The sequence below is a fragment of the Hyperoodon ampullatus genome, assembly GCF_949752795.1.
Source record: "Hyperoodon ampullatus genome assembly, chromosome: 12".
NCBI classification, from domain to species: domain Eukaryota; kingdom Metazoa; phylum Chordata; class Mammalia; order Artiodactyla; family Ziphiidae; genus Hyperoodon; species Hyperoodon ampullatus.
In genome coordinates, this window is record NC_136925.1 from 31,825,482 (window position 1) to 31,897,570 (window position 72,089).

General features: G+C 40.2%; 1 protein-coding gene across 1 annotated transcript; it reads right to left on the bottom strand.

The window, feature by feature from the left end:
- Window positions 1-19,798: 19,798 nt before the first annotated feature.
- MCHR2 (melanin concentrating hormone receptor 2) lies at window positions 19,799-57,856 on the bottom strand (the record flags this gene model as incomplete). Its single annotated transcript, XM_079716716.1, has 6 exons — window positions 19,799-20,105; window positions 22,318-22,437; window positions 24,676-24,870; window positions 29,156-29,365; window positions 57,630-57,748; window positions 57,845-57,856. 6 exons carry the CDS (start codon window positions 57,854-57,856, stop codon window positions 19,799-19,801), a joined length of 963 nt encoding a protein of 320 aa, XP_079572842.1.
- Window positions 57,857-72,089: the final 14,233 nt, after the last annotated feature.

Sequence of the window (72,089 nt, forward strand, 5' to 3'; positions counted from 1 at the left end):
TAAGGTCTTGTCCAGTTGAGAAATTTTCAAAGTCTAGATTATGTGAAAAGACAGACAGACATAGGATCTATTGAATTTGCAATGACATTCACATGGGCTGGCTCCCATGGAAGGCTGGCCTCCAGTGTTCTAAGTTATCACTGGTAAAGTTTGGGTCCATCCTGACAGCAACTTCAGAAAAGTTTGTGCCGAAGTTATTCTTCAACTTAAAATCTTCAGTCACTATTCTTTAGCCCAGGGGTCCCCAGCCCCTGGGCCACGGACCGGTAGCGGTCCATGGCCTGTTAGGAACCCGGCTGCACAGCAGGAGGTGAGTGGTGAGCGAGCAAGTGAAGCTTCATCTGTACTTACAGCCGCTCCCCATCGCTCGCATTACCGCCTGAGCTCTGCCTCCTGTCAGATCAGCGGCGGCATTAGATTCTCATAGGAGCGCAAACCCTACCATGAACTGCACGTGTGAGGGATCTAGTTTGCACTCTCCTTATGAGAATCTAATGCCTGATGATCTGTGGTGGAGCTGAGGCAGTGATGCTAGCGCTGGGGAGCGGCTGCAAATACAGATTATCATTAGCAGAGAGGTTTGACTGCACAGAGATCACAATCAATTTCTTGCAGACTCATATCAAAACCCTATCAGTGAGTGGCAAGTGAAAACAAGCTCAGGGCTCCCACCGATTCTGCATTATGGTGAGTTGTATAATTATTTCATTATATATTACAATGTAATAATAATAGAAATAAAGTGCACAATAAATGTGATGCGCTTGAATCATCCCCAAACCATCCCCCTGGCCGTCGGTCCATGGAAAAATTGTCTTCCACGAAACTGGTCCCTGGTGCTAAAAAGGTTGGGGAGTGCTGCTTTAGCCTATTCTTCCTTTTCATGGGATGCCAAACTCTGGATTTGAAGAAAAGTTATTAAAGTTTAAAGACTGGGAATCCTGTTGGTCTCAGACACGAACATTCTTTGAAGAACTTCTAACGATTCTTAAGCATTCTGGAATCACAGATCCTACCCAGAAAAGTGCACACTAAATCTTATAGGCTCAGAGGATTACCCCCAAAATAAGCATCCTTGTAAGAAAAAATGTATCCTCTTTAAAGTCTCACATTCTCACGTCTTAGGGACTGGCAGAACTCACCAGTTAGTCTTCAAGTTATTCTTATGAGACACTGAATCTCTTTGTGGAAATTAAGCATATTAACAGATGTAAACTAGATAACTAATAAGGACCTACTGTATAGCACAGGGAACTCTACTCAATACTCTGTAATGACCTATATGGGAAAAGAATCTAAAAAAGAGTGGATATATGTATATGTATAACTGATCCACTTTGCTGTATACCTGAAACTATTATAATAGTTTCACAACACAACATTTTAAATCAACTATACTCAAATAAAAGAAAATTTTAAAAAAGCCTCTACCACTTAAAAAGAACACATTAACAGAAGTAAAAAATACCCTCCCCCAGCCAAAAATAATGGTGAATTATGTTTACACTGAAAATCATCTCAGAATTGAAAAGGAGTTCATAAAGCATAAAAGCAACAGAAGAAATCACTTACGGAAGTGTAAATAGAAATAGAATAAAAGAAAGTAAAAAGGCCAATGGGTGACTACATAAAAGTGAAAGATGGTTCACCAAAGAACAACATAAACAAGATTAAAAGGAAAATGAGAAATTGGGGGAAAATAATTGCAATAAACATTTAGGATGTAAATGGGTTTTAGAAGTCAGCAAGAAAAACATTAAAAACCAATGTAATAAACGGTCAAAGTATATGAAAATACCATTCTTTCTACAGCAGTTATTGAATGATTATAATGCGGCAGACAGAGGGATCTTGGGACAAACACCTCTGTCCTCAAGGAGCTCAATTCACAATAAATGAAAAACAAATGGCCAATTAACATGTGAAAAATGCCTAACTTCACTTCATAATCAAAAAAATCACAAAACCATTCAGAAACAACTTTGGCCTGTCATATTAGCAGAGACAAAAAAAATGTTACTGAATATTATGAAGGAGATGGGAAACGGATGCTCTTATCTATTGCAGGTAGGAGGTTTCATGGTGGCAAGTTTTTGGGAAGTATCTTTGCAGCACGTGTTAAGAGTTTTCAAAAGTAAGTGCTTTTTTGATCTATTTGTTTTCTTCTACACATCTGTTCCCAAAAAGTAGTTAAAAATTCAGACAAATACTTACATACGAAGTCCATTGCAGTATTAATTACAATCTCAAAAAACTGGGAGTAACCTAAATTCTATTTAAAAATATATACTACTGTCCAAATTGTAAGATAACATACATACATAGAAAAAAGTAATATAGAAAAATTGTATTTTACTTTATTTTTTGTTTCTTCATTTCTAAATTTTCTATTTATATTATTTTTCTAATGAAATGTTATTATAATAAAATATCGGTGATAATCATCTTGGACTACTGAATTTGGGATCATTTTTATTCTAAAGAAAATTACTTGTTTTTCAAAATCTCTACAATGAGCATTTTTATACCTCTTATAAACTTAGAGAAAAACTAAACATTATTTAAAAACACGTCTTGACTGCAAGAATGTACTTAAATCATCAAATTATCAAATTATCATAATTCTAGGGAAGCAAGAAAGAACTTATTTATGTAGAGAAGATACCAGGTAGAACCAGCTGTCTTTAGAAACTGTGATTATTTGCTTGACAACATTTATGGGATTTTGATTTATTGAAAGAAAAAGAGACAGAACTGAGTATTTTCCACTTGATACATGATGTAATTGTATAATTTTGAAAAGGTTATACTTTGAACCTTCAAATGATCTTAAAATGTAATAGGCATTTTTGAAGTTTAGAAATTGGTTTACAGGGTGCAAACTTTAAGTTAAGTACTTGTATCCTTATTAAGTATCATTCTCATAGATTCACAGTAAGGCATTTGAAACAACATTAAATCTTTTAATCTCTTTTTAAAAAATATTTTTCACATTAAATCTTGAAGAGTGCAAATCAGTTGCCTTTTAGAAAACCTTGCTAAGACCTAACTAAACATAAAATGTCTGCAAGTACCTTAACACACAAGTGATGTGCCAGTGCCTTATTACTACATTCAAATAAAGAAATGAATTCTTGCTTTTTCTTGACTATACAAAGTGTGTGGATGAGCTTCTTGGGTTGGCAGTATTCTGCGTATTACCACACATTGATGCCAGGAGAGAAACACATTCTTGAGGACACAGAAGTTTACATTTGGAACCCTCTCAGTTCTAAATTCTGCCATACGTATCTCTTCCTTTGGTTCTAATTTGGATCCTTTCATTATAATAAAACTATAATCATAAAAAGAAATGAAGAGGTTTAAAGTGATTTGTAAGCCATCTCAATCACAAAAGTCTTCTTATAGTTTATTTGAGAAATCTTCCTATTTGTTAACATCTAGATATGTATCTTTCCACACTATGACTATGGATATAAATACAAATATATATACACATAACACATGCACACAGACACACATACAGACACACACATACACACATACCCTACATCCCTTCAAGTATTCTCCTTTCTCATAAATTACTTCATTTATTTATTCCATCAATTGAATGTTTCTTAAATACCTGTAATGTGGTATATACTTAAGCACCATCAGTACCAAGATGAGTCAGACACATCTAAGGGGCTTACAGTGTCTGAGGAGCTCACAAAGTAGTGGGTAAGACAAATACACAAATGCTGTTGCTGGTTATACTATAGTAAAGGAGCCACAGAGTAGTAAGTACCAACACAGGGATGACTAATTTGGCTTGCTTTGACAAACACATGAAAGGATGCTCAACATCACTAATCATTAGAGAAATGCAAATCAAAACTACAATGAGGTATCACGTCACACCAGTCAGAATGGCCATCATCAAAAAAATCTACAAACAATAAATGCTGGAGAAGGTGTGGAGAAAAGGGAACCCTCTTGCACTGTTGGTGGGAATGTAAATTGATACAGCCACTATGGAGAACTGTATGGAGGTTCCTTAAAAAACTAAAAATAGAACTACCATATGACCCAACAATCCCACTACTGGGCATATACCCTGAGAAACTCATAATTCAAAAAGAGTCATGTACCACAATGTTCACTGTAGGTCTATTTACAATAGCCAGGACATGGAAGAAATCTAGGTGTCCATCGACAGATGAATGGATAAAGAAGATGTGGCACATATATACAATGGAATATTACTCAGCCATAAAAAATGAAATTGAGTTATCTGTAGTGAGGTGGATGGACCTAGAGTCTGTCATACAGAGTGAAGTAAGTCAGAAAGAGAAAAACAACTACCGTATGCTAACACATATATATGGAATCTAAAAAAAAAAAATGGTTCTGAGGAACCTAGGGGCAAGACAGGAATAAAGACGCAGACGTAGAGAATGGACTTGAGGACACGGGGAGGGGGAAGGCTAAGCTGGGATGAAGAGAGTGGCATGGACATATATACACTACCAAATGCAAAATAGATAGCTAGTGGGAAGCAGCCACATGGCACAGAGAGGTCATCTTGGTTCTTTGTGACCACCTAGAGGGGTGGGATGGGGAGGCTGGGAGGGAGACTCAAGAGGGAGGGGATATGGGGATATATGTATATGTACAGCTGATTCACTTTGTTATAAAGCGGAAACTAACACACCATTGTAAAGCAATTATACTCCAATAAAGATGTTTAAAAATAAAAAAAGAATATAGCAACAAGAGAAGTAACCTAACTCTGTATGTTTAAGTATTTAAAAGTGTAAATTGTTAAATGCTCTAAAAACAAAAACAAAATAGCACTGTTGCTTTTATGCTTTCATTTCTTTTTGTTACAAAAATTTACTAGCTATTTATATATAATTAATTTATTTTGCATTGGAGAATATTTTTATTGTTTCATTTTTGGGTCCCAGTCAAGTTCTTTGTGATAGAACAAATTCTTACATTATCTGAAGTTTTATGATGAGTGTGTATTGCTTTTATAATCAGGAAATAAAAATAACTTTGGATTCAAAAATAAGAGATTATGATCAACTAAGGTACACAGACTATTACTATTTGTTTCTCTTTGTAAAGAGCCCAAAATCAATGTTAGCCAATCAGGCACTTAATCTCTTTTAAAGTTTAAGAAGGTAGCAGAAATAAAAGAAGGATGATTTAGAAAATAAATAAATAAATAACAGCTATATTGAGATATAATTTTAAAAATTTGGCATGCTTTGGGGTGAGTGTATAAAGAAATAACATTTAAATTGGGTCTAAAGAGTGGGAGTTTGTGAGGTGGAAGGGAAAAGTGTTTCTAGGTAGAAGGAATCCATGCACATAAAAAAGCATGGATTTGTGAATGTCTACTCCATGTATAGGACTGACCAAATGAATTCCAAGCCGGGAATGGCTGCTGGGGTTCGATGGTGAAGGGCCTTGTACTCCAGGCTCTATTTAAGTCTCAATCACCGTGCCCTGGAACCATGACCATTATCAAGCCCTTCAAGACCAGAGGTCATCTTGTTATCTGCCTGATCAGTTATCTCAGAGTATTCTGTTTGGGTATGCAAATAAGGCCCCTCTGGTGCAGAAGGCAACCCTCCATTCCTGCTGAAGGTTTTGCTTAATAAGCCCATTTGTCTCTTCAGGTGTACTTCGCTCAGAATTAAATAGTAAACAATACCCAGAGTGCTTCATAAGACCTTTGCCTTTGCAATGACCAAGGAAACCCAAGCTCTGCTAATCGGCAGCGGCAGTGGCAGCGAACACCTACTCAGGCTGGCAACTGGGTCAAAATGTTAATTACTCCCCAATAGCCACATTTTTTTTTCTCTCTTCATTTGCTCTTTCACCTCTTCAGAGACTAATGGAGTTTGAATTTTCCTTGCTGCTGAGACTACTGTGATGTTAAAAATAAGTTAGCCCTTTGCCTGTCTCCCGGGCACCTAAGATCTCAGGCGTCCTTGGCTTCTCTCTCTTTCCAAGTTAATTATATTCAGTGTGAGCTTGCATTTTCAAATCCATCTGTTTTCTTCATCTCTGTAGACAATTTATTTATATCTACTCTTTTAAGTAAAAAAGAGATAGAACAACAGTTTCCTCATACTTTAAACCTTTTGAGTTCAATGCAATAACTGTTTCTTTAGAATAAAATCAATGGGAGAGAAATTATTTCACAGCTGCTCTGTGTCTAAGCATTGAAAAAAGTGTTAGCATTTTTAATACTAGCTGGATCGTAAACTTTGAAAGGGCAGGAAAATGTTTTGTCTGTCAATCTATATCTGAAACTTAGTATATTACTTGGAATATGCTACGTGCTCAATAAATATTTATAGAATGAAGGAAGAAAGGAAGGAATCAAGATTCATAATAACTGTAACACTTCAGAGACTCACAATTGTTTTTATCACCAAGGACCAGTTTATTAATTTTTACTTTCTTGGATGCCATTTTAGTTACCTGTTGCTGCAGAACAAATCACCCCAAAGCTAATAGTTTAAAACATCAACGATTTATTATTTTCCACAATTCTGTGGATTGATTGGGTGATTTCTCTGTTGCTTTCAACTGGGTCACTCACATGACTATAAATGCTGGATAGTCATCTGGGCTGTCAGGTCCAAGATGGTCTCACTCCTGGCAGTTGGTGTTGGCTACCAGCTGGAGTGCCTCAGTTCTCCTCCAGGTGACCTCTCATCCTCCACTAGGCTAGACTGGCTTCCTTACACAGTGCAGGATTCCAAGAGGGCAAAGGTGGAAGCTTCAAGGCCTCTTGAGGTCTAGACTTTGGAAAGCTTTTCCTCTAAGATTCAGTACAAGGCAAGGATGCCCACTCTTGCCAATTCTGTTTAATGTAGTACTGAAAGTCCTAGCCAGAGCAATTAGGCAAGATAAAGAAATAAAAGGCAACCAAATCGGAAAGGAAGAAGTAAAATTATTTCTTTTGACAGATGACATGATCATATATATAGAAAATCCTAAAAACTCAATAAAAAACCATTAGAACTATTAAATGAATTCAGTAGTCTCAGGATACAAAATCAACATACAAGAATCAGTGAAATTTTATGCACTAACAACAAACTATCTGAAGAAATTAAGAAAACAATCCCATTTACAATACCAACTAAAAGAATAAAATAAGAATAAATTTAACCAAAGAGGTAAAAGGCTTGTATACTGAAAATCATAAAACATTGATGAAGGATATTAAAGGAAACACAGATAAATGGAAACATATCCTATGTTCACGGATTGAAAATAGTAATATTGTTAAAATGTCCATACTACCAATGTGGTCTATATATCTATATATGCAATCCCTATCAAAATCCCAATGACATTCTTCACAGAAATAGAAAAAACAATCCTGAAATTCATATGGAAATACAGAGGATCCCAAATAGCTAAGGCAATCTTGAACAAGAAGAACAAAGCTGGAGGCATCATAATTACTGATTTCAAAATATATGAAAAGCTACAGTATTCAAAACAGTCTGGTACTTGTATAAAGACAGATGCATAGACCAATGAAGCAGAATAGAGAACCCAGAAATAAATCCATGCATTTATGGTCAACTGATTTTTGACAAGGCTCCAAGAACACACAATGGGGAAAGGAGAGCCTCTTCAATAAATAGTACTGGAAAAACTGGATAACCACATGCAGAAGAATGTAATTGGGCTCTTATCTCTCACCATATACAAAAATCAACTCAAAATGGATTATAGATTTAAACGTAAGACCTGAAACTGTAAAGCTACAAGAAGGAAACATGGGAAAATTATCTTGACATTGGCCTTGGCATTGTGTTCATGGATATGACATCAAAAGCACAGGTAATCAAAGCAAAAACAGACAATTTGGGTTTCATCAAATTAAAATGCTTCTGCAAAGCAAATAAAAACAAACAATCCCCCACCCCCAAAACAATCAATAGAGAGAAGAAACAGCCTATTAAATGAGAGAAAATATTTTCAAACCATGTATCTAATGAGGGGTTAATGTCCAAAATATATAAGGAACTCAGACAACTCAACCCAATTAAAAAATGAACAAAGGACCTTAATAGACATTTCTCCAAAGAAGACTTACAAATAACCAAGAGAAAGGAAAAGTTGCTCAGCATCATTAGTCATCAGGGAAATGCGAATCAAAATCACAATGAGATATCACTTCAAACCTGTTAGAATGACTATTATTGAAAAGGCAAAAGATGTGTTGGCAAGAATGCGGAGAAAAGGGAACCCTTGTGCACTGTTGGTGGGAATGTAAGTTGGTCCAGACATTATAGAAAGCAGTATGGTGATTCCTCAAAGTATTAAAAATAGAACTGCCATATGATTCATCAATCCCACTTCTGAGTATATATCCAAAAGAAATGAAGTACCCAGTATTAATTAAATGTATTAGCAAAAGATAGATATTTGCTTTGAATGTTTTTCAGAGAAATAGCAAATGTATTCAGTTTTGTAAATTAAGAAAAACAACACATTTTATTTAAGGTGGTACAGAAACAACTGTATTCTCAGTAAAGATCAGGCAGTATTTTAGAAATTTTTTTGCTTTTGATTAGGGGGAGACTTTACACTTTTCAATAGGTTTCTGATAGAAAAGAAAACATTTAAAGCTGTATCCCAGAATTACATTCCCAATAATAGTATGATGAAGCCCAGGATAGCTTTGCATCCTCAAGAAATGCAAAGCTTCATTTTCAGGATACAGTGTCAACTTTTTCAGTTGTTAAGGTAGCAAGTACTTGTGGCTTTGTTGCTATAGAAATACAAGTTATTTCAAGATTATTCACAGTTTTTTCTCAATCCTGTGCCTGAAAAAAAGTAAGACATTTTGTGAGATGTTTAATCAATTTTGATCCTTTTATATGATTCATTTATGTGTTTGGATTGGGCGTTTATTAGTAGCGAGGAAATCACTTGGTGGAGAATGCTTTCATTGCATGATAGAGATGAGTACATTTAATCTTAGAAGAAAGTGCATCAATGAATTGTCAATATTGTTTTTTTCCTCAATTCTGTGATGTGCATTTTCCCACATTACTGTTTCTGAAATTAGGTTACATCTTACTAGTAATGTGAGTGTTTAATGCTGTATTTTAGTTTCCCATAAGCAGTTGTTAAATCAGTGGTGCATTTTACAATCAATTGTATTTTAGAGTTGAAGAATCACTGTAGATTTTTCTCTGGTTCACCCAAGAAGGTAGAGCTGATCTATAGGAAACACAGGAGACACTGGATATTCAGTTCTTGAGACTGGGTGATGTCTTAGGCACTTAAGAGAAAATTTCAGTGGAGCTCAGCGGGGTAAATTGTGCTGTAAAAGCATATTAAGTGATAAATTTACAAACACCAGAAATCACAATACCAATTTAGCTTAGTGTTTTGAATGGACTATAGCTGTGTCTGAGCTAATTGCTGAAAGGGCAAAGGAAACAATTTGCTGCTATTCCTGTTGGGTGAAGTCATAAAGGAGTCATAGCTGTAGGCTGTTCATAAAGTTAGGCTAGAAGAAACTAAATTCTAAATTCTTCGCATAGAGAGGTGTCAACAAAAAACTGGGGAGAGTAAAAGAAAATATTGTTAAGTTCTATATTTTGCTTTGGGCTCATTCCATTGAACTCTTTGAAGTGAATGGAAAATTAATCTCTGCCATCCTGACAAGAAGTCCAAGCCAATTAGGAAGAATGAGTTATTTTTTTTAAAGTCTACAACTTTGAAAACATAATTCAATCCAATCTCAATTTACTCACTAAAGTCTCAGCAATTTGTTAAGGCTATTCAGTATCAACTTTAATTTTCTTACAAGTTGTAAGAAAAACTCAAGGCCGGTTTCTTCCTCCTCGCATTAGGTACAGGTCTCCGGACACACACTGGACTGTGTTAAAAATAATTTGATCTAACTGGGGTTCATTTGATAATCTCTAAAATGTCTTTCCAGGTCCAAGGTTCCATGATCCCTGTGGCATCATACCTTTTAAAAGTGGTAATTCCTGGGACTTCAGGTGTAATACAAGTGGCTAGATTTCTGAGAATCTGGTGTGATGAGTGCGTTCAGACAATTAGCCATATTTAGGACATATTTTACTAATTCTTTTTTTTTTAATTTATAATATTAAAAAATTTTTTTAAATTTATTTTTGGCTGTGCTGTGTCTTCGTTGTTGTGGGCAGCTTTCTCTAGTTGCAGTGAGCGGGGGCTATTCTTCGTTGCGGTGCGTGGGCTTCTCATTTTGCTGGCTTCTCTTGGTGCGGAGCATGGGCTCTAGGTGCACGAGCTTCAGCAGTTGTGCCTTGCAGGCTCAATAGTTGTGGCTCTCAGGCTCTAGAGTGCAGGCTGAGTAGTTGTGGCACACAGGCTAAGTTGCTCCACGGCATGGGGGATCTTCCCGAACCAGGCCTCGAACCCGTGTCCCCTGTATTGGCAGACGGATTCTTAACCACCTCACCACCAGGGAAGTCCCTTTACTAATTCTCTCTCTTTTTTTTAACATCTTTATTGGAGTAAAATTGCTTTACAGTGTTGTGTTAGTTTCTGCTGTATAACAAAATTAATCAGCTATACGCATACGAATATCCCCATATCCCCTCCTCCCTCTTGTATCTCCCTCCCACCCTCCTCATCCCACCCCCTAGGTGGTCGCAAAGCACCAAGCTGATCTCCCTGTGCCATGCAGCTGCTTCCACTAGCTATCTATTTTACATTTGGTAGTGTGTATATGTCCATGCTACTCTCTCACTTCATCCCAGCTTACTCTTTCCCCTCCCTGTGTCTTCAAGTCCATTCTCTACGTCTTTATTCTTATCTTGCACCTAGGTTCATCAGAACCATTTTTTTTTTACATTCCATATATATGTGTTAGCATACAGTATTTGTTTTCCTCTTTCTGACTTACTTCACTCTGTATGACAGACTCAAGGTCCATCCACCTCACTACAAATAACTCAATTTTGTTTCTTTTTATGGCTGAGTAATATTCCACTGTATATATGTGCCACACCTTCTTTATCCATTCATCTGTCGATGGACACTTAGGTTGATTCCATGTCCTGGCTATGGTAAATAGTGCTGCAATGAACGTTGTGGTACATGACTCTTTTTGAATTATGGTTTTCTCAGGGTATATGCCCAGTAGTGGGATTGCTGGGTCATATGGTCGTTCTACTTTTAGGTTTTTAAGGAACCTCCATACTGTTCTCCATAGTGGCTGTATCAATTTATATTCCCACCAACAGTGCAAGAGGGTTCCCTTTTCTCCACACCCTCTCCAGCATTTATTGTTTGTAGATTTTTTGATGGCCATTTTGGCTGGTGTGAGGTGATACCTCATTGTAGTTCTGATTTGCATTTCTCTAATAATCAGTGATGTTAAGCCTCTTTTCAAGTGTTGTTGGCAATCTGTATATCTTTGGAGAAATGTCTATTTAGGTCTTTATGCCCAGTTTTAGGTTGGGTTGTTTGTTTTATTAATGTTGAGCTGCATGAGCTGTTGTATATTTTGGAGATTAATCCTTTGTCGGTTGCTTCATTTGCAAATATTTTCTCCCATTCTGAGGGTTGTCTTTTGGTCTTGTTTATGGTTTCCTTTGTTGCGCAAAAGCTTTTAAGTTTCATTAAGTCCCATTTGTTTATTTTTGTTTTTATTTCCATTTCTCTAGGAGGTGTGTCAAAAAGGATCTTGCTGTGATTTATATCATAGAGTGTTCTACCTATGTTTTGCTCTAAACGTTTGATAGTGTCTGGCCTTACATTTAGGTCTTTAATCCATTTTGAGTTTATTTTTGTGTATGGTGTTAGGAAGTGTTCTAATTTCATTCTTTTACATGTAGCTGTCCAGTTTTCCCAGCACCACTTATTGAAGAGGCTCTATTTTCTCCATTGTATATTCTTGCCTCCTTTATCAAAGATAAGGTGACCATATGTGTGTGAGTTTATCTCTGGGTTTTCTATCTTGTTCCACTGATCTATATTTCTGTTTTTTGTGCCAGTACCATACTGTCTTGATTACTATAGCTTTGTAGTATAGTCTGAAGTCAGGGAGCCTGGTTCCTCCAGCTCAGTTTTTCTTTCTCAAGATTGCTTTGGCTATTTGGGGTCTTTTTTGTTTCCATACAAATTGTAAAATTTTTTGTTCTAGTTCTGTGAAAAATGCCATTGGTAGTTTGATCAGGATTGCATTGAATCTGTAGATTGCTTTGGGTAGTATAGTCATTTTCACAATGTTGATTCTTCCAATCCAAGAACATGGTATATCTCTCCATCTATTTGTATCATCTTTAATTTCTTTCATCAGTGTCTTATAGTTTTCTGCATACAGGTCTTTTGTCTCCTTAGGTAGGTTTATTCCTAGGTATTTTATTCTTTTTGTTGCAGTGGTAAATGGGAGTGTTTTCTTAAATTCTCTTTCAGATTTTTCATCATTAATGTATAGGAATGCAAGAGATTTCTGTGCATTAATTTTGTTTCCTACTACTCTACCAAATTCATTGATTAGCTCTAGTAGTTTTTTGGTAGCATCTTTGGGTCCTCTATGTATATTATCATGTCATCTGCAAACAGTGACAGTTTTACTTCTTCTTTTCTGATTTTGATTCCTTTTATTTCTTTTTCTTCTCTGATTGCTGTGACTAAAACTTCCAAAACTATGTTGAATAAGAGTGGTGAGAGTGGGCAGCCTTGTCTTGTTCCTGATCTTAGAGGAAATGGTTTCAGTTTTTCACCATTGAGAACAATGTTGGCTGTGGGTTTGTCATATATGGCCTTTATTATGTTGAGTTAGGTTCCCTCTATGCCTACTTTCTGGAGAGTTTTTATCATAAATGGGTGTTGAATTTTGTCAAAAGCTTTTTCTGCATCTATTGAGATGATCATATGGTTTTTATCCTTCAGTTTGTTAATATGGTGTATCACATTGATTGATTTGAATATGTTGAAGAATCCTTGCATTCCTGGGATAAACCCCACTTGATCATGATGTAAGATCCTTTTAATGTGCTATTGGATTCTGTTTGCTAGTATTTTGTGGAGGATTTTTGAATCTATGTTCATGAGAGATATTGCCCTGTACTTTTCTTTTTTTGTGACATCTTTGTCTGGATTTGGTATCAGGGAAATGGTGGCCTCATAGAATGAGTTTGGGAATGTTCCTCCCTCTTCTATATTTTGGAAGAGTTTGAGAAGGAAAGGTATTAGCTCTTCTGTAAATGTTTGATAGAATTCGCCTAGGAAGCCATCTGGTCCTGGGCTTTTGTTTGTTGAACGATTTTTAATCACAGTCTCAATTTCAGTGCTTGTGATTGGTTTGTTTATATTTTCTATTTCTTCCTGGTTCAGTCTCGGAAGGTTGTGCTTTTCTAAGATTTTGTCCATTTCTTCCAGGTTGTCCGTTTTTTTGGCATATAGTTGCTTGTAGTAATCTCTCGTGATCCTTTGTATTTCTGCAGTGTCAGTTGTTACTTCTCCTTTTTCATTTCTAATTCTGTTGATTTGAGTGTTCTCCCTTTTTTTCTTGTTGAGTCTGGCTAATGGTTTATCAATTTTGTTTATCTTCTCAAAGAACCACCAGCTTTTAGTTTTATTGATCTTTGCTATCATTTCCTTCATTTCTTTTTCATTTATTTCTGATCTGATCTTGATGATTTCTTTCCTTCTGCTAACTTGGGTTTTTTGTTGTTGTTCTTCTTCTTCCTCTAATTGCTTTAGGTGTAAGATTAGGTTGTTTGAGGTTTTTCTTGTTTCTTGAGGTAGGATTGTATTGCTATAAACTTCCCTCTTAGAACTGCTTTTGTGGCATCCCATAGGTTTTGGGTTGTCTTGTTTTCATTGTCATTTGTTTCTAGGTATTTTTTGATTTCCTCTTTGAATTCTTCAGTGGTCTCTTGGTTATTTAGTAGTGTATTGTTTAGCCTCCATATATTTGTATTTTTCACAGTTTTTTTTCCTGTAATTGATATGTAGTCTCATAGCATTGTAGTCCGAAAAGATACTTGATATGATTTCAATTTTCTTAAATTTACCAAGGCTTGATTTGGTCTATCCTGGAGAATGTTCCATGTGCACTTGAGAAGAAAGTGTATTCTGTTGTTTTTGGGTGGAATGTGCTATAAATATCAATTAAGTCCACCTTGTTTAATGTGTCATTTAAAGCTTGTGTTTCCTTATTCATTTTCATTTTGGATGATCTGTCCCTTGGTGCAAGTGGGTTGTTAAAGTCCCCTACTATGATTGTATTACTGTCCATTTCCCCTTTTATGGCTGTTAGCATTTGCCTTATGTATTGAAGTGTTCCTATGTTGTGTGCATAAATATTTACAATTGTTATATCTTCTTCTTGGATTGATCCCTTGATCATTATGTAGTGTCCTTCTTTGTCTCTTGTAATAGTCGTTATTTTAAAGTCTATTTTTTCTGATATGAGAATTGCTATTCCAGCTTTCTTTTGATTTCCATTTACATGCAATATCGTTTTCCATCCCCTCACTTTCAGTCTGTATGTGTCCCTAGGTCTGAAGTGGGTCTCTTGTAGACAGCATATATATGGGTCTTGTTTCTGTATCCATTCAGCCACTCTGTGTCTTTTGGTTGGAGCATTTAATCCATTTACATTTAAGATAGTTATCAATATAAATGTTCCTATTACCATCTTCTTAATTGTTTTGGGTTTGTTATTGTTGGTCTTTTCCTTCTCTTGTCTTTCCTGCCTAGAGAAGTTCCTTTAGCATTTGTTTTAAAGCTGGTTTGGTGGTGCTGAATTCTCTTAACCATTGCTTGTCTGTAAAGGTTTTAATTTCTCCATCAAATATGAATGAGTTTCTTGCTGGATAGAGTAATCGTGGTTGTAGGTTTTTCCCTTTCATCACTTTAAATATGTCCTGCCACTCCCTTCTGGCTTTCAGAGTTTCTGCTGAAAAATCAGCTGTTAACCTTATGGGGATTCCCTTATATGTTATTTGTTGCTTTTCCCTTGCTGTTTTTAATATTTTTTCTTTGTATTTAATTTTTGATTGCTTGATTAATATGTGTCTCGGCGTGTTTTTCTTTGGGTTTATCCTGTATGGTACTCTCTGTGCTTCCTGGACTTGATGACTATTTCTTTTCCCATGTTATAGAAGGTTTTGACTATAATCTCTTCAAATATTTTCTCAGACCCTTTCTTTTTCTCTTCATCTTCTGGGACCCCTATAATTCGAATGTTGGTGCATTTAATGTTGTCCCAGATGTCTCTGAAACTCTCCTCAATTCTTTTCATTCTTTTTTCTTTATTTTGCTCCCTGGCAGTTATTTCCACCATTTTATCTTCCAGCTCACTTATCCGTTCTTCTGCCTCAGTTATTCTGTTATTTATTCCTTCTAGAGTGTTTTTAAGTTCAGTAATTGCATTGTTCATCACTTTTTGTTTACTCTTTAGTTCTTCTAGATCCTTGTTAAATGTTTCTTGTATTTGCTCCATTCTATTTTTGAGATTTTGGATCATCTTTACTATCATTAGTCTGAATTTTTTTTTAGGTAGGTTGCCTATTTGATCTTCATTTATTTGGTCTTGTAGGTTTTTACCTTGCTCCTTCATCTGCAACATATTTTTTTGTCATTTTTTTTTTTTTTTTTTTTTTATGGTTGGTGCTGTATTCCTGTCTCCTGGTTGTTTGGCCTGAGATGTGCAGCACTGGAGTGTGCAGGCACTTGGATAGAGCTGGGTCTTGGGGCTGAGATGAGGACCTTCAGGAGGCCTCATTCCAATTGATATTCTCTGGGGTCTGAGGTTCTCTGTTAGTCCAGCGGTTTGGATTCAGAGCTCCCACCACAGGAGCTTGGGCCTGACCTCAAGCCTGGGAACCAAGATCCTGCAAGCTTCGTGGTGCGGTGAAAAAAAAAAAAAAAGGAAGAAAGAAAGAAAAAAAGGAACAGTACAATATCAAAGAATAAAAAATAAAATAAAATTAGAAAGATAAAAAATATATTAGGAAAAATAAAACTATAATTGAAGCAACTGCAACAAGGCAAGATAAAACCACAACAGAAAAAAGAAAGAAAAAAAAAAGATGAGGGGAACAGCCCAAAGGAGAGATCACTAACAAAGTATAAAGAATAAAATAAAATAAGAAAAATAAAAGATTTATTAAGAAAAATAAAAATATAAAAGAATCAACAACAATGAGTCAACAAGGTAAAACAGAACCCCAATCTAAAAAAGGAAAAAAGAAAAGAAAAAAAAACAAGTCTTGCCTATGGGGGCAGAGTGTAGGCGGGGGTGGAACTTAGGCAGGGTCAGGGTTTAGGGTGAGGTGGGACCTGCACGGGTTGGGGGGTGACGTTTGAGCATGGGGTGGGGGCCTAGGCTGAGGACCCACACAGCAGAAGAGGCCCTGGGGGCGGGACCTAGGTGGGGCAACATTCAAGTGTGGGGCGGGGCCTCTGCTTAGGATCTGAACAGAAGGGGAGAGGCAGTGCGTGGAAAGGAGGGCGTCTGGAGTGTGGAGTTCCAGAGTTTGGAGGTAGGGCCCTGAGTGAGGGTGTATGGGTGGGGTTTAGGCCCAGCGCGTTGGAGGGGGTCTCCATGTGTAGAGGTGGGGCCCTGAGTGGGGTTGTAGGCATGGGCCTTGGGTTCTGCATGGCAGAAGGGAGGCTATGAGGGCAGAGGATTAAGCCCCGGAGCCCAGCAGGCTCCCTGGTGCCTACGTGGACAGGGAAAACACTGGCCCCGTTCCCTTACTTCGCACCCCTCCCCCACTGTCTCACCCAGGGTCTCCCCCGCCCTGTTGGACACCTAACTATGGGTGGGTCCCACTGGGTGTAGGAACTCCTCCCCTCCCCCAGCCGCCCCTCAGGGGTGCTGGTCCTGTAGGTCTGGCCTTTACTTTTGCTCCCCCTTCCCTCCCTCCCACTTCTTCAGGACCTGCCCGGCTGGAGGGGGCCTCGGTGGGCAGAGGATCAGGCCCGGGATCTCAGCAGGTTCCTGGGGGTCCAAATGGGCAGGGGAAGCCTGGCCATACTCCCTTTTGATCCTCTGCCCTCCCAGTGGTCCCCCAATTTCCCCCACCAGGCATGGGATCCCTTCCCCTCCCCCAGTCACCCCTCAGGGACGCCAGTCGCATCCCACCTCCACTTCTCCTCCTCCTTTACTCCCCACATGCCCCATGTCCTACCCGGTCACTGGGGGTTCCTCCCATCCCTAGGTGTCCATGGTCCCCCACTGGTGCCTGGTAGGTGCCCTAGTTGTGAGGAGATGCAAATTCTGCATCCTCCTGGTACGCCATCTTGATTCTGCTCCCCCTTTACTAATTCTTAAATCTTTAGTCTTTGTTCAGGAGAAACTATATTAAGGAAATATGAAATAGTATTATATAAGAAAACCTTAAGAATAGAAGCTACAGGGACTTCCCTGGTGGCGCAGTGGTTGAGACTCCGCCTGCCGATGCAGGGGACACAGGTTCGTGCCCCGGTCCGGGAAGATCCCACATTCCGTGGAGCAGCTGGGCCCGTGAGCCATGGCCACTGAGCCTGCGCGTCCGGAGCCTGTGCCCTGCAATGGGAGAGGCCACAACAGTGAGAGGCCCGCGTACTGCAAGAAAAAAAAAAAAAGAATAGAAGCTACAAGTTAGAAATAAATTAATATACAAGCAATTATTATTCATTGATTTATATTAATCAATCAAAATTTAAATGAGTCACCTAAAATTGAATAAGCATAGAGGAGGGATACAGTTATGAGTTTACATAATGAAAAATACCCAACTATTAATTAGATATATGAAACTGATCATTAACTTCTCTTGAAAGTAAACATGTATACATACCATGAGCAAAAATACAAAACACATAGAGAATCTCTGACAAACCACCTCTGCAAATCTGCATATATATGCTTATGCATAGAAAAGCTATATAAAGGCACTAAAATAAACTTAATAGTCACCCTTTTTCTTTTATACTTTGATTAAAAGCTAACTTTTTTTTACAACTCTTAATAAATATTAATTAAAATAATTCACTGACCAATTTATATGCTGGAATTATTTGAGGCCTATTGGAAATGTTATTTTTAAAATGTCTGTTGCTTTAAAACCATTTAAAATTTTAAAATCATAATATTTTCTGTATTAAAAAAGACAAAGGAGGTAAACTCTTCAATTTCTCTTCACTTATCAAATAATAACTTCTGTTTATGACCCATCATGTTGGGTCTTCAGATGTCAGGGTTATTCACTGAACCCTGACTGTTGCACCTTAGAGTAGCGAGAATGAAAGCCCCTGGAATTGTAGCCATGACACAGCTTTTGATGGAAACTATAAAGGAGCATACAGCCTCTGTGTGTAGCTCTGCAGACCTCAGTTACAGAACCGAAATATCTCAGATGTGCCCTGTCTCAGTTTGTAGTTCTCATGCTGTTTACACAACCTTTCATCCAGATATGAATTTTGATATTACCATGTTCCAAAATGGTCTCTAAAAGATCTAGAACCAAATGCATTGGGTTAAAAGTCATTTGCCTTGACAACTGAGATATAAAAATGGAGATCAGGTTATTAGAAACCTGGTCTCTGTGACTCTTTTATATAAAGGGCTGATGAAAAATCAGTTTTATATGCCCATGAAGCAAGCGGTTTTATATGTTTAGATGAGGGAGGTGGGTTTACAGATTCATCCCCAAACAAAATATTTACCTTTGTTGAGAATATAGACTTTAAAAGCATTTTTTCCTTACTATATCAAAGTGAATGTTTTATACAAGCCACAAAAGGAAAAGACATAATGAACATCTGTGAAATTAAAAGCTAATTACTTTCTGCAGCCTTGACTAAACATCCACTGTAACCTAAAGAGAATGTGTCTGAGCGTACTTGACATCCTGAAGAACACTATTATACTATTAAAATGCATGTGCTGGTTTCTATCATTTGTAGGTATGAGAACAAAGCTAAATGCAAAAGAATATGCACAAACTTATTTCTTTAAGAATATGAACTCATTTCTTTCAGACTTTAGTTCTTTTCCTGTAGGGGTGTAGGAGAAAGCAAAAAACCCAACAACAACAAAATCCAATTATTGGCCCTTTTCAGTATGATAGGTACAGGTTGCCAAGGGGCTGTAGTAAAAAGACAGAAACAGGCAGACCTGGATTTCAGCCCAGCTCTTATGTAGCTGTGCAGTGTTAAGCTTATCACTTAACCTTTCTGAGCCTTAGTAAACTGGGGTAATACTTACCTCGAAGGTTTGTTACATGTAATTTTACCTGTTGTATGTGTTCAGTACATGCTAATGGTCATGCTAACAGATGGAGTTGATTATTGAAGGCATTAAATTAGACCCTATGAAATTGACATTTTTGTAGATTAAAAAATGGCCATACTTCAGATCTCATTGTAAGGTGGTCCCCTCTTAGGAGCCTCAAGGGCACTGTTACAGTGAGGCCACAGTGTAGACGGCAAGGTCAAATTCCTTGGTGAGTTTTCAGTCGATGGTCAGGGATGGCCATATTCATCAGTGACTAGTTTATAAGATGCTGAAATAACATCCACAACCATGGAGCTCGGGTCTCTTCAGCTATCCCACTGCCTGCTGCCTACTCAGACAAATATTTTATTTTTTACTAAAGTTAGCATATTAAACTCACTGCATTTGAATGGCTACAGCACAGTTCCAGAGTCACAAGGGCACAACAAGAATGGACACCAGCACACCGTTTTGCCCACCCTTTTTAATAACATCAATAACATAGGCAAGCCTGTCTAGACTTTTGATGATCCATGTACTCTCCTTAAAGCTCTAGTTCAAGGTGCTTTCCATATTGTTGATTTCCTTCTCAGTCACTCTCCTTTGCCCTTGAGGCAGGCGTTTCCGGAAATTTCCACTCAGCAGGATACAGAGGAAAGGGTTGATGCTGCTGCCGGCATAGCTGAGACAAATGGAGAGGTAATAGCCCATATAGAAAGCCAGCGTGGGCTGCTCCGTCTGTAAGTTCACCAGTTGTATCACATGATAGGGGGCAGCACTCAGGATAAAGACCGCCACCAGCAACAGCACCGTCTTCGCCAGCTTCATCACTCTCTGCCTTGGAACACTGGGATTGTAGCTGTAGTGGAAACATTTGGAGAGACAGGACACAAACAACCATAGAAATTATGGGGCAACAATGTCCCAGAACTTTTTGGACAGTTCAGAATGGCTGTGTAGTGAACTATGAAGCTCATTTTTCTTCTTACTTATTTGGAGCACTGTGAAAACACTCTTTTTCAGCCCTGTGAAAAATGGCCTGAATTTTCCAAAGCTGGAACATTTCGAGAAACAAAATGAATAACATAGTAGTGAATTATAATCCAAAGTATCAAATAAAGATATATGAATCTGTACTGATATAAATGATTGAATAATATGAGAGAGAAGTGACAAACCTTCTTCACAGAAAAATTCCTAATAATATATGTAGATACTCCCCTTTCCAGGAGACAGAGCTTAATTCTCACCCTCCTTCTTTCCCTCTTGAGGGTGGGCTATACTTAATGACTTGTTTCCAAATAATGGAATAGAGAAAGGGATAAGTAGTAATTTTGAAGTGAAGAAACCTCGTAAACACTACCTTAACCTTAGAGTCTAATCGTGATATATTATCAGACAAACCGAAACTGGGGGACATTCTACAGGATACCTGACCAGTACTTCTTAAGTACAATATTTAAGACTATCAAGGTTATGAAAAACAAGGAAAGAGTGAGAAACTGTCACAGACCAGAGGAGACTGTGGCGATGTGTCAGCTAAATGCAGTGTGGTCCCCTGGATTGAATCCTGGAGCAGAAAGAGGACTTTAATGGAAAAACCGGTGAAATCCAATATAGGGTAGAGTTTAGTTAATAGTAGTGTACTAATGCCATTATCTTTGTGTTGACAAATGCAACATGGTAAGATGTTAATGGGGAAACTGGAGTGAGGAGTATATAGAAACTCTCTGTACTATTTATTCAAGTTTGATGTAAATTTAAAATTATTCTAAAATAAAAAATACTTAAATTTCCCAAATTTTATCATGTTATGTCATATTTGGACATTTACTAGAAATTTCTCTGGGACATGATTGAAGCAGATGAATAAGCCTGGGAAATGGCGGCTGAAAATCACTCTAAGATAATGATTCTTCTGCAGTTCATCAGAGTAGGCACCATCATTCCTCTAACTTATTGCATGTTTAGGGATAACTGGACAATATGAACTTTGTTTTATAAGATGCTCTTAGCATTTCTGAGAAAAGTGTTGGGAGCAAAGTGAACTGATTTGGAGAACTGTTTTAAAAGGGTTCAAGCGTCCTCTCCAGCTGTCGATGTCGTAATATTCCATATGATTCCATTTCAACCTTCTCACCCGTGATACATTTAGAAGCTAATTTTTGTCTATAACTGTGGTTGCTTCTCTTTCCCATTCTAAATAGACCACTCTTTAATAATGTAATAATTCCAAAGAATTTAAAGAAGTCATAAAAAATGTCATGGGCCAGTAGAACACCTAAACCTTTGGTACCAGGATTTGCCACAAATTTTGACTAATGGTGGTTACATTTTTCACATATTCTTTTTTTTTTTAATCTTCACAGTGTTACATACGGTGTGTGGGGAAACCCCACAATCTTGTCTTCTCAAAAAAATACAATAATTTATTCTAAAGACAAATTTTAATAATGATTTTTTAACCTAACATGTTTATAATCACTGACTCATTTGAACAACTTGATATGTACAATTTCAAGTGGAAAATAATTTAGATTTATTCATGTAGTTTTAGAGACAAGTATCATTAAAGGTCCTTCCCAAGTTTATTGTCTTTAGGTAAGTCTTTGGTTTTATTTGGTCCTAATTAACCTTGTTCTAAGTATTCAAATATTAATGAGACCCTCCCCTACACTAAAAAAAAACCCACACAAATTAAAAGGTTATAAAATATACACAACATCTAGGATATTTACATATGTACACAACTCTGCAAAATGTACAAATAAAACATTTAAATAACAACGCTGATGACAAATACAAAAGTATTCTTTAAACAGAGTCTTGAGTTCTTTTTACATTTTTATGAAACCATTACATCAGTGATTACAATATTTATCACTGAGAGATCCTCAAATAGCTGCTTCAGAACATGACTTATTTTCAGAAAATGCCTTATATAGACATTAATGCCCATATGTCTGAGCTTGACATGTTTCAAGTGACTAATGCTTAAGCTTCTATTGTAGATATCTTAGATCTCTGAATTGGTCTTTTAACAAATAAAACAAAATAAGGCATACACTTACCATCTGGCAACCTTATTCTGTTGATACACCTCCCAGGTATAGCATAAAATTAAAATATAGCACACCAAAATCAAGGGCAAAGGGAAAAAGAAAGTTGTTATCGTCAAATACAGAGTATACCTGTAAAATGAGAGAGAAGACATGACTATTACATTCACAACGCTAGGAAATGACTTTTACAGTTTATGATTCTGTGATTTTTTCAGGGCCCAGAATAAAAGTGCTTGGGGGAAAATTTAAGGCTCTCTGGGTACTTTCACATACAGAAGTTCTGCTTTTCTTTATTCATAGACAACGACTCTTCTCTAGCCAGCTCTTCTCAGTAGCCAATGCTACTGAGTACTGCACAGTGGGTGAGGATGCTTATTATCATTATATTTAGTGTTATTAGAAACAACAGGCAACAGGTGGCATTTGTTATGTAGTAGGCACTATTGAGGGTGCTTTACATATTTTAACCCATTGAATCTGTGCATCCCCAGGAGTACAATGCCATTAGCATCCTCATGTTACCGAGGAGGAAACTAAGGCACAGAGAGGTTGAGCGGCTTGCCCAAGGTTACTCAGCTAGTAGGTGGCAGAGGTGAGATTTGAACCCAGATACTCAGGCCAGCTCCACAGCCCACGCTTGTAACTCAGACTCCAGATGGTCTCTTAAAGGGCACAGAAGAGGACCTGTTGTCAAATCAGCTAGTCATTTTCTCAGTGCTCCGCCAGGGGGAACCCTTGGGTGGGCCAACTCCGTTTCTGCCCAGACACCAGGTGTCCTCCTTCCGGGGCAAAACCCTTGTGTGGAAGAAGGCAGCTGGCATTGGGTGGGTGTGGACAGGGTGGCAGAGAGAGCGCTCCGGAGCCAGAGGGTCTCTGAACGTAGCACACTAGTCCCAGTCTCCGTTCACCGTAAGGACTTAATTCTGGCAGGAACAACAGAGGCCACAACCTCAGAATATCCCTTACCGTAACCAACCGAAAAGAGCAGAAACAGCTGTTGCTGCAAAATAGTCTCTGCTTATGTGACACAGGCCAAAGTCATGTAGTCGTATAGTGAGCTTCAGGTCCTGCCCTCCTTTCAGACTGGGTGCGGCCAGGTTAATTTATCAGCCTGCAGTGGTTAACTATCATTTCACCTTTAGATGAGCTGACACTTTGCGTCTGTGAGTGGAGCCAGTGCTGTTGTGAGAAATAACGAATAAACAATCATGGTATCAACGTTGCACTCCTCTGGAGATTTTTTTGTTGCTGGATTCGTAGCCTTGCTGGGCCTCTACCTCCATCCCTCTCAGATTGTGTCTGTGTGATGCAGAAATGACTCATCTGTTTGACAAGTGGTGGACTGGGAAAAAGGGATCTGCCAGACTGACTTGCTATAATGTATGTAAAAAGCACCTAGCACAGTACCTGGCCCTTAGCAGGCGATCGAAAAATCTTAGTCAGAGATTCTAATGCTGTGTTCAAAATGTCAATCAGAAAAATTTTGACTTAATTTTTCTTTTCAAATTAAAATGTAATAAATGACTGTGTTGGTTGCTGTATTAGTTTCCTAGAGCTGCTGTAACAAATTACCACACACTGGATAGCTTAAAACAACAGAAATTTACTGTCTCAGTTCTGGAAGCTGGAAGTCTGAAATCAAGGTGTTGGCAGGGTTGGTTGAGTTGGTGTTGGCAAGGGTTGGTTCCTTTTTGAGGTTTTGGGGAAGGAGTATGGGCTCCAGGACTTTCTCCTAGCCTCTGGTGGTTTCTGGCAATCTTTGGTGTTCCTTGGCTTATAAACACATCACTCCAGTCTGCCTCTGTCTTCACATGCATCCTCTCTGTGTCTCTTCAAATCTCCCTCTCCTTATCAGAAACCAATCATTGGATTTAGGGCCCACCCTAATCCAGTAAGACCTCATCTCAACTTGATTATATCTGCGAAGTCTCTATTTCTGAATAAGATCATATTCACAAGCACTGAGAGAACTTGGATATATCTTTTCGAGGGACGCGACTCAACCAAACTCCAGCTGCATATTGATAAGGTTTGAGTCTCATAACTCCTATACCCTTTTGGAAAGTCTGCCCGTCCCTTGATTGCTGTGCTCCTATTGAATCTGGCTGCCATGGATCTTTAAAATCCACATTTAAATATATTTGCACCCACTGAGGTTACATGATTAAACTCAGAATCTTCTAAAGGTTACCCTCTCCTTAAAATCAAACTATCAACTTGATGGTGAGAAGCAGAGAACTAAGTGGGGAGACCGGCCCGAAGAGGATCCCCAAGGGCACTCTGCACGGTTGCTCACGTGTTGACAAGGAGGATGAAGCACTTCAAGATTGAATTCAACTCTGTTTTTCTTAAGTTTTAACAACCTACCAGAGTACATCGTCAGGGGATATTAAATCGAAAGCACAACTCTCAACGCCGTCTTTAAATCTGATGACCTTCGAGTAGACCCAGACAGGCAACGCAAGAGTAAAGGAAGCTGCCCAAAGGCCCAGATTGATGCGGATCGTCTTGTACCTTGTTCCCCAACTTGTCAGTCGAAACAGTTGGACGAGAGCCAAGTACCTGCAAAGCCGGTTAAGAAGGGTTTGGGAACAATCAATAAAAGCACTGAGCTCCAAGGATGAAAGGTTCATGACAAGAGTAAATTATTAGTATTATTATCCGCCCTGAAGCACACCTCTATCAGGGTGAAAGAAAGTTATATTTTTTAAGAGCTGGCTGGTACCTGTAGAGAAAACAATTCTTGACCCCGTAAGTCTGAATAAACCACACACTGATACACAGCTGTCACTTACATGAAGACCCTGAAAATGGTAAAATTCTGCTGTGCAAACTTTTTCTTTACAGAGGTGCTTCCTTGCACAGGAGGCTCTGGAAAACTTTGTCTCTGAATGGGGATTTCCTCCAGGAGGGCAGGACAGGAGGGAGGGTGTACCGATGTGGGACAGGAGGGATGGTGGCTGATGTAGGACAGGAAGGAGGAAAGTGTGTTGGCTGCTGGGAGAATCCCCAGCAGCATGAGATTCAGGCACCTGGGACAGACATTTGGCTCAGATGGCTTTAGAGTTAGTTCCCCAGGCTCTTGGAGGCTCAGTTCACAGAAACCACAGTGAGAATGAACAAACGTGACTAGCAGGCAATACAAATTCCTCAGGAAACATAGGCTGGAGGGGGGATGTGGACTAATTTCATGGGGAAGGGGTTTTCTCTTTCCTTTTCTTTTTTTCTATTTTGATCCAGAAAAAAGGATAATCATTAATCAAACTTGAAATCCTGATATATCAAACATATTTGGTCCTCCAGCAAATCCAAGAATAATTTTTCAGACACAGCTGAAAGCTAAAGCATGAAAAAGAGAGCTCAGGTCCAGAGGAGGTATTTGAGAAAACACAGTTTTGCTGGCGGTCGGGGGTGTAGGAAAGCAGCATTAGTAGACATTAAATAAATGTCAAATGTGGTCAATGGTCCTTTAATTTTCTCCAAGATTTTGTAGAGCTACTTAACGAAGATTTATGAAAATGGAAAATTATCTGTCTCCTTGCTCTTTCAATTTTGCACAAGAGGTAGGACGTTTTGCACCCACTTAGGGGACCCCTTGCCATGTAGGGACAGGCTTGTGACCCCGGGTGCCTCAGCCACCCCTCCTTCCCCACACTGCACCTGCGTTACCTGTCGCCAAGGAGAGAAGGCTCCCTTCCCTTCCTGCTGAGGAAGGGAATGAGGTAGTGATTGTACAGCAGCCCTCCATCATTCTGTCTGGGATTAAAGATGATGGAGTCATGGCATCAATCGGTTAGGGAATCCTCTCTCATTCATCTCCCCAACTGAAAACCCTTCAATGGCCTTTCTTTGTCTTTTAGATAAAATTCAGAATTCTCACCATGACCCTTGATGTCTTTCTCCTTCCGGCCCTCCCCGTCACTCAGGCTGAAGTTTGTGCCAGTCTCTCCCTGGCCTTCCTTCAAACCCTGTCTCTTTCAGCATCAGGTACATGCTGTTCTACCCGCCTGGCAGGACGTGCCTCTCCTTCCTCCTGCTTCTACTCTGAGTCCCCATTTAGGTCTCCCTCTTGGAGAAGCTTCCCCTGACCACTTGCTCTATACGAGGGCCCATGACTATAAGTGCAGATTGTGGGGCAACTCTACTTTTCCTTCTAGTAGGTATCATTGTGTGGAAATACACATTTACCCATGTGACTTCACGGTGTAATGTCTGTCTACACCTCTGGAATGGAAGCCCCATGAAGGCAGGAGCCTTGGCTATTCGTTTAATGGTGCTGTATCTCCTGTGTCTGGCATCATTCCTGGCATACGGTCTGTGCTCAATAAATATTTGTTAAATGAATGAATGGGGAATTTTGGCTCCTACTTACTGACTTTGTTGTTGTTCTAGAAAATTTACTTACGAAAGTAACCACTAATGAAAGTCTAGGTAGCTTTCACCTGGAGGCAAATATTTTTCATATTTTGGATGTTTATAGGATTTTTATGTATTGCTTTAATGGTAGGAGCCATCTCTTAAAATATTCCACACACTTGCAGTTATTAATTAATCAGAGAAAGAAAAATGAAAGAGTTATGGGAAACACTTGAAATTTATGATCCATTAAATTGACAATTCAAATAACTTAAATGTATAAACAATAAGGCATACTGGTGGCACTGACATTTAGTGCTGGCATTACAGAGAAAACTTCATTTATGTTTTACAGAATTATAGATTTTGTTGAATTTTTGCGAATTTAGTAGAGTTAGAACTGCAAGAAATGCCAGGGGCTGGGGGAAAGGTTCAGTTTTACAAAATCTTTATTTGTCTCTGGCCACGTGATCCTCTAAAGTGAGGGCAGGGAGAAGGATAAAGGCCTGAGTCTCTTAATTTGAAAGTAAAATTTTAGCATTCTGTGTCCATAAGTTTAAAAAAAATACACACTATTCAGTTGTGTAAGATACACATGCACACACACACACATACACTCAGAAAAAAACCTGTGAACATTAGGACATGTTCTGTGGTCTGTTCTAAGGCAGACAATGTGCTTTCACTTTATTTGCAGTAAGAGATTTACAGAAGGGGTACAGTTTCCCCTCTTTAAAGAAAAAGCCAATACTCTCCTGCCTTCATGGTATGTACATGGTATGAAGAAGCTTTTCTCCTTCTGAGAATGGGATCACGATGGTGAGGACTCTACTTTAGGTTGCTTTTCTGCAGTGGTTCCTGCCCCGCGCAGGGCTCTGGTGTTGGGACCCTGGCAAGCTCACCAGGCTTTACTCCACACACCATCAGCATTGGTGGCATCAGCTGAACTAACCAGATCGACCTACCCAGCGCGCAGATTAAAAAATGTGAAGCTAATTATAAGTTGAGAAGTATACTCTACATATTTTGATAATTCTTTTGTAGAAAGCAGCAGGATATAAAAACTGCATTAAACATTACCATCATTATTCATGTCTGAATAATAATGATCCAGGGAATGATTTATATGAACCCTGCTATTCCTTTGTTTATCCATCTGAAGAACTGCTCATCCCTTCCCGACCCCAAAGGCCCACTTGGAAGGGTAAGAGAGGCAGAGCTCAGGAAAGAGTCCCTGATGGACTCAGGGAAACTTAACACAGCCCTCAAGGCTGACATTCACTCATTCATTCATCAGTAGTTTTTGAGCACCCATGTGCCAGGCACTGTTACACAGACACTAGTGTAGTGACCAAAGACCCTGCCTTTGTGGAATTTACATTTGATGGCTAGGGAAAGCTAGACAAAAACACATGCATATCTTTGTACATGAAATATATTAACATATGTAATACATTCGAAGCAAGGGAGAAAGAAAAAGTAGATCAGAGCAAGGGGAACCAAGTGTGCTGGGTTGGGCTTGGGGTGGGAAGAAGGTGGATAGAGATTTCAAGTGGGTTGCTCTGTTGTGCTTTCTACTGTTGTCTTCAGGGCTTGTTTCTGTTTGGGGGATGCCGCTAAGAGCTGGTGTGGAGGTCCTGGCATCTGGATGATGCAGGGCACATCCTAGCTTGCATGCTTCCTAAAGAAGCCAGATGGTGAGGTAGTTGCCAGCTACCTGCCATCTCCAGAGTTGGACAGCCTGCCTCTGAACTGGGCTCCGTCACTCACTGGTTCCACAGGCTCTGGCCGTCACCGTTATCTCCTTGAATAACATTAGCTTACATGGGTGGAGAATATGGCTTTGGCATGTTCTGGGATACAGTCCAACAAATTTCTAATGATGTAAATGGCAGTATTTGCATTAACCAATCATAATGATGAGTATAAAGGATGGTCCTCCTGGTACTCTGACTTCTCTTCATAGCTGTTTAAGAGCCCACTACTCCACTGATTCCTTTAAGCTGCTAGGTGATAACAAGGGTGTGTGAGACATTGAACTTACCAGAAAGAGCCCTAGACAAGAAGTGAGGAGACCTACTTCAGTTCTCAGCTCTGCCACTGACTCTCTATGTGCCTTTAGCAAATCCCCTCACTTCTCAGGGCCTCTGCTTCCTTCTTGCAAGAATGATGGGTGGTGGTGGGGGCATTCATTCTGGACTCCAATATTTCATGATTTTATGGTCTTTTTTTTCTTGCAGTCAATTGTAAATAAAACTGAGATCGAAAAAATGATTGGGAAAAAGGAGATGTTTAGTGTTTAAGTTTTCCATGAAAAAACTGACCTCTGTGAAAGTAGGAAAAATATTACCTGATCTGTCCTACAATGAAACAAAGGAAGAGGAACTTTGCTATTACAAACCGGCACTGATGTTGCTTAAGTTGGGATGACCTTGGGGAAGTACAGGCACCTCTGAATTATGTTAATATATTTCATAGTCTCTTCACTTACCTGTCCACACTCATTACAGTCATGATGGCACTACAGGCAAACTGGTTGCAGGTATCCAGGGATGTGATGATGGTGCAGAGAGGCCCCCCAAACACCCACTCTCCTCCCCGGGCCCACTGGTGAATAAGAAAAGGCATTCCCATGATGTGGACCAGATCAGCCACAGCCAGGTTGCAGATATAAATGTCAGGAATTGTTTTTTTCCTGGACCTGAAAGAAATGGAGGGAAACCCGAGGATTGACATTGAAAGTACACACCTTTAATTTATGCCATCTCTTACAGATTTTCTATTGCTAAAATTATTTTAAAAGTTAAAAGGAAACCATCACAAATGCACGTATGAATGCTTGTGTATATTCAGACGTTTTGAACTATTTGATAACTAACTGCAGTGGTTTAAAAATATGCCCACAAGTTCTTTGATATTGCTTTCAAGAGCGGGGGCCTAGGGCTTCCCTGGTGGCGCAGTGGTTGAGAGTCTGCCTGCGGATGCAGGGGACACGGTTTCGTGCCCCGGTCCGGGAAGATCCCACATGCTGCGGAGTGGCTGGGCCCGTGAGCCATGGCCGCTGAGCCTGCGCATCCAGAGCCTGTGCTCCGCAACAGGAGAGGCCACAATCGTGAGAAGCCCGCGTACTACAAAAAAAAAACCAAACGAGCGGGGGCCTAATTCCCTCCCTTTGAGTGTGGATGGAACTTAGTAACTCACTTCTAACGAATAGGATGTGGTGGAATTGACAGTGTGACATTCAAAATTTGGACATAAAGGAATGGTGGGGTTTTCTCCTTGCTCTCTCTTGTATCACTTTCTCCGGGGGAAGCCAGGTGCCGTCTTGTGAGGTTACTCAACAGCACCGTGAAGAGGTCCATGTGGAAAGGAACTGAGGCCTCCTGCCAACAACCAGTACCAACCTGCCAACCTGTGAGTGAGCTCCCTTGGAGTAGATGCTCCAGCCCTAGCCAAGCCTTTAGATAGTCCTCTAAAGATGGACAGACGGCTCGACTGCAACTTTTTGAGAGACCCTGAGCCAGAACCACCCAGCTAAGCTGCTTTTGGATTCCTGACCCTCAAAACTTTGTGAGAGGGACTTCCCTGGTGTCACAGTGGTTGGGAGTCCACCTACCAATGCAGGGGACATGGGTTCGAGCCCTGGTCCAGGAAGATCCTACATGCCGCAGAGCAGCTGAGACCGTGCGCCACAACTACTGAGCCTGCGCTCTAGAGCCCGCGAGCCACAACTACTGAGCCCGTGCACCACAACTACTGAGCCTGCACACCTGGAGCCTGTGCACCGCGACAAAGGGGGGCCGCCACGATGAGAGGCCCGTGCACCACAGCGAAGAGTGGCCTCGCTCGCTGCAACTGGGGAGGGCCCGCGTGCTGCAGCAAAGACCCAATGCAGCCAAAAATAAATAAATAAAAATTAAACAAACAAACAAAAAACTGTGTGAGATAACAAATGTTGATTGTTTTAAGCCACTAAGTTCTGAAGTAATTTCTACATAGCAACAAATTATACCAACTCTAAACTCACTCAGCCAAAAGACTTTGTCTTTACCTATCCCTAGCACCAAATATAGCTGAATAGGGAAAGTAAATGTTTCCATCTTGCAATGCATTTTTTCCCCCACTGAAGCTGTAAGTTCAAATCCTAACTGAGGCCATTGTTAAAACAAATTTCAACCATTACTTAGAAATATTCCAATAAAATTTAACTCAATAGAAAAGACTATTAATTAAGACCCTGAAATCCAGAGTGTGGAGTAGAAATCTGAAACGAGTGAATAGGTGGAGGGCACTGAGAAACATCTCCTGTCAAATGTTGGGGGAAGTGAAGGCAAAATAATTTTCTGAGAGCAGAAATTTAATTTAAAATTCAGTTGCTCCCTATCTTCAAAGAGTTGGGACATTCAGTAATAAACAGGTATCATCTTTATCTGGGAGATGCTATTTATTAATTCAACAAACATTTTATTGAGCACCAATTATATGTCAGGCATAATATTGTGCTTTGGGCTGCAAAGCTAAATCACCTAGAAAGTCTAACATCAAGGAGCTTATAGTCTAGACGTGTAATAAATGATCACATTATAACGTGATGAAAGAAAGCTAGAGAAAGCACGAGGAGCGCATACAAATGGGCCTCTACCCCCTTCCCTGGGGGCAGTCAAGGCAAATTTCTTGGCAGAAGTGACATCTGTATTGAGGACAGATAAGAATTTAAGTAGCACATAGAATTAGCCCTAAGATTGTGCCACAGTTATTAGTTCACCCTGGATCCAGGTCTATTGCTCTGTTGTTTGGAAGCTAGTGTGTGTCTTCATTATTCAGGGACTGCAAATTCTACAGCCTGTGAACTTCATATTTAAGCCATCAAAGGCTCATATGAGGCGTCAGTCGGGGCCAGGATATTTTACCCAGGCCGTGGCAGCACACAGTATATGGGGGAGTTACTGCTGTGAGTCCTTATTCAGCAACCACACTTTGGGCATTGTTGATGCCACTAATACAACAGGTTGGTTCCTTGTCCCCAGGACGTTGGTGGCTCATATCAGAAAGACCAAGAAGGAGAAGAGACTTGAGAAAAAAAACCATGTCAACCAAAAGAGATGCTAAATGACTGTCCTTGGTGTCTAATCCTCGTCCTCACCAGACCATTGGGAGTAGGAGATGGAGAGGGCTCAGGGGAGAGGAACTGATATTAGAGGTCAGCTGGAAGGAGTTCCACGCTAAAAAACAAAAACAGAAGCAAAGGGACTTCCCTGGTGGCGCAGTGGTTAAGAATCCACCTGCCAATTCAGGGGACACAGGTTCGAGCCGTGGTCCAGGAAGATCCCAAATGCCGTGGAGCAACTAAGTCCGTGCGCCACATCTACTGAGTCCGTGAGCCACAGCTACCAAAGCCTGTGTGCCTAGAGCCCATGCTCCACAACAAGAGAAGCTACTGCAATGAGAAACCCGTGCACTGCAACGAAGAGTAACCCCTGCTCGCCAGAGCTAGAGAAAGCCAGCGCACAACAATGAAGGCCCAGCACAGCCAAAAATAAATAAATAAAAACAAACAAAGCAAAAACACAATAATAAAAAACCCTATAAATCTTTGCCTATTAAGTAGATGTTATTTCCATTTGAATTGGGGTATAAACCACAAGTGGTTGCTTAGGTCCTAACTGCAGCAATTAGATCCATGGCCCTTGCTCTCCTCCAGGTAGGCACCCATCATTTACTGATAATGAATTATGGAAATTCCTTTGTTGAGGACAGTGCATGCCATTAACTGGAAATACAAAAGAATAAAATAAAAGTGTTTCTACATGATACTCTATTTAGCAAAAGAATTCTGAAGCAAATGATATATTTATCTGGGCATAAGGTACTAGGGTAATAAAAATAACACATTATATTTATTATTACTTTTTTAAACTGAAAGTGACTGCATAGAAATTAAAAATAATTAAATAGAAATGGTAAAATTTCTAACTATACCACTTGCATTCTTTTCTTAGGTCTAATTTATCTTCAGATTTCATGTTGCCAGACTTAATTAGATTTCTGTCTCTCATGAACCAAACATTAAAAAAAATATGAATATGAGTGATCATTTCAGCTAATGTGTTTTTCATATGGTTAATATGGCCATATCTAATGCTATGATAAATTAAGGTATACCACAATCCCATACAATAAATGATAGAGTTGTTACAAATCATACTTTGGAAGAATATTTAATCAAATGGGAAAGTACTTATTAAGTAAAAAAAAAAAAAAATCAACTATGTACATACTACGACCCCAAATTTATTTAGACATTTGTTTAAAAACATGCTGAAATAATATGTCACAGTAATCCCAGTGATTATTGGCTTGGTAGTAGTAGTATGACTGATTTCGACTTTATTCTTTGTATTTTTTAATGTTTAAAAAGATTCTATTAAAAACATGTTTACCTTTTGCAATCAGAAACAACAATATATGCAATGGATTAAATAAAACTAAAAAAATATATATATAACCCCACACAAACGGGATGATGCCTTGCTGATCAGCCTACTCTCAAGCCCACTTTTCACCCTTCTGCACTTTGTTCCTAGGTCTTCTTGCCAACTGGCTTTTGTTTTGTTTTGGCCAATAGGAAGCACTATTGGAGGGAAATTGGAGGGTAAGATGAGAGGAGAGGCCAGGGTATTTCCTTCCCCTCTCTGCTGTTGGCATCTCTGGCTGTGGCTGCATCCCGCCCGTGGCTCCACCTTCCTCCTGCAGTTCCCACTCCATGGTCCCAGATCCCACTGTGGCTACAGCTCCCACCAGGCAGCCCAAACTTCCAAGATCTGTAAAACCACTTTTTTTTTCCTCCATTCAGCTCAGGGCCAGGAGAAGTGTGGTGATGTTGGGGCAGAGGATGGTGGTAAGACATGGTAGTACCTCCCTAATTTTGTTTATCTCTGGGTTGCCGCACGAGTCCTTGTTTGACATTTAACTCTAGTTAAATTATATTCCTATTGTGAGTGTAAAAATTAATAAACAGAAACCTCAATTAAAATGGAGTTAGGAGGCCAGAGCGGGGAGCTCTCATGCCCTGTGATAGCAGAGCTCAACAGAAGAAAAACTTCTTGCCTGGCAGGAGCTTAGCCAATGAGAGACTGTCACCGCTCAGCCAGTGACAAGCCACTATATTTTGAACTCTCAATTTCTCCAATGGACTCTGTTTATTACAGCCCTCCCAACTTCCTTTTCCCCCACTGTAAAAGAATCCTACTCTTTCTGTTGGGTGGCACTTGCATGTGGCTTGCCATAGTTGCAGATCCCAAATTGCAATACTTTGCTGATCTTGAGTAAACTCATTTCTGCTTCAGAAATAACTGGTAGTTCATTTGTTTAAGGTCAGCATGAGGCAACACCAATGGATTAGTAGTGATTTCGTAAAGCGCTGGGCGGAGAAGAATTGTGAGTCATCACACAGGCACTACTAAAGGACAGATCTGTGTGATAAGACATGACTGCCAAGGGTGGGAGAGTTTAGAGTAGAGTGACGTATTTGCCAACCCTGCTCTAGATACACAGTGTAAGATATATAAAGAGAACCTAATTGGAAATTCTAGTTTCATTTCTGTGCCCTCACTTATTGTGTCCTTGGGGAAGACATTCAACCCCTTTATACTCCAGAGCTGTCTTGGTGCACTGGACCATAGCAACAAGGGTCTCCAATCAACTTTCCAGTTCATTTGAACAGATGTGACTGGAGGGTTTTGTAGCATCTAAAGCATAGGGTATGTGTACAGCAAGGGTGTGGGTCAACTCCAACTCCAGCTGGCACCCTGAGAATGGTATAGGGCTGGGTCAGAGGGAGCACAAAGCTGAGTGGGAAAAAAAGAAGAGGCCTTGTTCTAAGCATTTCCCATCTATGTCTTAGCAACTGGTATTCCATCATTAGACCATTAGTATTCCTTCAGGAACACTCACTCTTCTTCTTGTAATCTCTGTATAAAATGTAGACACCATGGGGGGGGGGGGTTAAAAAGTAAGATGTTTCAGTAATTCATGATTCAGTGTAAATTAGTTGACTTGACAGCCAGTTGAGGGCAGGGAATGAAAGAATGGGAACGTTTTGTTTATAGGGAGACAAGGCATCCTTTAGAGAGTCTCTGCCCACTCAAAGCCGTCTGTCAGTAGACAGGAGAAAGATGTGTTCAAAACATGGGGGTGGGGGACCGATGGAGAGAAACATCATCGTCTTTATTAAAGGAGTTTCCCAGGACCCACTGTGGCCGCGGAGAATAGTTGAGTAATGGGGCTGAGTTCATAAGTCTCTTTCCCAAGAACAAAAGGGAAAAATTTTATGTTTTAATTGGCCCAGTTTTCCTCCTACATTTTAAAACCTGGCTTCCTTTTGACCTGCTGTGAATTTAAAGTATGACTGAGTAGTAATGATCTGGCTTCACTACTTTGTAGTCACCCTCCTAATGCACAAATCGATTCTTTAAAAAAAGGAAAAAAAAGCTACATAGGACACCTTATTCTGGAAGCTCCATCTTCTGTAAATCTATTCTTCCATACATTTTTGTAGTCTTCCTTTGGCAAAGTCAGAAGTTAGTTCATTTCTTGCTTTCCAGCATCACTAATGATCTTACTATTGTTCTATTCATTCTCTTTTGATACAAGTATTTATCATAAATGGGAAAGTCCTAAATCTTCTTTAAATGTATCTAGTTCTCCTTATTTTTAGTATAGTCTTCATAGTTGGAGCCATCTGTCTATTAAGAAGGTAACAAATAAAAGATCATGGCATAGCCAGACTAATCAAGAAAAAAAGGAAGAAGACTCAAATCAATAGAATTAGAAATGAAAAAGGAGAAGTAACAACTGACACTGCAGAAATACAAAGGATCATGAGAGATTACTACAAGCAACTCTATGCCAATAAAATGGACAACCTGGAAGAAATGGACAAATTCTTAGAAATGCACAACATGCCAAGACTGAACCAGGAGGAAATAGAAAATATGAACAGACCAATCACAAGCACTGAAATTGAAACTGTGATTAGAAATCTTCCAACAAACAAAAGCCCAGGACCAGATGGCTTCACAGGCAAATTCTATCAAACATTTAGAGAAGAGCTAACACCTATCCTTCTCAAACTCTTCCAAAATATAGCAGAGGAAGGAACACTCCCAAACTCATTCAATGAGGCCACCATCACCCTGATACCAAAACCAGACAAAGATGTCACAAAGAAAGAAAATTACAGGCCAATATCACTGATGAACATAGATTCAAAAATCCTCAACAAAATACTAGCCAACAGAATCCAACAGCACATTAAAAGGATCATACACCATGATCAAGTGGGGTTTATTCCAGGAACGCAAGGATTCTTCAATATACGCAAATCAATCAACGTGATACACCATATTAACAAATTGAAGGAGAAAAACCATATGATAATCTGAATAGATGCAGAGAAAGCTTTCGACAAAATTCAACACCCATTTATGATAAAAACCCTGCAGAAAGTAGGCATAGAGGGAACTTTCCTCAACATAATAAAGGCCATATATGACAAACCCACAGCCAACATTGTCCTCAATGGTGAAAAACTGAAACCATTTCCACTAAGATCAGGAACAAGACAAGGCTGCCCACTCTCACCACTCTTATTCAACATAGTTTTGGAAGTTTTAGCCACAGCAATCAGAGAAGAAAAGGAAATAAAAGGAATCCAAATTGGAAAAGAAGAAGTAAAGCTGTCACTGTTTGCAGATGACATGATACTATACATAGAGAATCTTAAAGATGCTACCGAAAAACTACTAGAGCTAATCAATGAATTTGGTAAAGTAGCAGGATACAAAATTAATGTACAGAAATCTCTGGCATTCCTGTACACTAATGATGAAAAATCTGAAAATGAAATCAAGAAAACACTCCCATTTACCATTGCAACAAAAAGAATAAAATATCTAGGAATAAACCTACCTAAGGAGACAAAAGACCTGTATGCAGAAAATAATAAGACACTGATGAAAGAAATTAAAGAGGATACAAATAGATGGAGAGATATACCATGCTCCTGGATTGGAAGAATCAATATTGTGAAAATGACTCTACTACCCAAAGCAATCTACAGATTCAATGCAATCCCTATCAAACTACCACTGGCATTTTTCACAGAACTAGAACAAAAAATTTCAAAATTTGTTTGGAAAAACAAAAGACCCCGAATAGCCAAAGCAATCTTGAGAACAAAAAATGGAGCTGGAGGAATCAGGCTCCCTGACTTCAGACTATACTACAAAGCTACAGTAATTAAGACAGTATGGTACTGGCATAAAAACAGAAAGATAGATCAGTGGATCAGGATAGAAAGCCCAGAGATAAACCCACGCACATATGGCCAACTTATCTTTGATAAAGGAGGCAGGAATGTACAGTGGAGAAAGGACAGCCTCTTCAATAAGTGGTGCTGGGAAAACTGGACAGGGACATGTAAAAGTTTGAGACTAGATCATTCCCTAACACCATACACAAAAATAAGCTCAAAATGGATTAAAGACCTAAATGTAAGGCCAGAAACTATCAAACTCTTAGAGGAAAACATAGGTAGAACACTCTATGACATAAATCACAGCAAGATCCTTTTGGACCCACCTCCTAGAGAAATGGAAATAAAAACAAAGATAAACAAATGGGACCTAATGAAACTTCAAAGCTTCTGCACAGCAAAGGAAACCATAAACAAGACCAAAAGACAACCCTCAGAATGGGAGAAAATATTTGCAAATGAAGCAACTGACAAAGGATTAATCTCCAAAATTTATAAACAGCTCATGCAGCTCAATAGCAAAAAAACAAACAAGCCAATCCAAAAATGGGCAGAAGACTTAAATAGGCATTTCTCCAAAGAAGATATACAGACTGCCAACAAACACATGAAAGAATGCTCAACATCATTAATCATTAGAGAAATGCAAATCAAAACTACAATGAGATATCATCTCACACCAGTCAGAATGGCCATCATCAAGAAATCTAGAAACAATAAATGCTGGAGAGGGTGTGGAGAAAAGGGAACACTCTTGCACTGCTGGTGGGAATGTGAATTGGTACAGCCACTATGGAGAACAGTATGGAGGTTCCTTAAAAAACTAAAAATAGAACTACCATATGACCCAGCAATCCCACTACTAGGCATATACCCTGAGAAAACCATAATTCAAAAAGAGACATGTACCAAAATGTTCATTGCAGCTCTATTCACAATAGCCCGGAGCTGGAAACCACCTAAGTGTCCATCATCGGATGAATGGATAAAGAAGATGTGGCACATATATACAATGGAATATTACTCAGCCATAAAAAGAAACGAAACTGAGCTATTTGTAATGAGGTGGATAGACCTAGAGTCTGTCATACAGAGTGAAGTAAGTCAGAAAGAGAAAGACAAATACCGTATGCTAACACATATATATGGAATTAAAAAAAAAAAAAATGTCATGAAGAACCTAGGGGTAAAACGGGAATAAAGACACAGACCTACTTGAGAATGGACTTGAGGATATGGGGAGGGGGAAGGGTAAGCTGTGACAAAGCGAAAGAGAGGCATGGACATATATACACTACGAAACGTAAGGTAGATAGATAGTGGGAAGCAGCCGCAGAGCACAGGGAGATCAGCTCGGTGCTTTGTGACCGCCTGGAGGGGTGGGATGGGGAGGGTGGGAGGGAGGGAGATGCATGAGGGAAGGGATGTGGGAACAGATATATATGTATGACTGATTCACTTTGTTATAAAGCAGAAACTAATAAAAAAATGCGGCTATTTGAAAAACTCAAGACGATTAGTTTATTTCAATCTTCATTCTGTTATTTAGATCATGAAAAACCATGATGTTTAAGACTAATTTTAGGGGATACACAAAATCTAGTGTTCAAGATAAGAGGTGAAAATTTAACCTTTATGACAACTGTTTTTTAGCATTTCCACGATTTTCAAAAAGAAAATATGGATTATATATTCAAATTAACAGGTTTGGCGAACATATGCACTTTTGGAAATGATTTAAGTTTAAGATATAGGCAAACTTTTTCCAGTGAATTATGTATAGCAATCCATTATCTCCCAAATCATTTATGTATTTCAGTATCTCTTCTCCAAATATAATCTACAGGAATATAACTCCCCAAGGTTTAGCCAACATTCCTCTGTGTGTTTCTAAGACTAACAGCCTCACATCTAAGATTTGGGAGTATAATCTATTATATGGCTATATGTTAATTTTTTTAACATTTAACGAATGTTAAAAATGTTATTGACGACTACTGGGCTGTTTGAATCTCAACCCAAATCTTTTCAGCCTCACCCTTCCATCTCTCTGTGTCTCTTGCTTTATTTATCTCCCAGTTCTCAACTTCTCCAAGGAAGATGGGAACTTCAGAGAGTGGGAAAGGAAGTTATCTGTAAAATAATACTATGTGTGAAAAGAGCTCTGAAAGTAAGCTGTAACCTTTAATCTAAAACCTTGACTCATGTCACTAAAAACCTGACAGAGTAAGAGCCCTGTTACCTTGGCTGTGACTGTTTTTCCTGGTATCAATCAAAACCTCATGCTTAGCAACTGCTGTAAATGTTAGAATTAGAAGTAAAGACAAATTGATGCGTCTATGAAAATTCTGTCTAAGTAAAATTTTGTGAATCCCTCTGTCATATTTATAAGAAATTTCTTATTTTATCAGTTCACTTAATTTCAGATTTGAGAAATTAATCAGTTGAATAATAAATCCATGTCAAGGAAAAATAATCTCCTCGTGTGGCAGGTAGTGGCCTGCTTGCCCTCCAGGTATATGACTCCTAAACATAAAAAGCTAGTGTCCAACAATATTTGGTGTTTCACCAGGTTCACGAAGTACTATATACCTATATTTCTGTCCTTAATAGACACTACTCATTAGTTAAATATATAGGAACAAAATATTAATTCACTGATGGCTGCTATATATAGCTGTTGAAAAGTTTCAAGCATTATTATTAAATTGTTCATATTTTAAATGTTACTAATATTTACTCAGAAGGTTATTTTTAAGAATCTTTTAGATAAAGAATTTCTCAATTGTTAAGTATGATTTCATTATATCTAAGGGCTATTTTCATCCAGGTCAGTTGCCCTCTATCTTTACAACAAAAGCCAATGCTTAAATGAGACTAACTTAATAAATACTCTTTTGCAGGAAACCCCTTGTGCTATCTCTGTCTGTCTTCAGCTGGTTCTTCTGGAGTGAACCCATCCACCCAGGTAATAAATATTTTCCCTTAAAATTTTCTGGGTATAAAACTATTTCTTACTTATTAAATTGCAAGTTTTGGCACTTATTTGGAATATAACCCCAGAAAACTGGTCTTAAATAGGTGAGAATGCCTTTTTGTAGGAAGGTATTTTTTTCTTAAAAAAAGGAAATTTATGCTTGTGAGGTTGGTGTTGAAAGAAGACTGACAGTGTCAGTTTAATGTATTCTGCTTCACATCGTTTATATACACTGACGCCTTCATACATACACAATTTATTCATGATGACTAGGACAAGCAAAAGGAGGAATGAATTTCAAGGAAACTAGATTTTTTTAAAGAAAAAAGAAAGTGTTAAGAAGTCCGAAAAGTGATAAGAAAATGTATATGGCAAAGAGGAGCATGATGTAGAGAATAAATCAAAAGAACTAACAGATGATGAGTGTATTTACATCAGTGATAATATCACACAATTTTGATATTTTAAGAAATAAATCCTAAAATAATAATCCTCAACTACTTTTCAGTAACCATAGCCATGATGATGGAATTAAATGAGCCAGCTTTAGGGCTACTTGTTACTATTTTCAAGTTAAATATCAAAAAAAAATCATCTGGGGAAAAAAGCCTGCTGCTAATAACTAGTAAAGTCATTAAGGATGTTTCAATAGACACAAAGCACAAAATGTAACAATTATGTATACCTGCCTTCACCCCTGCCCATATATCCACACACACTTATGAGTCCCAGTTGTATAGATTTGCTCTCCAAGTTATGGCCCAACTAACTGGAGGATCTCATTATTTTTCATCTGATCCACCCATCTCCTTCCATCCTACCAAACTTCTCTTTGGGGAATCTCTTCCTTATTGATCTCTAGGCATGCTCTACTTTAAGTCAAGTCTACTTTAATTCACTCAACAAACATTATAGTGTCTATAGCAAAGAACAAAACCAACAAGATTTCTACCTCTTGGAATTACATTCTAATATTTAAGGGTTTATGGTTATGTAAGTGTACCACACTCTGCCACTTGAAATCTGTGACTTTGGTTAAGGAATCTAAGTCTCAGTTTCCCCATTGGTAAAACAGTAATAAGAACAGTACCTATCTCCAAGTATGGTTGTGATGATTAATGGGATAATATGAACAAGTGCTAAGAATAATGTGTTCTAGTAAGTGTTCAATTAATATCAGACATCATCTTCATCACCATGCAGGAGAGTTTGCTTACTGGGGTATAGGACACTGGGATGGGGATAGAGTGGGAAGAGTTGTAGGAATACGAGTTGTGAACCAAGACAGGGCTGAGGCTGCCACTTTCAATCGTTAATCTACAGTGAGTGGGTTTAGAAACTTAACAGGTAAACTGAGGCATGTTAACATTTTTTTTCAAGAATTTATTTGAGCAAACATCGATTCAAATCAGGCAGCACCAAACTGACAGTGGTTAGGAGTGCTCCATTGACAGGAGTTAGGGGTTTTTTTTCTTTTTTTTTTTTTTCCAACTTCTCATGATTTTTTTTTTTATTAGTTTCTGCTTTATAACAAAGTGAATCAGTCATACATATACATCTGTTCCCACATCCCCTCCCTCATGCATCTCCCTCCCTCCCACCCTCCCCATCCCACCCCTCCAGGCGGTCACAAAGCACCGAGCTGATCTCCCTGTGCTCTGCGGCTGCTTCCCACTATCTATCTACCTTACGTTTCGTAGTGTATATATGTCCATGCCTCTCTTTCCCTTTGTCACAGCTTCCCCTTCCCCTTCCCCATATCCTCAAGTCCATTCTCAAGTAGGTCTGTGTCTTTATTCCCGTTTTACCCCTAGGTTCTTCATGACATTTTTTTTTTTTAATTCCATATATATGTGTTAGCATACGGTATTTGTCTTTCTCTTTCTGACTTACTTCACTCTGTATGACAGACTCTAGGTCTATCCACCTCATTACAAATAGCTCAGTTTCGTTTCTTTTTATGGCTGAGTAATATTCCATTGTATATATGTGCCACATCTTCTTTATCCATTCATCCGATGATGGACACTTAGGTGGTTTCCAGCTCCGGGCTATTGTGAATAGAGCTGCAATGAACATTTTGGTACATGTCTCTTTTTGAATTATGGTTTTCTCAGGGTATATGCCTAGTAGTGGGATTGCTGGGTCATATGGTAGTTCTATTTTTAGTTTTTTAAGGAACCTCCATACTGTTCTCCATAGTGGCTGTACCAATTCACATTCCCACCAGCAGTGCAAGAGTGTTCCCTTTTCTCCACACCCTCTCCAGCATTTATTGTTTCTAGATTTCTTGATGATGGCCATTCTGACTGGTGTGAGATGATATCTCATTGTAGTTTTGATTTGCATTTCTCTAATGATTAATGATGTTGAGCATTCTTTCATGTGTTTGTTGGCAGTCTGTATATCTTCTTTGGAGAAATGCCTATTTAAGTCTTCTGCCCATTTTTGGATTGGCTTGTTTGTTTTTTTGCTATTGAGCTGCATGAGCTGTTTATAAATTTTGGAGATTAATCCTTTGTCAGTTGCTTCATTTGCAAATATTTTCTCCCATTCTGAGGGTTGTCTTTTGGTCTTGTTTATGGTTTCCTTTGCTGTGCAAAAGCTTTGAAGTTTCATTAGGTCCCATTTGTTTATCTTTGTTTTTATTTCCATTTCTCTAGGAGGTGGGTCCAAAAGGATCTTGCTGTGATTTATGTCATAGAGTGTTCTACCTATGTTTTCCTCTAAGAGTTTGATAGTTTCTGGCCTTACATTTAGGTCTTTAATCCATTTTGAGCTTATTTTTGTGTATGGTGTTAGGGAATGATCTAATCTCATACTTTTACATGTCCCTGTCCAGTTTTCCCAGCACCACTTATTGAAGAGGCTGTCCTTTCTCCACTGTACATTCCTGCCTCCTTTATCAAAGATAAGTTGGCCATATGTGCGTGGGTTTATCTCTGGGCTTTCTATCCTGATCCACTGATCTATCTTTCTGTTTTTATGCCAGTACCACACTGTCTTAATTACTGTAGCTTTGTAGTATAGTCTGAAGTCAGGCAGCCTGATTCCTCCAGCTCCGTTTTTCGTTCTCAAGATTGCTTTGGCTATTCGGGGTCTTTTGTTTTTCCAAACAAATTTTGAAATTTTTTGTTCTAGTTCTGTGAAAAATGCCAGTGGTAGTTTGATAGGGATTGCATTGAATCTGTAGATTGCTTTGGGTAGTAGAGTCATTTTCACAATATTGATTCTTCCAATCCAGGAGCATGGTATATCTCTCCATCTATTTATATCATCTTTAATTTCTTTCATCAGTGTCTTATAATTTTCTGCATACAGGTCTTTTGTCTCCTTAGGTAGGTTTATTCCTAGATATTTTATTCTTTTTGTTGCAATGGTAAATGGGAGTGTTTTCTTGATTTCATTTTCAGATTTTTCATCATTAGTGTACAGGAATGCCAGAGATTTCTGTGCATTAATTTTGTATCCTGCTACTTTACCAAATTCATTGATTAGCTCTAGTAGTTTTTCGGTAGCATCTTTAGGATTCTCTATGTATAGTATCATGTCATCTGCAAACAGTGACAGCTTTACTTCTTCTTTTCCAATTTGGATTCCTTTTATTTCCTTTTCTTCTCTGATTGCTGTGGCTAAAACTTCCAAAACTATGTTGAATAAGAGTGGTGAGAGTGGGCAGCCTTGTCTTGTTCCTGATCTTAGTGGAAATGGTTTCAGTTTTTCACCATTGAGGACAATGTTGGCTGTGGGTTTGTCATATATGGCCTTTATTATGTTGAGGAAAGTTCCCTCTATGCCTACTTTCTGCAGGGTTTTTATCATAAATGGGTGTTGAATTTTGTCGAAAGCTTTCTCTGCATCTATTGAGATGATCATATGGTTTTTCTCCTTCAACTTGTTAATATGGTGTATCACATTGATTGATTTGCGTATATTGAAGAATCCTTGCATTCCTGGAATAAACCCCACTTGATCATGGTGTATGATCCTTTTAATGTGCTGTTGGATTCTGTTTGCTAGTATTTTGTTGAGGATTTTTGCATCTATGTTCATCAGTGATATTGGCCTGTAGTTTTCTTTCTTTGTGACATCCTTGCCTGGTTTTGGTATCAAGGTGATGGTGGCCTCGTAGAATGAGTTTGGGAGTGTTCCTTCCTCTGATATTGTTTGGAAGAGTTTGAGAAGGATGGGTGTTAGCTCTTCTCTAAATGTTTGATAGAATTCGCCTGTGAAGCCATCTGGTCCTGGGCTTTTGTTTGATGGAAGATTTTTAATCACAGTTTCAATTTCAGTGCTTGTGATTGGTCTATTCATATTTTCTGTTTCTTCCTGAGTCAGTCTTGGTAGGTTGTGCATTTCTAAGAATTTGTCCATTTCTTCCAGGTTGTCCATTTTATTGGCATAGAGTTGCTTATAGTAATCTCTCATGATCTTTTGTATTTCTGCAGTGTCAGTTGTTACTTCTCCTTTTTCATTTCTAATTCTACTGATTTGAGTCTTCTCCCTTCTTTTCTTGATGAGTCTGGCTAATGGTTTGTCAATTTTGTTTATCTTCTCAAAGAACCAGCTTTTAGTTTGGTTGATCTTTGCTATCGTTTCCTTCATTTCTTTTTCATTTATTTCTGATCTGATCTTTATGATTTCTTTCCTTCTGCTAACTTTGGGGGTTTTTTGTTCTTCTTTCTCTAATTGCTTTAGGTGCAGGGTCAGGTTGTTTACTCGAAATGTTTCCTGTTTCTTAAGGTGGGATTGTATTGGTATAAACTTCCCCCTTAGAACTGCTTTTGCTGCGTCCCATAGGTTTTGGGTCGTCGTGTCTCCATTGTCATTTGTTTCTAAGTATTTCTTAATTTCCTCTTTGATTTCTTCAGTGATCACTTCATTATTGAGTAGTGTATTGTTTAGCCTCCATGTGTTTGTATTTTTTACAGCTCTTTTCCTGTAATTGATGTCTAGTCTCATAGCATTGTGGTCGGAAAAGATACTTGATACAATTTCAATTTTCTTAAATTTACCAAGGCTTGATTTGTGACCCAAGATATGATCTATCCTGGAGAATGTTCCATGAGCACTTGAGAAAAATGTGTATTCTGTTGTTTTTGGGTGGAATGTCCTATAAATATCAATTAAGTCCATCTTGTTTAATGTATCATTTAAAGCTTGTGTTTCCTTATTTATTTTCATTTTGGATGATCTGTCCATTGGTGAAAGTGGGGTGTTAAAGTCCCCTACTATGATTGTGTTACTGTCGATTTCCCCTTTTATGGCTGTTAGTATTTGCCTTATGTATTGAGGTGCTCCTATGTTGGGTGCATAAATATTTACAATTGTTATATCTTCTTCTTGGATCGATCCCTTTATCGTTATGTAGTGTCCTTCTTTGTCTCTTCTAATAGTCTTTATTTTAAAGTCTATTTTGTCTGATATAAGAATTGCTACTCCAGCTTTCTTTTGATTTCCATTTGCATGGAATATCTTTTCCCATCCCCTTACTTTCAATCTGTATGTGTCTCTAGGTCTGAAGTGGGTCTCTTGTAGACAGCATATATATGGGTCTTGTTTTTGTATCCATTCAGCCACTCTGTGTCTTTTGGTGGGAGCATTTAGTCCATTTACATTTAAGGTAATTATTGATATGTATGTTCCTATTCCCATTTCCTTAATGGCTTTGGGTTCGTTATTGTAGGTATAGTCCTTCTGTTGTGTTTCTTGCCTAGAGAAGTTCCTTTAGCATTTGTTGTAAAGCTGGTTTGGTGGTGCTGAACTCTCTCAGCTTTTGCTTGTCTGTAAAGGTTTTAATTTCTCCATCAAACCTGAATGCGATCCTTGCTGGGTAGAGTAATCTTGGTTGCAGGTTTCTCTCCTTCATCACTTTAATTATGTCCTGCCACTCCCTTCTGGCTTGTAGAGTTTCTGCTGAGAGATCAGCTGTTAACCTGATGGGGATTCCCTTGTGTGTTATTTGTTGTTTTTCCCTTGCTGCTTTTAATATGATTTCTTTGTGTTTAATTTTTGACAGTTTGATTAATATGTGTCTTGGCGTATTTCTCCTTGGATTTATTCTGTATGGGACTCTCTGTGCCTCCTGGACTTGATTAACTATTTCCTTTCCCATATTAGGGAAGTTTTCAACTATAATCTCTTCAAATATTTTCTCAGTCCCTTTTTTTTTCTCTTCTTCTTCTGGAACCCCTATAATTCGAATGTTGGTGCGTTTAATGTTGTCCCAGAGGTCTCTGAGACTGTCCTCTGTTCTTTTCATTCTTTTTTCTTTATTTTTCTCTGCATCAGTTATTTCCACTTTTTTATCTTCCACCTCACTTATCCGTTCTTCTGCCTCAGTTATTCTGCTATTGATCCCATCTAGAGTATTTTTCATTTCATTTATTGTGTTTTTAATCGATGCTTGATTCATCTTTAGTTCTTCTAGGTCCTTGTTAACTGTTTCTTGCATATTGTCTATTCTATTTCCAAGATTTTGGATCTGGGAAATAGAATCTTGGATCAGCTTTACTATCATTATTCTGAATTCTTTTTCAGGTAGACTGCCTATTACCTCTTCATTTGTTAGGTCTGGTAGGTTTTTATCTTGCTCCTTCACCTGCTGTGTGTTTTTCTGCTTTCTCATTTTGCTTATGTTACTGTGTTTGGGGTCTCCTTTTTGCAGGCTGCAGATTCGTAGTTCCCGTTGTTTTTGGTGTCTGTCCCCCGTGGCTAAGGTTGTTTCAGTAGGTTGTGTAGGCTTCCTGGTGGGGGGGACTAATGCCTGTGTTCTGGTGGTTGAAGCTCGATCTTGTCTTTCTGGTGGACAGGTCCACGTCTGGTGGTGTGTTTTGGGGTGCCTGTGGCCTTATTATGTTTTTAGGTATCCTCTCTGCTAATTGGTAGGGTTGTGTTCCTGCCTTGCTAGTTGCTTGGCATAGGGTGACCAGCACTGTAGCTTGCTGGTCGTTGACTGAAGCTGGGTGCTGGTGTTTAGATGGAGATCCCTGGGAGATTTTCGCTGCTTGATATTATGTGGAGCTGGGAGGTCTCTTGTGGACCCGTGTCCTGAAGTTGGCTCTCCCACTTCAGAGGCACAGCACTAACTCCTGGCTGCAGCACCAAGAGCCTTTCATCCACCCGGCTCAGAATAACAGTGAGGAAAAGTAGAAAGAAATAATTAGTAGAAGAAAGAAAGAGAGATTGAAAGAAAGGAAGAAGGGAAGTAAGGAAGGAAGGAAGGAAGAAAGAAAGAAAGGAGGGAGGGAGGAAGGATGGAAAGAAAGGAAAGAAAGGAGGGAGGGAGGGAGGAATGAAAGCAAAAGGAAGAGTGAATGGAAGAAGAGAGGGAGGGAGGGAGGAAGGAAAGAAAGAAAGAAAGACAGGAGGGAGGGAGGGAGGAAGGAAAGAAAAAGAAAGTGGAAAGAAGAAGGGTGGGAGGGAGGGAGGGATGGAGGAAAGAAAAAGAAAGAAGGAAAGGAGGAGCGGAGGGAGGGAGGGAGGAAGGGAAGGGAGGAAAAAAAGAAAGAGCAGGTAAAGTAAAATAGAATAAAGTATGAAATATAGTAGCGTTATTAAAATTAAAAAGTAATTATTGAAAAAAAACACGGACCGAAAGAACCCTGGGACATATGGTGGAAGCAAAGCTATACAGAGAGAATCTTACACAGAAGATTACACATACACATTCACAAAAAGAGAGCAGGGGGAAAAATCAAAAATCTTGCTCTCCAAGTCCACCTCCTCGATTTGGGATAATTCGTTGTAAAAAGAGGAAAAGGGCGAAAAGTCTGAAATCTTGCTAAGTCCACCTCCTTAATTTGAGATAATTCGTTGTAAAAAGAGGAAAAAAAAGGGGGGGGAAAGTCTTAAATCTTGTCCTCAAGGTCCACTTCCTCAATTTGGGATGATTCTCTGTCCATTCATGCACTCCACAGACGCAGGGCACATCAAATGGACCGTGGAGCTTTAATCCGCTGCCTCGGAGGCTGCACAGAGAGATTTCCCTGTCTCTGCTCTCACAGCTCCCGGGTCTCAGCCTTGGACCTGGCCCCGCCTCTGCGCGTAGGTCGCCGGAGGGCGTCCGTTCTTCGCTCAGACAGGACGGGTTTAAAGGAGCCGCTGATTCGGGGGCTCTGGCTCACTCAGGCAGAGGGGAGGGAGGGGAATGCCCTCTCCTCGCGCACCAGGCAACAAAAGGGAAAAAAGTCTCTTGCCTCTCCGGTAGCTCCAGACCCTTTCCCCGGACTCCCTCCGGGCTAGCACTAACCCCTTCAGGGTCTCTTCCTGCCGCCAGCCCCAGACCTCTCCCTGCGCTCCGACTGAAAGCCGATACCCGAGCCTCAGCTCCCAGCCCCGCCCGCCCTGGCGGCCGAGCAGACAAGTCTCTCGGGCTGGTGTGTGCCTGAGGGCACCGATCCTCTGTGCCAAAATCTCTCTGCTTTGCCCTCCACACCCCTGTTGCTGTGCTCTCCTCCGCTACTCCGAAGCTTTCCCCCTCCGCCACCTGCAGTCTCCGCCCTCGAAGGGGCTTGTAGTGTGTAGAAACCTTCCCTCCTTCACGGCTCCCTCCCACTGGTGCAGGTCCCGTCCATATCCTATTGTCTCTGTTTATTCTTTTTTTCTTTTGACCTACCCAGGTATGTGGGGAGTTTCTTGCCTTTTGGGGGGTCTGAGGTCTTCTGTCAGCGTTCAGTGGGTGTTCTGTTGGAGTTGTTCCACGTGTAGATGAATTTCTGATGTATCTGTGGGGAGGAAGGTGATCTCCGCGTCTTACTCTTCCGCCATCTTCCTCCGGCTCCTCTTTTTTTTTTTTTTAATTATTTATTTTTGGCTGCCTTGGGTCTTCGTTGCTGCCTGCGGGCTTTCTTTTTAGCGGTAGCGAGCGGGGGCTACTCTTTGTTGCGGTGCTCAGGCTTCTAACTGTGGTGGCTTCTCTTGCAGAGCACAGGCTCTAGGCACGCAGGCTTCAGTAGTTGTGGCACGTGGGCTCAGTAGTTGTGGCACGCAGGCTCTAGAGCACAGGCTCAGTAGTTGTGGCACACGGGCTTAGCTGCTCCGCGGCATGTGGGATCTTCCCAGCCCAGGGCTTGAACCCATGTCCCCTGCATTGGCAGGCGGGTTCTTAACCACTGCACCACCAGGGAAGCCCAGGGTATTTTTAATAGAGAAGATGCAGAAGCAAAGCAAGGAAATGATTTGATTGACTATAGCTGAAGCGATTGCCTTATTTGGGAAAACCCAGTTGGCTATTTGTGGCTGGTTGTTTCATTTTCTTGGATTCCGGTGCATTAACTCTGGCTTAGTTTTTGGTCTGCTTATGTAGGCTACCACGGCATTAGAGCCACCTCCTTGTTTGATTACTTTAACAGAACATACTACCATCTTTTAGCTCAAAACACCTCAGAGAGTCAAGAGGACAGTAGAAGGAGGATCACTCTGATGACCCCATCTCTATCTATTGATTGTCTAGACAGCAGCTACAATAACCTGATGTAGACATGGGAAAACCAGGCTTGGCCACCTCTCACAGGTAGAAAGAAAACTTCCTGGGGATCACTCCACCTCTCACTTCACAGTTTTCAATATACCTCTGAGTGAAAAGGAGAAGTTGGAGAGAAGCGACTAGTGAAGTTTGTCTTGATGAATACACCATGATTTGGTGATGATGCAAAAATACGACCAAATTGGCTGGGAGAGTGGTTTTTTGTTTTTTAATTAAAGTACAGTTGACTTATGGTATTATATTAGTTTCAAGGGTACAACATAGTGAATTAATTTGCTATTTTTATGGATTGTACTCCATATAAAGTTATTATAAAATATTGGCTACATTCTCTGTGCTGTACATTACATCCTTGTAACTTTATTTTATACCTAGTATTCTGTACATCTTAATCCCCTTCACCTACCTTGCCCCTCCCTCAACCCCTCTCTGCTAGTTTGCTCTCTGTACCACATGACCCTGCAATTCCACTCTTGAGTATTTATACAAATGAAAACACTAATTCAAAAGGATACATGCATCCCAATGTTCATAGCAGCACTATTTACAACAGTGCAGGCTTTACTCAACCAACTGTGGAGCTTTGTGAAATACTTGTTTCCAGGTAGATGACTTTTCCTGGCACCACAGACTCTCCCATGCGGATGAGTACGACAGACCAAAGGCAGGTCAATATACTCCATCATACTCCATTGAATCTGGACCGTTCCCATGATAAGGAGAGATCACCTTACCTGGGAACATCTGGTTGCCAGGGCAGGGAAGGGCACGCTGAAACTGAGGCTGCTTTTGGTTTTTCTTTTTTTTTTTGAAGATGTTGGGGGTAGGAGTTTATTAATTAATTAATTTATTTTTGCTGTGTTGGGTCTTCGTTTCTGTGCGAGGGCTTTCTCTAGTTGTGGCAAGCGGGGGCCATTCTTCATCGCAGTGCGCGGGCCTCTCACTATCACGGCCTCTTTTGTTGCGGAGCACAGGCTCCAGACGCGCAGGCTCAGCAGTTGTGGCTCACAGGCCTAGTTGCTCCGCGGCATGTGGGATCCTCCCAGACCAGGGCTCGAACCCGTGTCCCCTGCATTAACAGGCAGATTCTCAACCACTGCACCACCAGGGAAGCCCTGAGGCTGCTTTTGTATGGAAGTGTGTGGGTATGTGTGTGTGTGTGTGTGTGTGTGTGAGAGAGAGAGAGAGAGAGAGAAAGAGAGAGAGAGAGAGAGGGAGAGGGAAAGAGAAAGGGAATTTTCTGATATAAGATTCCCAAAGACTAGACAGTACCACCAATAAAATACCATCTACATTGCAATTTTCAGGGATGACTCAAACCCTGGCTGACCTAAAAATTGGTAGTTAGGTATATAATAGCAATGAGAATGTGGAAAAATTCTTTATTTGTCAATATTCAGTATTCCACTGACAGGTACTGATTACATAAAACTAATTTCCAAAACATCAAAGAAAAGATATATCAATTCAATATTAATTCAGATGGTACAACCCCAGGAGGGATGCATGAAAAACTAGTATTCATTTATGCTACAGGTTTTATGATAAAAAGTCATTACGTATTTGAGTGGATGTCAAAGGAAACCCTTAGATAACTTAACGCTTCTCACAGATAGGTCAAATGCTCGTAAAATAAGTGACGTTTTAGTTTGACAATCAGCAATCCACTACAGTGAAAACAATGGTCTTCCTAGCTGCTAATCTGTAACTTAGTCATCAAAGATAATACTTCATTTCCTTATTTACTATCATCAATATTATTTTTAATATTCTAAGTACAGATTGTCCTAAGCTGTGGTCCAAATAAAAAAATTAGCAATTCATGTATCTATTACTTACTATTATATATTGAAGACAAAAACAAAGATGTTTTATTTTTTAAAAAATCATGGGCACCTGACCACTTCCATCCTAGGCACTTGAGTGCCCATCCTGGAAAGAAAAAACAAAGTTGTTTGTTGCTGAAAATCTGCTAGCATTATTTAAGTAGTCTTATATGAACATAGTGACTCATGTTTGTTTTTTGCCTTTTTCTGTTTGTTTTGAGCCCATACTTGGTTTTCATCCCAGACTTCTTAGTAGTTGACCTTTCTCTCTCTAGAGTGAATTGAATGGTGCCCCCTGATCAGGAGTGTTTGTGGGAAAGAATGTTTGATATGAACCCAGCCATAGCCCAGAAAATATTCCTTAAACCACTAACATATTAAAAAAATTCACAAAGGAATTAAGAGGACTTAGGGGTTTGTGTCATGATTAAGCAGAGTGTAAGCTCTGGAGTCTGAATGCCTAAGACTAAATCCTGGCTCTGACATTAGCTGTGACCTTGGGCAGGTCACTTCATTTTTCTGTGCCTTAGAATATTCATCTGAAAAATGGGGGATAAGAGTACCTACCCTCTTAAGGGTTGTTTTGAGGATTGAATGAAATAATGCATGTAAAGCATTGTGTCAGACATATAGTAAGTGCTCATAAATAATAGCTACTACTTAATTCTACAGTGCCTCACACTTCTATGCCCATAGTCTTTAGTATTATTTTTTTATTGTATTTTATTTTTTGGCTGCATTGGGTCTTCGTTGTTGCCTGTGGGCTTTCTCTAGTTGTGGCGAGCGGGGTCTACTCTTCGTTGCGGTGCGCGGGCTTCTCATTGAGGTGGCTTCTCTTGTTGTGGAGCATGGGCTCTAGGTGCTCGGGCTTCAGTAGTTGTGGTGCACAGGCTCAGTAGTTGAGGTACGCGGGCTCAGTAGTTGTGGCATGCAGGCTCAGTAGTTGTGGTGCACGGGCTTAGTTGCTCCACGGCATGTGGGATCTTCCTGGACCAGGGATCAAACCTGAGTCCCCTGCATTGGCGGATGGATTCTTAACCATTGCACCACCAGGGAAGCCCAATGTTCTTATAATTTAGATACTTGTTTTGTCAGCTTGAATAATGTACCGTTCAACTCACATAGATGACACATGAGGCCATAAGTGAATTTACTCTACCTCCTACCTTCTTTCCCTCTTTCTCTTCTAATTTTTGATAGGTGTGTAGTTAAAAATGTTCAGGGCATATAACATGCCATCCTACCCTCTACACTTGCTTTGGGATTGGCTCTACAGTGAAATACATGCCATGCTCACCACCCTTCCTTTTGCTTTAGGTTAAGGAATTTTCCAAAAGCTACACAAAAAGTAGGTGGTAGAGCCAGTATTTAAGCCAAAGTTTTGTACAGAATTTCATGTTTTTACCACTACATCATGCCTCTTGAAAGTAGAAATACACACACCCATACTTAAAAGATAACCTATACTGAAAGCAAAAGAGATCAAGACAGTACATGGAAAAAGTAAGCACAAATATAAAAAGAGGTAAAAAAAGAAACATAATAAAATAGAAATAAATGGATAAATATGTGAAAGAGACTGAAAGTCACTTCACTGGCATAAAATATGCAAAAGTAAAAATCATTTAACATTTTTATGTGGGTACAAAAGATTATATATTTCTTTATATTTGCAAGCCAATAATAAATAAAATGAAGTAAGAGTTTAACAAGCCTAGAGAGAGTTAATCTTTTTTTTCAAAAAGGCATTAAAATAGACAACAGATTAGGGTAAAAATCATTAGAGTGAATCTGCATTCCTTGAACAAAGGCAGCTATAGACCCCAGCAGAATGTTGAACCCGTTTGATCTCTCAAGGGTAGGTTTCTTACAAGAGATTTCTGGTTTGGTTTTGTTTGGCTGATGTGGAAAATCATTTGAGATGCTTTTAACTTCCAGTTTGAGAAGAACCAACCCTAAATAGCTTAGCCCTAATAGAGAAGTCCAGAGATAGGGTGGTGGTTCCAAGATTGTTCATTTCAGTGGCCTAGTGGTGACATTGGGCTCCAGGTCCTTTCCATCTGTTTCCACTGCAGCCACCCTTGTCAGGTAAGCATTTTCCAAGGCTGGTCCCCTCAGGGATACAAGATTGGGACAGCAGCTTTAAACACCACATCCTTACATAACCACAAGACAGCAGCCTTAAACACCACATCCTTACATACCCACAACAAAGGCCAGAAAAGAAACCATTTTTTTTTTGTAGACATTTTAAAGAATGTGCAATCGTTTCTGAGCAGCCTTTCCTGCAGACTCCCCTCAAGTACTGATGGCTGGAAGTGCTACATGATCATTGTTAAACCAATCAATGCTGAAAGGAGTACTAATTGCAATTCAGCGATTGGTCTAAAATAATCTAGGTTCACCCCTACCCACCCTGGGACTGGGGTTGGATACATTGTCCCCTGAGGCACACAGCCACCCAAACCCGATGCCAGGAGAAGGGAATAATCAACCAACAGCTCTTGTCATAGATGGAGACAGAACAGAAATACCTCACCCTTTACTCTCGACCAGCCTTGCCTCTCACTTTTGACTTTTTTTTTTTTTTTTTTTTTTTTTTTTTTTTTTTTTTTGCTGTACGCGGGCCTCTCACTGCTGTGGCCTCTCCCGTTGCAGAGCACAGGCTCCGGACACACAGGCTCCGCGGCCATGGCTCGCGGGCCCAGCCGCTCCGCGGCATGTGGGATCTTCCGGGATCGGGGCACGAACCCGTGTCCCCTGCATCGGCAGGCGGACTCTCAACCACTGCGCCACCAGGGAAGCCCTCACTTTTGACTTTTAAATGCCAGTGAGGATCAGGATGAAGACACAACTCCATTTTTTTGCATGTATCTTGTAACAGCTGATTGGGGCATGAGTTGTTACCATTAGGTATATAATCTTTCCCATCTAATGAATAACACACTGGGTACCTCTTCAAGAACAACCATAATAAATATTTGCCCTTGGCTAATGTTAAATTTTCAAGGTGTTTATGAGTCAATGAAGAAATCAGGCTTAATGTCTCCATAAGCTAGATGGTATTCACACATACACACATAAGCATTCACACTCACAAACACACCTGTGACTCCCAATGAGAAAAACAAACATAAAACACATGTTAAAAGCAAGCATTTCCAATGGTCGAAGAGGGTCCAGGATCATATGTACAGAAGTACGCCCTACATTTTAAATGACTGCCTAGATTTTCTTTTCTTTTTTTTTTTTTTTTGCGGTACGCGGGCCTGTCACTGCTGTGGCCTCTCCCGTTGCGGAGCACAGGCTCCGGACGCGCAGGCTCAGCGGCCATGGCTCACGGGCCCAGCCGCTCCGCGGCATGTGGGATCCCCACTTACTTTGAAATTGGGGTAATGAGCTGCTACATATATGAGACTAGAGTTCAGTGTGGCAAAACCTCTGCCAATGTTTTACATGCTTAATATAAATCCTCAAGGATAAAATTCCTTCTTATGAAGTATGGTTTCCATCCAAGTCTCTCAGAATGTCGCAGGACAAACACACTATTTACTCTGTGTGTGTGTGTGTGTGTCTGTGTGTGTGTGTTTATTGCAATGAGTAATCATGCCAAATACTGGGATCCATGAGCCACTCTATTAGACTTGAGTATACAGAAAGAGTTAAGAGTTTTATTATTTTAATTAAATAAAACATACCAAAGTTATTCTGAAATTTCATGAAATAACACAATTATTACTGTGCTGTATGGTAATTAGCTGTAAGTCACCGGAAATTTTAAAAAGACGGTCATTTTTGTCAGTATTAATTTTTACACAGTCAAATCTAATTTTTCAAAACTTCTCTATAATCATAAAGTTTTCCCTGCATAAGAACCATTCTTTCTCTCCCTCTCTGTCTCTGTCTCCTTCCTTTCCATTTGTTCCTTCCCTTTCCAAAGACAGTGGGACCCCTGAGTCTGGCTAAGCATTCCCAGTCATCCCCACCTCTCACCATTCCCACCCTCAGCAGGGGATCCAGCTGCTTGGAAGCACCAGGTCCTGGATTCTGCAGACCTTGAAGCCACACTTAGTTTGGGCCCTTAGATGTGCATCTCCTGCTTTATTCTGAGGGATATTTATAACTTCCCCAATTGTGTTAATGTGGGATAGAAAGAAGAAACCCAGGTATGGGGCAAAAGGGTGGTACACCAGGGAGAGAAAGGATATACGCCAATGGTTCTGGAACCCTAGCATTTGGTAGTTTGGGGGCAGTGGAATGAGAGAATGCAGAAATGGAGATAGAGGATGCGGAAGGGGGGCAGCAGAGCTGTCTCTGGGGCCCAGCACCTCTATAAGAGACCCCAGGTGTCTGTACATGCCCCTGGGGCACAGCTTTTGGCAGTTTTATTCCAAGCTCCCCCTCCTCAGGAAAGCTGGGAGCTAGACAGACAGAACAGAGGCACATGGGCTTTCCTCACCCGTCCTCACAGGTCAAGCACGCCACCTTCCTGGAGGAATCAGACAGCTTAGGGCCTAATCTGAGCCCTGTCTCTTTCTAGCTGTGTGACTTCAAGTAGTCACTGACCTCTCTGAGCCTCATTTTTCCCACTCACATTTTCCCCATTGGTGAAGTGGGAATAATACTCTCTACTTTACATAGTGCTTGTGAGGGTTTAATGAAATGAAGCACACAAACCTTGTGTAAAGCAGAGTAAGCTCTTTTTTTAAATTTATTTTATTTTAATTAAAAAAATTTTTTGTGGTACATGGGCCTCTCACTGCTGTGGCCTCTCCCGTTGCGGAGCACAGGCTCCGGATCCGCAGGCTCAGTGGCCATGGCTCACGGGCCCAGCCGCTCCGTGGCATGTAGGATCTTCCCGGACCGGGGCACGAACCCGTGTCCCCTGCACCGGCAGTCGGACTCTCAACCACTGCACCACCAGGGAAGCCCAGAGTAGGCTCTTGACAAAAGTTTTTTCTTTTCTTTCCTTCAGCCCTGAGGCACGAAGAAGGCTTCCCCCTTTTCCTTCCCCATCTCCAGCTTTCTTCAATTTCCCCTGCCTGTATTTGTTTCATTTCACTTCTGAGGATCAGAATGTTAAAAATAAATGCACAGGGGGCTGGGGGTGAGTAAGTCTGAGACATAAGGTAAGTGATAGCCTTGGTTCCCTCCAGTTGGGTTGCAGGAGGGGGTGTCCTGGTGACAGGCAGAAGCATCCTGGTGTCTTCAGGGTAAGGGAGCATTTCCCATCCTTGGTCTGTTGTGCAGTGGGGGCTGTGACTCTCCTTCCCAGGGCAGCTAGGGCCTCTGACCAGCCACTGCCTTGACTGTTGGGTCTAGTGGGCTTTCAGAGGTTCTGTAGAGGGAAGCCCCATATCCTAGCCTGGGACCAACCTAGTTAACTGGGGAGTTTGAGGTGCCTGGTAGGACAACTGCTGTACCTTGCACATTTAGCCTATCACTTGTGTTAAGAGATACAGGCTCAACTCTCAAAATAGATACTGGATTTATCACTATACTGCAGTCATCCTACCCCCAAATCCGTTTCTGGTGTTTGAGGAAAGCAGACTGACGCTAAACATGAAGTTGGTTCCCTCATAGCATGTTGGACCCATAGGACTATTCCTGGCTCCTCTTTAAACTGCCTGGTGGTTTTCCTTCCCTACTCAATCTCTGCTTAACAATCAACATTAATATTTCAGAAACATTAGGTGGCCTGTGCATTGATGTACCTTATTCCCCAGGCTAGAAAGACTATTTTCTTGGAATTGGATTGCTTTGTACAGTTTAACAGCCCATGCTAGGCTAGGAGTCAAACAATATTGTCCTCGTAATTATCTTATCACAACCACGAGACAGTAGGTGAGGACATGTCTGCTCGGCAAGAGGCCAATTCCATTGTGACATGAAACAGATGTCATGATCCGAGTGAAGAACAAATGATGGGCTACCAATCCAGTCATATCCAGCCAGTCGGCACCCCCTCTCCACATCCCTACCCACTAAGTTATATTAACAAACAGGTTAAGTAGAAAGTGCAATATTAAAAAGTTAGAAAACATTCACTGAAAACATCTGGCCCCCAAATTTGCACTGAGCTAAGTTCAGTGGAATTTCTGTGCATACAGGAAATGAAAACAGTTGCATGTTTATGCCTGTTTCTTTAGTAGTAGATTCAGGGGCATTTTAATAAGAAGATGCCACTACAAATAAAGATACCAGACTTTGGAGCAAAACCTTATTAAGAAGTATAAGAGAACTGATTTCTCTCTCATTGTTAAAGAAAGAACTTTTAGAAAGAGTTTCTCAAAGGCTCTGAGAAGCCCCGGGCTGATGTGCAAAAGCCCACGCTCCCTTCTCCCCGCTCTCCCCAGTTGCCTGACAGCTGCTAACTTCCTAAGGGCATCAGCAGAGTTCAGACGACGTTGCACGCACCATGTGACAGATAGTAATATAAGGTTAACCAAGTGCCCAAAGGCGCGAACACGGAATGTGGGCTGAGGGGGGGAGGGGCATCAACTTGGGTGAGGAACTGTATTTGGCTTTTCTAGTTCAGAAAAGGCACCCGGAACCCCTGATTAGGAAAACATAACCCAGTGATCCATGCCTCGCCTTCGCTACTCTATTTAAGCATTTTTCCTCCTGGAAAGACGCGGGATGCGTGAGCTCTGCGCGCTCCAGCTTTCTGAGACGAGGCTGCTGCTTCCCTGAAAGCCATCCTGCCTTGCTTTTCCCACCTATGTTTCCATTTTCTTTACTGAGTATGAAACCCGCCGGCCACCCGCCCCGCTCCGTCCCTCCGGCGCCTCCTCAGAAGCCCGCTGGGTACCTTCCGGGGCTGGAGAGAAGACGCTCACAGCGATGGGACACCTGTCGGTGGGCCCGCCCCCTGGGAGGAGCGGCGGGTGGAGCTGGCACCCGACGGTCCCCCCGCGCGGTCCCCGCACCCCAGGAGGGCCCAGTGTCGGCGCCCCGGCCCTCGAGTTCCGGCCCGCGGAAACGTCACCTGAGTGCTCACTGTCCTCCCCCCGTGGAGTGAGGGACACGGCGGCCAGCGGCCCGAGCGCCCTTCTCTGCAGGACTGGAGTCCTAGTAGATAAGCCCTGGTGGCAAAACCGCGCGCAGCTGCTTCCAGCTGCGGGGAGGTGGGGAGGAGTGGGAGGGTCTGGATTCCGGCCCGCGGTCTAAGGCAGGTGGGAAGCCCACGCTATCTCCATTTCCAAAGGGAGTGTCGGGACCAAGAAGCGGCCCGAAGCCCAGAGGGCCGGCTCGCCCTTGCCACTTAAAGCAGGCTTCATCCAAGCAGCACATCCTTACTGAGCCCCGGCTGTGTGCCAGGAGCCCTTCTAGGAGCTTGGAAGTCTGTAGCGAATAAAATGTTAAAACATCTCTGCTCTCGTGGAGCTTGTTTTTTGTTTTTTTTTAAGTCACTGATAGTCACATAAGTTCCTGTGAACATTTGTAGGTGTTTTCAGCTAAGGAGTGAAGGAATAGATATTCGAGCTTCTTTTTATTTCAACAAATGTTTATTGATGTCCCAAGGATTTAAAGGAAAGAAGGGAGGGAGGGAGGGAAGAAGAAACTTATAATACCACCAAGGAACTAGTTTCTTTTTAGAAACTTTGGCTTAGCCTGTTTAAATCTCTTTGGTATTCCAAAACAAAAACAAAAACAAAAAACAAAACAAAACTATTAATTCAGCCCAGAAAAACTGCTCGATAATGACGTTGAGCTTCATGTTTTCTCCTTGATCAAATCGGCTGGCCTCAGTTGCTAGTTAGCAAATAAGGTGACATTTATGGAGCTGGAGCTGGATCACTTCTTCTTGCCCAAGGGAGCCTCACGGGGTTTCGAAGATAGGCAGCCCTGATTCCATCCCAGCATTGTCATTTACTTGCAGGCAGTTTCCTTGAGCAGGTTCCTTAATGTCTCTAATCCTCAGTTGCCCCTTCTGTAAACTGAGGATTGTAATAATTCCCTCCCATGGATGCTGGAAAGCTTCCTTGGGATGACATATGCAAAAACATTTGAACCAGACCTGGCTTGTAGTAAGTGCTCAATAAGTGATATGATAATGGCAATTACAGCACCTTTTAGAATCTTTCCTCCTTCTATAATCTGTGTGGCCAGGGTGGCGTGGTGAAATGTCACGTGTTTATACCTTAAATTAGAAAAATCAGAAAAACGTGAAAGAATGGAGAAATTGGCTCAGAAATTCAGCAGATCAGCCTCTTTAAAAACAAGTGTACTATCATTGATTATACATTTAGAACTGAAGTTGCCTTAGAGTTATTGGTGTATGCAAAAAGATATTGCCTTTAAATGAGTACGTGCTCTAAAATCTCTCACAGAAAAACCAAGGGAATGAATATGGGAAAAAGAACTTAAAGAGAGTGTAAAGTGGGAGACTTAGTGGCCAAGGTCCTAGAAGCATGTGAGGATTGTTAGTAAGTGTGACAAGTGAGATTTCATCGCGACACCTTTGAGGAAAGAGAAAAGAAACCGACCAGCTGATCCATGCCTTAGGTTGATTCTCATCTGTTATCGAAACTTCTGCCACAAACCCTTGTTGAAAAGCATTTTCTGTTTCTCTGATAATATAAAAATGTAGTCCGCTATGAGTTCACAAACCTTACCTTTTCTCCAAGTTAAATTCTTGAAGTTTATTTCTCTGCTCAATTTTTCTATCCCTGACAAGATTTTGAGTCTTTCCCACGTAAACTCAAGGGTAGCTTATCTTGTAGTTCTTACGTGGAGGCGTCTATCTTAAAAAAGAAGAGGTCTCTGCAACAATAATATTTGCCCCTCCAATTCTTTGTTCCAGTGATTGATAATGATGATGACAATCAAATTCTAACTGCATACTCTAAATGAGGGATGAAAAAATCCTTTTTGTTGTTGCCATATTGTAAAAGCAAAAATAAATAGCTTTTTTTTTAATAGCTCAATATGTTGCATTGTGTTTTACTAGGTGTTGGTAGCTAAAATGCATGTGCGTGAGACTGCTTAATTGCACCCTTGCTTATGTTTGACAATTTCCGTAGATGTTGATGATGGATATCTTACATTATGGTGGCATTTGTATATATATATATATATATATATATTTTTAAGTGTCATTACCTATTTATTTTTGTAACAACTCTGGAAGGTACACAGAATGGGTGTTATCTCATGTTTACTAATAAAGAAAGTGAGGTAAAAGTTAAAATAGACAATAGGCAGTGAAGTAGAATAGAATCCCATTCATTTCTCACCCTAAACTGTGAGTTCTTTTGATGATGTCACCTGCTTTAGAGAGCACCAGCGGAGCTGGAATTCAGAGTTAAAACCTCGCCCTGAAACATTAGTGCCTTTTTTTCTAAGCTGGAAACTGGGCTGGTGGTGTCTGTGGGAGCTGCTGCTGACCTGGTTTATCCCACTGTGGACACAGACTTCTGACTATGCTTATCAGATAAACTTCCATCTGGTTCAAAAATTTTTGAAGGGATTCATTGATTCTGGTCTTATAAAAATAACAAAAAGAATGAATGAGATGATGGACCACACATGCTGATTCGCATGAGGTTCAGTTTGTTCTACACATGTGCATACATGGATTGCAAGGGCACACAAGGGGTCCTGGTGTCTATTCCTCTACATTAAAGGACTATTCCATGCTGACCTTGTGTGGCTTTCTTCTCAGGACCCTAGCCTGGGCTGGGATGTCACTTCTCTCCCAGATCCACCTGCTGTCAACTTGGTCTTTAGCTCTACACTTGCTCAAGCACAGCTTCTGAGAACTGAGTCGTAATCACCCACTCCTATAGAAGGATCTGCCTCCCTCCAAAAGGCTTTATAATGCTCTGGCTGGGGCTGTCGAGAAGTGCTCTCTCTCCAAACTGAATGCATTTTTTTTTACATCTTTATTGGAGTTATACTCCAATTATACTCCATCTTTATTGGAGTATAATTGCTTTACAATGGTGTGTTAGTTTCTGCTTTATAACAAAGTGAATCAGTTATACATATACATATGTTCCCATATCTCTTCCCTCTTGCGTCTCCCTCCCTCCCTCCCACCCTCCCTATCCCACCCCTCTAGGTGGTCACAAAGCACCGAGCTGATCTCCCTGTGCTATGCGGCAGCTTCCCACTAGCTAGCTATTTTACGTTTGGTAGTGCGTTGTGTTCATATTCACTCTAGGGGTTGAGTTCCTAGTGAGCTGTGACAGTAGAAGGGATTTAAAGTCCCATTAGGTGGAAGAATTTTTTCTGTTAGGAATCTAGCGGATGCCCACTTAGATTGTGAGTTTTAAAAACACCTCTCAGGGCTTCCCTGGTGGCGCAGTGGTTGGGAGTCCGCCTGCCGATGCAGGGGACGCGGTTCGTGCCCCGGTCTGGGAAGATCCCACATGCCGCGGAGCGGCTGGATCCGTGAGCCATGGCTGCTGAGCCTGCGCGTCCCGAGTCTGTGAATCCGCAACGGGAGAGGCCACAAGAGTGGGGGGCCCGCGTACTGCAAAAAAAAAAAAAAAAAAAAAAAAATCTCTCAGACTGCTGCATCTCAGCATGTTGCTGTTTAATGTTATTTTGTTCCCACTAATATGAACATTGCACAAACACCAGTGAGGTATAGCAATGTTTCTGAAAGTGTGTTCCATAGAACCCTAGTGCCATGAGATGATCTATAAACAAGGGGTTCGATGGTTATGAGAGGTTGGATGATTGGTTTCAGTTCTTTTACTCCTCCTTGGATCCACTTCCTTGAAATGACATCATTATGGACAGAGCATATTTTATCACTCCTCTACTTTGGTCACATGACTTGCTTTGTCCAGTTGAATGTGGGTTAGAGAGACAGTGTGACAATTCTAAGACTTGGATTTAAGAGATAGCATGCATTTTCACTGCCCCTTTTGTACTTGTGCCATCATCTGAGAAGAACATGTTTTTGGCTAGCCTGCCAGGCTGAGGAGAGCAAGAGGAGTGTGGAAGACCCTGATTCACAGACCTGCAGCTTAAAGCAGAGCTGTTTCAGTCAAACTGCTGATCTGTGAGAACAAGTGATGGTTATTTTAAGCCACTGAGTTTGAAGTGGCTTATCGTCCAGAATTATTGTGGAAATAGATAACTGGTACAATGGTCAAAAGAGTTTGGGACACACTGTATACTATATAACTCCCTCACTCTTTCTTTGAGAGTCATAATCCACTGTGATACATTAAAGGCTCTGAGAAGGACTGCCTTAACTCATGTCTTTCCAAACTCATTTCATTTTGGTACCTTTATATCATAATATCCTATAGAACATATACCTTGGAATTTAAAAAATTTCTTAAGGGCAATTTGTGTAAATCCTAGACTTGCTGTTAAGAAACCTGAGATGAACTCTTAGAACAATTGACAGTGATTTTCAAGCCTTACCAATCAATTAAACTCTCTCAAACTTTGCTTATTAGTAAGTCCCCATTTACCTTCTCATGGCTGCTGAATTTCACATCAATGACTTGTATGGCTCCAAATTTCTAAATGATTAAAAGTTATTTTCCACTGCTGATGCCAGCCCTATTTTAGAATGATTTTATAATCAGTATAAAAACATGTATTTTTAAAATAAATGACCAATGAATTAAACTGATCAATTTAAATTACTTTCACTGGTTTTTTTTCAAACATCACATATCTAATATTTACCATTAAAGTTACTATTAAAGTTACTCAGAAGCCATGTTGGTGCCCAAACCAAGAATGAATAACCTGAAATACTCCTCATTTTCTCCTCAGTTTTGAGAAATGTGGAGCACACACAGTAGAGCTCTTTTTCAAGCTTAGTCACAATGCCAAGCACCAAAGAAAACACAGGGGTTTCAGGAAATATGTAGGAAATGACTCCCTTTTAATTTATTTTGGGTACTCTGAGTCACCGTTGACATTTGTTTATATTCTTTAAGTGGCCTTGGCATTTTCATTCATTTCAAACACTCACAGGTGCTTATGTTTAAAACTCACGATTGGCAATGAGGTCCATGGAACAATTTACACTTTATTTTTTTCCAACTTTTTGAAGAATAAACATAGATTATCATATATGCTGTCTTAGCAACTATAAATCATTATGACCAAGAATGTCTTAAAACAAAGTGAAAAATCAGTTGACCTATTATGGCTTTTCCTTTTCTTAGGTGAGGTTCTTTCTTTACACTATATTTGCTCATAACTGGTTGGTCTGTGGTAAGGTGTTATCTGTTAGAGTGTTAGTAAAGCTTCATTATCCTTTTTAAGTGGCATTTAAGTGGTATTTTTAAAAGCAGGCTTAAAGACATCCATTTCCAATGACAAAGTGGTCAGAGACTTGAAGAAAGTAGTCTATAAGGGTAGAAAGACAAGTGATGAACTTGACAGTATTGACAATATTCTGCTCAATAATCTCTCAATCATATATTTTTTTTTTGCGGTACACGGGCCTCTCACTGTTGTGGCCTCTCCCGTTGCGGAGCACAGGCTGCAGATGCGCAGGCTCAGCGGCCATGGCTCACGGGCCCAGCCGCTCCGTGGCATGTGGGATCTTCCCGGACCGGGGCACGAATCCGTGTCCCCTGCATCGGCAGGCGGACTCCCAACCACTGCACCACTAGGGAAGCCCTCAATCATATTTTTATCTGCAGTTGGCAAGCCTTGGCAAATACTCATGGGGATAGTCTGTGCCCAAATTGGGATTTTATACCTTACAGGAGTTATAATTTTCTGCTTAAGGGGGTTATAATGAGCTATTTAATTTCCTTTTCTTGGGATTTTGTGGTATAATGAAGTTGTACTAATATAAAGTTTTGAAATTTTTAGAATGGACAATTGCAGAAGTTAGTTTTAACTATTTAGGAATTTCATATTTTATTAAAGGAGATGTTCGTTTTAACTTGAAATTCTATCTGTAACATAAAAATCATTCCCTAGAATAATTCAGAGGCTAATGGGTTGAGTGTTTTCAATTTACCTTGAAGACTGTTTTACTGTCCAAACTAATTCACTCATTTATTTGATTCAACAACCAGTCAGCCTCCTAGATATCAACCAACCTCCCATTTAACCACTTAGTCAACCAACCCATCCACAAATCAGCCAGATAATTAACCAATCAACTAATTAGCCAGTCAGCCAACCAGTCAAGCAATAAATTGGAAACAAACCAACCAACCAGCTAACCAACTAACTAGAAAACCAACCAAGCAGCTAATCAACCAGCCAACCGACAAACCTAACCATCTGCTACACAGCAATAATTATTCCAGGCATTGGGGCTACAAAGATGGACAAGATGTCATCCTTGCCAATGAGGAGAGATGTTTGCAATATTGTGGGGAAAATGAACAAATGTAGTACAGTGTGAAATGGATGTATGATATGCATTTCCGGATAGACGTAAAACATGTTAATTCAGTATTTTTGAAGGAGATCTACTTTAATGAGTTTGCTCATTTGGGGGACCAGGATTTTGAATGATCAGCGAGGTAGAGCACACTCAGCCTAGCTTTCATTCTTTGCTGTAATTTCGGTTTTAGAAAAGACAACCACAAAGACTCACTGTGGACCATTGCCTTTAATCTTTGGAATGAGAACTACATACTGTGTACTAACCAGTTACCCTAAGCATAATTTTACATAATAAACCATATATAATATAGAAAGAGAAGGTGGATGTTAATATCCAACTCCATCCTCAAGAATTTGTGAAAAACTTTGACAAAGCAAATTAAAGTGAATTGACTGGTTTAATCCAGTTGATAGTTCTCCTGTTGCATCAGGTTCAATAACCCTCTGCTATGTCTCCATTGCTTCTGAGAAGTGCATGATGCTTACTATTCAGGTTAACATATATCTTAGTTTGTTTGGGACAATTTCATTAATGCCTTTGTCCCAGTGTGATTATCAATAGTGTCTAATGCCACTATTGTTAGCCCCTGGGGCATCCACCTATGTGCCCTACTTATCTTATGGGGAAGGAATGGGAGTGTTATGGTCTACTCCCTTTGCCTTCAAAATTAGGTATAAACTAGAAACAAAGCAGACATGTGGGTACCATGATACTTTCTGTGGGGCATGATTACTATCTCCCTTGGGGGCAGTAGCTCAGAATTCTAAGGTTTTACCATTTATCATTTCATTTCCCCATCAAATGAGATTCATGAACACACACACACACACACACACACACACACACACACACACATTCTTTGAGAGCATAGAAAAAAGCATGACTAACCATGTGGGAGGGCTCTGATAAGACTTGGCCATGATGGTTAGAGCTGGGTTGTGGAAGGTGAACAGAGAAGAGGGTAGAAAAAACCCCATTTTATCTCATGGAACGAATGTATGCAAGACAACCATTTGGTTGTGTTTCCTTAACACAAGTTAGAACATGTATGTCACTGCTTATAAATCATAAATGTGCAAACTTACAACTGGTCAAATAAAAATATACTAGCAGGGCCTCCCTGGTGGCGCAGTGGTTGAGAGTCCGCCTGCCGTTGCAGGGGACACGGGTTCGTGCCCCGGTCCGGGAAGATCCCACATGCCGCGGAGCAGCTGGGCCCGTGAGCCGTGGCCGCTGAGCCTGCGTGTCTGGAGCCTGTGCTCGCAACGGGAGAGGCCACAACAGTGAGAGGCCCGCGTACCACAAAAAAAAAAAAAAAAAAAAAAAAAAAAAAATATATATATATATATATATATATATATATATATATATATACACACACACACACTAGCAGACATGCATTCATTGGTAAAGTTAGCAGTCTGGATACCCAAAAGGATTCTCTGCAGGTCCAGCCCAGTAAGTCCATCATCAGTGAGAACAACCTCACTCCTCCAGGCTTTGGGCAGACAATTGGAGCAATCATTTTGCATGTGTTCCATTGAGTAATACCTCTCCAATCTTGGTTTTTTTCATGATTCTGTTGTTAGAAAGAACATAATTCTCAATTTTGTTGCAGTAAGCTATACTGAGTTCATTTTTAAGAGAAATTATGAAATGTTTAAGGATCACATTTTTATATTTCCAACATTTATGTTTTTAAATTATTATTTTAGTAGTTTATAAACACCCTTCATTTTTGATACAGATACTCAGAAAGTGATTTAATTTATTCCAGTTTTAGTAAAGAGTCACTCTAAAGCCAAGGGGGAGACTGACTCACTGGTTTACAATTTGTTTCTCAATCCTGGCAAATTTCATCTCTTCTTATTTCAAAGGTACACTGTGTCCTTGTGTACTGAGCAAAAATAACTCCACTGTACAGTAAAAATGTACATAAGTGTCATAAGACACTTGACAAGTTCCAGATTACAAAACATGTTTATGGCAGAACTGATATTAAAAATTAGAGGAGCATCTAAAACCAGTCTTAATAAATATAATTTAAAAAAAAATTTATAGGAGCTGCACAATAAGGAAGGCAGATCTAAGTATGAGTCTAGGTGTGAACTGGAATCAAGTCTAAGGACCCCTTTTACAAGTTGTGTGCTTTGTGGAAAGTCATTTAATGTTTCTGAGTCTCAGCTTCGTTGTGGATAAAATGGGAACAATAAAATTTGCCCTAGGGCTTCCCTGGTGGCGCAGTGGTTGAGAGTCCGCCTGCCGATGCAGGGGACACGGGTTCGTGCCCCGGACCGGGAAGATCCCACATGCCGCGGAGCGGCTGGGCCCGTGAGCCATGGCCGCTGAGCCTGCGCGTCCAGAGCCTGTGCTCCGCAACGGGAGGGGCCACAGCAGTGAGAGGCCCGCGTACCGCAAAAAAAAAAAAAAAAAAAAAAAAACTTGCCCTACCCGCTTTACAAGATAAACAAATATGATTAAATATAGAAAAGTACTTTATCAAGTGGAAGTACTTCACTTCCTTCAGTCTGTTTGGAGGTATTATACTACTGGGAGAAATAAAATATATCCGCCTGCAAGGCTGAGCTTCTTAGTCTGTCTCTCTTTCCTTTGACAACTTCACTCCCTCTTTGCAGACCAAAGTCAAATAAGTTCAGGTCAACCAAAATTTCTCAAGACTCTGTCAGGATATAGCGATGAAGGTGAGGTGGCCAGGGGTGCTAGCCAATGGACACTTCAAAGATACTAGTCTTTGTCAATTCTACACCACTGGTTCCTCCTCTTGCCAGTGTCTGGTTTTTTGTTGGGCGCAGAGATAAGTAAGACATAGTTCCTGCCCTAAGGAGCTCACAATCCAGGGAGGGGGACAGACACACAGCTAGACTAGTTAGAATATAATGCAGTGAACAGTATAATAAAGAGACAGCCACAGAGGAATATGGAGGCACTTAGCTAAGTCTGACTCTCATCAGGTAAGTTGAAAGACGTATTTTAGGTGCGAAGGATATCGTGTGTGTCAGAAAGCCTCTGTAAAAATCATTATGGCAGACTTTGCAGGACTTACAGTTAGGACAGAGTTTACAACTCCTTGTTTGTAGTGTAAAAATAACAAGCACGGGTTTTGTGGTAGGACGGACCTGTGCCTAAAACTGCATTTGTCAATTACTTGTTGTATTTCTGAGCTTCAGCTTCTTTATCTGTGACCCAGGGGTAATAATATCTACCTCAGTCCACTGGAATGCAAGCTCTATGAAGGCAGGGATTTGGGGTTCTTTTGTTCATTACTGTATCTTCATCACTCAGAAAATGGTAAGCACTTACCTGGCCCGTAGTAAATGTTCAATAAATAATTGCTGAAGTTGTTGAATAAATGAAGGAAGCTATTCAGCTTCCAGTTTTTACTTTTCAGCTAGTTTTATTGAAAAGCCACAATAAAGTCAAGGAGAGGTTGGAGAGGACCTAGCACCAAATGCAGTTCTCCCTACTGGCCACTTGGTGGCAGTAGCAACTAAGCACCAACTGAAGAGGTCAGGGTACACCCAAATGAGTTATCCCTAACTTCTCTTTATCCATTCAAATTTTAGGACCTATAAGAGACGTTCGTTCAGTCCCATGGGTTAGAATAAACTTTGCTAATTGAAAAAGAGACTATAGTAAAATTTTTAATAAATTTCTTACTCTAGTTTATGACAATAAGACAGGCCCATAGTTAGATGACACCCGGAAAGGCGAATAATGAAAATTTCCAGTGTCCTTTAATAAGCTTTCCCTTCACTCCACATTGGTCACACGCTTTCTGGGCCATATCCCAGAACTAGTCATCACCCTGAACTTCTCCACTTCTGAAATCTGAAACTCTGCTTTCTGATCACACACGCCTATTTTCTGCTTTTCACTGTTACAGCAAAGGCTGTGTATTCTCTCTGAGACCACAGTCTCTCAAGTCCTTCTCTTTACTCCTTGATTCAGTCCAGGCTCCAGGGTCCATCCTGCAACCCCTTCCTACATTAACCTCTTTGTCCTTCTTTGATCCCCTTGTAACATTGTAGACCCCCCTCCAATCCCTCTCCTCTTCTGTATACTGAAGGCGCGCGGCCTTCAGTAGTTGCGGCACGCAGGCTCAGTAGTTGTGGCTCGCGGGCCCTGGAATGCAGGCTCAGTAGTTGTGGCGCACGGCCTTAGTCGCTCTGTGGCATGTGGGATCTTCCCGGACCAGGGATCGAACCCGTGTCCCCTGCATTGGCAGGTGGATTCTCAAGCACTGTGCCACCAGGGAATCCCTTAAAACGGTTTTGAATAGAACTACTCATGTAATAAAATAGAACCACTAATGTAGCAAAAACAGTTTGCTTTGCTCAATAAATATTTTCAAAACGATAACATTTTAGTTGTTGTTAACATACTCCCTTTTGCTCTCAGAACATGCTTGTGTGGATAAATTCTCCCTCAACATACAGATCTCCCTGAGCAGCCTGCAGGAAGGCATCAGTTCCTTACTCAATGTTGTGTCTCAAGCATCCAGCCTGGGGATATTTAGTACATGCTTTCTGGAAGGATAAATGAATGAAGGTACACGTTTGGCCTGTGGAATATTCAATGGTGCTGCCACTAACGAAAGATAAGCAGTAGTAAAGACTGACATTAAAGCTTTTCTCGCTTGCAGTATATGGAATGTAACACCTGGGTAAGCCCTGTCCAAGTGCTTCTGGAGGAGATGCAGGCACAGGGTGGAGCCCCTCCTCTCTCACGCTTTCTCCCTTCTTGGGTTCCTATCTCCTCAAATTTTTATTTTGACGTATTTAAACCTACAAAAAAGTTGAAAGAATGATATTATAAATACTCATGTTTCTTTCACTAAAGAAAATGAATAATAATTCCTTATTGTGGAAAATGTACTCACAGTTTCCCAATTGTCCCCCAAATGCTTTATTGTATAGCCTTTTAAAAAATCCTGTATCTAATGAGGCTTCATGCACTGCATTTGTCTGTGTTGCTTTTAGGTCTTTTAATCTAGAACAGTCCACTGCCTTCTTTTGTTCATTTTTTACATTATTGACTTTTTTGAAGAGTCTTCCAGAATGTTCTACATTCTGGAATTGTCTACTCTTCAAATTTTTAAAATGTTATAAAGTGAATTAAGAACATGTGGCCAAGGTCCCTTTTATTTGACCAGGATGTTTTCGAGAACTGGGCTTTTAAGCATAAATGCCAGTCATAATGTAGAGAGATTTCATCCAACATGAGGACAGAACATCTCCTTTCCATACAGTCAAGGAAAAACCCAGTTATTTTCATGAAGAAGTAATCATTTAGAATTTGTTGATAATTTCTTCTTTTCAAAAAATATTAGGTAAAATTCCCATTAATTTCTGAAGCACAAGAAGTAGATTTGAAAAGAAACATTTTATACATTTAAAGCACGTTGCTTTTAGTTAACATTTTCAGCAAACATTACACCTGTGCACTTTTGGAATAAAATGACCTGTTGCCAATGCTAGTTATGATTTATGCTAATAAATAGCCAAATAGGGTGATAAAGAGGTATTTTTAATTTTAGTCAATATTCCTACACAATATAATTTTTGGGGGGTCACTCTTGGTAGATAATTAGCTGTGTGGGTTTTTTGGCAGAGAATAAAGCAGGCATAGGCATCAATCCAAATTAATTCTCCTTGTATTTAAACTGACTGACTTGTTGTATTGAGTCAGTGAATAGCATTTGTTTGGTTTTACTGCACTAGGTGCTGATAAAAGATAAAGAGAACATAGCAGGTATGGTTCTTGCTTTGGAAGATATTATTTTCTAATGGTATAAATAAGAGAAACACACTGATATATGTTTTTCCACTTTCCATTTTTTGCTATATATGTATTATATATGTGTGTGTATGTATATATATGTGTGTATATATACACATAAACATTAACTTTTGGGAATATTAAGTTTTATTTTAAATGCTTCATTTCCATGACCTTAAATCAACCATCTTTCAGCATCTTGTGCAGAAGATGGTACGTGCTGAATTAATGCCTTTTGCACAAATGAACTCAAATTTCTTCCGTGCATATTGCTATTTTCAAATTGCTGTCACACATGGTCTGGGTGAATATCATCTGCGTTGAAATTTGGAGGAAGCTCTTAACAGATGACAGGGTGGGTCCCTGCAGGGTGAGAAGAGAAGCCGTGCCAGCCTGGAGGAGAATAACGTGACCTTAGAGCTGACCTTGAAAGACAGGGGAGTGTGTGGCTCACGCAGCCTCCCCGGCACCTTGGCGCAGGGTAGTGTGTCCCTGGATGTACATGGGAGAAAACGACAATTCCATTAGCACCCAGAGCCGTTCACAGCCAAGTGCTGCCTACTCCAGTGTTGTCTGCAGACAGGAAGCCTGGGGATCTTTGGAGAGATTTTATGATAATTACGATGCCAGTTAGATGCTCATCCTTCTCTACAACATTGCTCATGAAGTAACCACCTAACCCATTGTGCTGTGGTTACAGGGTGACAAAAAAATTAAAATTACCCAATTTCTTTGTTTACATGGAAGTCTCACCCAGTAGCATACATTTACATTCGTTTAGATAAAATGTATCCCTCTGGCACTGAATGGTATTGGATCAGTCCCTTCACCCCTCTGAGATTTAGTTTCTTTATAAGCAGAGGGGAAATAAAAATATCCACTCTGTTCATCTCTCAGAGTTGCAGAATGAATGTGTATGAAAGTGCTACAATATCTATTATGACCCCTCTTACTGACCCACCCCATGTGTATTTGACCCACATAAATGTATGGAGTGTGGCCATCAAGGGTGTCCACATTCAAGCAGGAACTGCGGTGGAGAGTCGGGGTGAGCAGAACAGAATGCTGGCGGTGCTGAAGGATGAACGTTTATTTCTTGGGCTCAGAAAGTTTCCCAAGAAAGGCCTGGGACTCTTTAAAGCCAGGAAAGAAGCCTATGCTGATGGCTTCCTTAGAGGAGCTTTCTTACTCTCTCCATCCATCAAAACCCAGCTCAGCATTTCTGCATCGGAGTCTGCGGTGAGCATCCCTGCCATAAAGACATTACGGTGTGGTGGAAAGACTGTGAACCCAGAAAATGAAAAACAGGGCTGGAATCCCAACTCTCCCCCTAATTTGGTGTGTGACCTCGTACACGATACTGAATCTCTCAGAGTTTTGTTTTCCTCATTTGTGTGACAGTCTTAGTATTGTCATGACAGTTGTGTAACATAGAAGGTGTGAAGCAGCACATAGTGGGCTTTCAGAAATTGTAGTTTCCTTCACTTCAAATCTTCAACCCACCCAACCTGAATGTCTCCATTTTCAGAATAGGCATAATACTTATCTTATGGAGGTGCTTTCAAATTCATGAGGCAGTATTTGTAAGACCCAGCACAGAGTCTGGTACATGGACTGTAATGAATTTATTCAGGCTCCAACCTATGATGGTAATATAGTGAGAAGGGTCTGGGGAGGAAAACTGGAGG